Genomic DNA, 72,089 nt, shown 5'->3' with positions numbered 1-72,089 from the left:
TCTCTAAGTCTTAGTAAGTACAGTGTCTCACTTATTTATTAACTTATCAACTTCAACTACCTTAGTTGCCTAAGTTGCCTAAAAACAAACCCCCGGTGGAACCGGGAAGAGAGAAAGCACTAAGAAGTCAATATAGGCGAGATTTTACCTTCGATAACCTCTGGTGACCTGATCGTTGACCAGACAAAAAAAAAGACTCAACACAATCCTTATGAATTTTACGCTCTTTCAAACGCCGCCACGTAGCACAGGTTAGAAGGGCTAGAAGAGTTCAAACACCCTCCAGCAGGGTGTGGAAATCCATGAGCCCCAGCGGGGCTCATTTTCATGTAATATAAGCTCGTTAGCTCTGGTACCTAATAGGCAAGTAACATCCTCGACAAGGTGGCAGGCTAACGCAAGCTCTAAATCTTTTTTTGCAGTAAAAAAATCGACTAAGTGATGGATTAGGTACATTTAGTTTCTGCTCACGCTAATCTTTTACATTGGCTGCTACTTATATACATTATGTAGTTGGACGCCGTTTCCTCGGCTCTGATGTTTTTTTTTTCAGTAATTGGCTGTCTCTTTTTTAATTTCACAATTTCTTCTCACCACCAGCATGCCTTCATTCTTCCATCTCTTTCTCCATTGCATCCTATTCCCCTCTCTCTCCCACTCTTTTTTCTCTCTCTGTCTCTGTCTCTGACTCTCTTTCTCTCTGTCTTTCTCTCTCCCTCTCTCTCTCTCTCTCTCTTTATCTATCTCTCGCTCTCACTCTCCACCTCAAATTTGATCGATGCCTCTGCGAGTTTGATCGATACAATCCTTTCCATTCATTCCCAACTAGTTTCTTACTCAATTTGCAGTCGTGACCTATCACGAATGTTTCATTAGATATCTTATGTTTGCGTCAGTTGCGATGGAATTAATCGATGCTACTTGCACTGTCATGATAACATCTCCGATGTAAAAATGTCACATCAGCATAACCATAAAAACTCCCGAGTGTGATGCGTGTGTTTGTAACCCGTATATTTGACACATGTGATTGTGACCCATGTGGCTGTGACCCGCATGCCCGTGACCCGTGTGCCCCCAGGCGGTGCGGCGTCACATGCGCGTGGTCTGCAAGTGCCACGGCCTGTCCGGCTCGTGCACTCTGCGCACCTGCTGGCGTAAGATGCCTCTGTTCCGCGACGTGGGCTCCATGCTTCTGGCCAGCTACGACAAGGCTGCACGTGTCGTGCCGGCCAACGATGGCAAGAGCCTGCTCTCGGCCAGCGAGGGTCAGCCGGCTCCGGCGCGCAACACCCTCATCTTCGCCGAGCGCGGTCCCGACTTCTGCCTTCCCAACCGGGCGCAGGGCAGCCTGGGCACGCGCGGCCGACGCTGCAACCGCGCCTCCGGCAACTGCCGCGAGCTGTGCTGCGGCCGCGGCTACAACACGCGCCAGATGAACGTGACGGAGAACTGTAACTGCCGCTTCCAGTGGTGCTGCGAGGTGCACTGCGACCAGTGCACCGTGCTGGAGACCCTGCACTTTTGCCGGTGATCCGCTGGGGGCGCTGGTGTAGCGCCGCGCCGCGCTGAGAGCGAGGCTCGGCAGGCCAGACGGCAGTGGTCCGTGGGGCGGAGGGCAGAGGGAGGAGGGGAGGGAGGAGAGAGGAGGGAGGAGAGCGGGCACTGGATATCGTCGGTCCCAGAGCGACCTCTCGGTCAGCTCGCGGCGGTGTGTGATGACCCGTTTGAGCCCGAGCAGGGCGTTGGCTGCCTTCTTCGGCTGAGTGCGACCTTTCGCTGCCGGTCTGTGGCGAGGCTGTGTATGGCCCGCGTCTGCTGAGACGTGTTAATTATATTGGCAGCAGTGAGCGGTCTGGAGAGTGGCACGTGGGCTCTAATTTACGTGCACCCGCGGTGCTCTGAAGATACTGTGAATCTTGAATGTGCCTTGATTGAGTCTCACTATCATTGTTAGTGGCATTTCGTGAGATGGAAATAATTATGCGAACGAATAATTTTAAATCGTGTTTGATATACATCTTCAGCATGCTTCCATCACATGAGCGATATGAGAAGTTAATCGTTGTGTCAAACGCCACAGCAAGTTCATCCAAAGCGAAGCGGATCATTGACTTCTCCTTGCAGACAGGCCATTAAATCTGAAGCCGCGAGTGAGGTGTGTTCACTACCAAGTGGCACATCAGAATGGCATCTAATTAGTGCAGGCATACTGCAGGGCCGTGCAGCTAGCCCAGGCGTATCATTTACTTAATGTCGGCTCTATGCAAAGCGACGTATGGGCCCCGGGTCTTTACGCCACCATTTATCAGAAGTAAATGCCACGGAACCAATTCCATCTTATTACTCAAGTTATTTATCCAAGAGAAGAAGTCGTTGCTTTTACACACGCATTCCTTCCACCACGAGCTATTTTTAGGGCGACAGTGATTCAGCATTTTAAACTGTCACAGAAATAGGCATAGCATAGGGCTATTTATGTACTCCTGCATTGGTTTCGTTGCATTGGGGGAGTTTTCTCTCCGAAACGATAATTTGATATGCCTACCGAAATAGTTTCTCAAGCGTTTTTGTGACAGATTTTTGCTCTTGGCTCTATTAATGTCAGGTATTATTCGCTTACCGAGTATTATATTTTGTCTGATTCTTAAGCAAAGTTATTGCTTCAACTACTTCAACTAAACTTCAACTACTCAACTCATGTCGTGTAGTTGAAAATATTAAACTCATGGTATATTAACCCGCGCCGGGCCGGTGCTCTGAGATTCCGCGCCGGGCCGCGGGGGGGTGTTTGAACACCCCCTTCTAACTCGGCTCGTGGGCCACGTAGGGACACGCGGTAAGCGGCAATCGAAAGAACGTCAAAAATAAGGACGAAAACACTTTAATCATTTTTTGGGGTCAGATCAAAGGTCAGGTCACCAGAGGTCACCAAAGGTAAAATGTTGACTATTTCAACATTTTGGAAACTGCCAACGGCTATCTCGGGAACCGATAGAGCTACAGCGCCTCAAAAAAGCGCATTCGATAGCCCTTTTATAGACCTTTCTGGGTAATGTTCTCAGATTTGACCTCAGGTCAACGGTTTAGCCTCCAGAGGGCAAAAACTCCAAAAATAGCCGTTTTTACGAAAAACGTTTTTTCGGCAATAACTATTGACTCAAAAGAGCTATGACATTACCTTTGCCAGCATCGTGTTCCTCTCGTCGAGACGCGTCGAATGAACTATAATTTGACCTTGAAAGGTCAACTTGAAAATTTGACTTCAGGTCAAGGTCATGACCTGACCGGAAAAGGTCGTTTTGCATATCAGTCGATCCGCAGCGTCGAGCCGAACACATCTAAGGCGTTTTCAGCGCTCTAGCCCTATTCCTGGCGGGCTCCGCCGGGACAAGAAACTGGCGGGGGGGGGGGGCCGATTCGGCCCCCCCCCTGAGATCTCGAGAACGAAGCAAGATAGCGACAAGCGGTAAACGGCATCGGATACGCACGGCCAAGATCTACAATTTTTACTAAGGTCATTTTCAGGTCAGGTCAAAGATGACGTCACAGGGGTCGAAAAAGTCAAAATGGCGGCACTAGATATGGAGATAGTTTTTCTCGAATAACTTTCGAATTAGTCAAGATAGGAACAAACTAAGGGCATCATCGTGATCCTCTCGTCAATCCGCATCGAATGATATATATGTTGACCTCGAAAGGTCAAGGTCAAAGGTTGACCTCAGGTCACGTGACCTTGAGGTCATCATGTATATCATTCGATGCGTCTTGACGAGCTGAACACAATGAGACCATCCAAGCGTCTGTATCTTGTTCCTGTACGGAGTTATTGGCCAAAAACCTTTGGTGACCTTTGATGACGTCACATGACCTCACAGCTGCCCAACAGCAAAACAGACCTCAAGGTAGTGAAGGTTGATCGTATATGAAGTCATGTATGGTATATGGGGCCATTCCGACCCGTTTTAGTGGTAAAAACAGGGAGTTGATTTTTCCCCCATTGACTTATAATGGGGAGGTCGCGAAATTGACCTGACCTTAGGTCACCGATATCAAAATTCCGAGATATACAAATTGCACATACTGGTACCCTAACTAAACCCTGAAGAGAAGAAATTGATCGGTCAAAAACTCTAGCTCTGGCGTGATTGCAAACTTTTCTGAGGTAGCGTCACCAAACCGCCTCTGGTGACCTGACCTGAGGTCAGATCAACTCAAAATTTTCAGACATGTTGCGTAGAAGCCTTTTAGGAAAAGTCAGAAAATTTGAGCTTCCTAGCTCAACGCGTTTGGGAGATATAACCAAAAAACCTCAGGGGGGGCTCCTGAGGCCCCCCCCCCCCCGCCAGGAATAGGGCTAGCACGCATCTATCAGAAGTTATCATCGACAAACTGTTAGATTCTGTTCGTGACCTGAGATGACCTCGGGGACATAACGCGGGGTCAGAGTTGCCATTTTCTGGTTCAGTGTGTCTATTTTACCTACATCTCGATGTTTGAGAGTGTCTAGAATAGCGTTCGTGCAAAACAGACGCTTTTCAATTTCCTCCCATTGACTTATAATGGAGAGGCCGCAAAATTGACCTGAGCTTAGGTCACCGATATCAAAATTCCGAGATATACATTTTATAGATAGTGTTGCTCTTATCAATCGCTGAAAGTTTCAAGGCAATCATTCAGTCGGTGTAGCTATGACGAGCATTCTTATTTTTTCTGAGGTGAGGTCACTTGGCGTGACCTGGTGACCTGACCTAAGGTGACCTGGGTCTGAAATTTTCACAACATGTGCGGAAAAGATGCACAAACAGGTGTGCCAAAAACGATATCTGCGAAAAACCGCAAGGGGGGTGTTCAAACACCCCCCCCCCCCGGCCCGGCGCGGGTTAAATGATGCATCGAAATGTTTTCTTAACCCGCGCCCCACTGGGGGGGGGCTATTTATAGCCCCCCCCCCCTCCCGTTTTTCTGCAATAACTTCCAAACCGCTTGACGGATCGACGCCAAACTTTCAGTACCTTCGGCTGCATCAATTTGACACCTTGTGTCAAAATTTGAACTTCGTAGCTACCATAGGTCGGCCGGAAATGACGTCAGAGTGACGTCATGTTCGTCCGATTTCGACGCAAAACATTGAACCACGGCAATCGCTCCCAAGAGCTCAGTTTTGAAGCTAGATCCAATTTCTTTGCATGAAAGAACTCAGAATTGACCGCGCTATCAAACTGCTATCTCGGATTTTCAAAATTTTGAAAATTTTGAAAATTTTATATAATAATATTCAAAATTTATATTTTTATATTTTTTTCAAAAAGTTTTTGATTTTTCGAAAAAAAACGGAATATATGTGACAGAACGCATGATTATGACTAACTCTAGCAAGTTTTAGCTAAATATCTTCAAAAATGGCCAAGTTATACGCATTATTGCAAAAAATTCACAATTATTAATTTTTCAAATAAGTTTTTCAGTACGTATTTGGCATCGTACACCAATATAAATGGCACCATCGTGTTCCTGAGCTCAAACTGCATCCAATAGACACCTTTTTTGTTGAAAAATTTCAACTTCAAAATTTGACCTTTTTTGACCTGAAAGTGACCTGACCTAAGCTAAATTCGACTCAAAATGACCTCGAATGACATAGACGACATCAAATTCGAAATCTATGGCCTAAATGGACCATAAAACATGTGTCACGTGACCGACGCATGATATAATATTTTCGTGACCTGTGATGACCTGACCCTGACCTGAAAAGCAAAGTACAAGTTTGGTACCCTCAAGGTATCTAGAGCATCTGTTCACGAGTGTGGAAACCAAAAATGAGCCTGATCTGACTTGTAAGACGGCGGCCAGAGCCCAAAATGTGAACAAGCCAAAGTGCTAATAATTTTTACTTTGACCTGACCTGTGACGTCATCGGTGACCTCGAGGTCAATGAAATTAGGTTTCGCTCGACAGTTTTTCCGGGGCTATCAGACGCCGTTTGAATTTTGACGATCGGCCCAGTAGTTTCGGAGTTAGGAGGGGGGGCTATGAATAGCCCCCCCCCCCAGTAGGGCGTGTTATACACAGACCCCAGTGGGGCGCGGGTTAACTTCGATAAGAATACTGTGGCGAGAAACACTACGCTCCTCGTCGGAAAGACAAACAACTGTGAGGTACGAAGTAGAAAAAAAATTGAGGAACTTCAATTATCTCGCTGACCTCCAGCCCTTGCACACATCCAAACAAGACCTACGGTTTGGTGAAGCTGCCACTGCCGCCACCGCGTCATTGCGTTGTTCTTAAGTTCATAGAAACTCAGAATAACGACATAAGAAATGATTCATTGTAGTAAAAAAAGATTGTTCCTTTACTTTGCCATCAAAACAGCATCATCGCTAAAAATGAATACCTAATGTTGCCTTACAGTAACTACGTAGAACCACACCTCTCATGAAAACCTTTCATTGACATTTCACGCTGTGCAGTGTGCACCCCAGCGCACACAATTCACATGCATTGAGCAGCTAAAAACGCACCAAATTTCCACCGTTTTCTTTTATTCAAATGCCACGTGTTCTCGCGGCGCCAGAAGCAGTAGTGTCGGAGTCAGCGACTGTAAGAAAACATGTTTGAAATAATACTACTGCGCCTTATCGGCGTCTGAGAACACGTGCCACAAGTTAATTGCCATCCATCGCACAAACGGTGCTGTTATTCATGTTTCACCGTGAGCGGATTCGTTTCAATGATCAGCTTTAGCTAGTGGGCTTACAACCGAGCCAGATGCCGTAAAAGGCTAGAACGGTCTGTCGAGTGCATGTCCCGACCATGCATACATCCGCGATCAGCGAGCTCGTCGCACTCTTTTATTGAGCAGCCGGCCCTGAGCAGCGCTTTTCTTACATCACCACCATGGAGAATCCGGCCGCGCTGCTGGCCGCCACTGATTTCCAGAAGGCTGAAAAATGCCCGCTGATTTCCAGAAGGCTGAAAAAATGTAGCGGAAGACCACACGCACGGGGCGGTATTACACTATACGGACGGCGCCAGCGGTGCATGCCACCGCGCGGAGTCTACTATACGGCGCTCTCTGCAGTGTGTGCCTGAGCGGATCCGGGCCTTACCGGCCAGCGCACGCCAGGATTACCTGAGTCAGCTGGTAAATTGTGTCCAAAGATCCGGGGATCGCGCCCGAGAGGCCAACTGGGGGGCTAGACAGCTTCCGTGGCTCACAGTACGATCGCTTCTTGTCGCAATGACACAGGAACCTGCAGGGATTAGTGAAGGTTCAACAGAAAATAAATGGGACAACAGAAGCATGCTTCAGTAGCACGGCTGAATGTTTTGCATAGTTGGCTATCCAACCGTCATTGGAGAAAATAGACAGACGTTCCCGAAAATATGATGCAAAATAATGATCAGAATTCTTACCATCCCATGCCCTTGCACGAATGCATGATGATTCCAATGCATAAAAGATAGCATAGCATGCATCAATATGCCGATTGAGCTATCAAAAACATAGGTGAATGATTGGTACAATTAGTATCGCATTGGCTTTGTTTTATTCGGTAATGTATGAACATTTTCTTATGTCTGGGATTTCGTTCTAATAAACGACCTCACATATTCTCAGCTCTGGTTGAGCACATCAAACATTGGTGGCATTTTTTGGTCAGCTGAAACCCGCCTTTGCATAATATCTCCAATCTTATCGGCACGGAACTTGCGTAAGTGGCATGCCTAACCCTTTCATCGCGGGCATGAGACCTTCCCAGCGCCGCTGGCCGACCGTCACGGCGTCCATGATTCATGGGCCTGTCACAATGTCTCTTATTCATACTGTCTAAAGACACAGGATATGTGGTGTTAGCATTCCGGCCTCTTCCGATCGACCATTCTCCTCACAACAGCGGCATAGGTGGCGTGCTTGAGACCGGGCCACTCTGCGGTCCCGGGTTAGGCGTGTCTGCAGGCTCACCCAGGCCAGAAGTGGCTCCGGTGCGGTCACAAATCCGACCACCTCCCTCCACCGGGCGGCCGCCGGGGAACATCCGGGCCCTATATCAGACCAACAGGGATCACGGTACCCAGTTCCGACCATTGTCTGCACAGGTGCACCTCTGTGTCGGCTAAAATTACACCAACACTCTCCGAGCCCGTCCCGGATAATTCGAGCAAAACCTACCACAGCACGCCGGAGACCTGCCTGCCATCTAGCGGACGGGTCTGACAACACCGACCGGCGACCGGCGATATCATCGCATATGAATGTCATAACAAGTTGTGCAAACAATACGGCTAAGTGGTCTCCGGCCAGTGGCGGTGGCGCCGCTGGCCGCGGCGGGATTTAAGATTCTATCGCTCAGGCCGTGAGATTCCGCCTCTGTTCCCACATTGGATGGACCGGGCTGAGAGGGCGCCGGGGCACGCGCAGTGCGCCTGGAATCCGCCCCGTACCGGCACAGCCGCGGAGAGAGGCGGGAAGGGAGGGGAGAGAGAGAGAGGGAGAGAGAGAGAGAGAGAGAGAGAGAGAGAGAGAGAGAGAGAGAGAGAGAGAGAGAGAGAGACAGAGAGACAGAGACAGAGATAGAGAGACAGAGACAGAGACAGAGACAGAGACAGAGACAGAGACAGAGATAGAAAGAGAGAGAGAGACAGAGAAAGAGAGAGAGGGAGAGAGAGAGAGAGAGAGAGAGAGAGAGAGGGAGGGAGGGAGAGAGAGAGAGCGAGAGAGAGAGAGAAAAAAAAGAGGTCGGGACGTAGGTTTGAAAAAGGGATAATCGGAGCCGTTTCCCCAGTCCGTGTATCAATAGTTTCTTCCTGTGCTTCAAGATAAGTTACCACAACTTTTCTCGTAGATCACATAATAGCCCACATCAACCAGCCAACATGAAATTTTTAGGCCCCTCTCTAAATTTACATAAACGGCAGATCAGAACGCTTCCGGATAAATAGCACACTTAATCATGCAGTTAAAAGGGCACTTCAACTTGATCAATATTTAGGAGCTATACAAGAAGACATGTTTTTCTAAGCAAAAGTAAATCTAATTTATATTTTATACCCATACTATCTAAGTCCAGAGAATACATTATACACAAAACACATCCACTTCATTCAGCCGGCTGGCTGGGGAGATGAGGGCCTCGAGCACCACTCGGCAGGATTGGCGGGGTTTCCGTCGGAAAACCGCATCGTTTCGAGTTGTTTGTCTCGAACTTCCCGGCGCTAATCAAATTAGCGACCGCAAAGTGCGCTAATGGCGGGCCGGGAGCACCTGCCATCCAGTGCGTGGCTAGGTATGTGGATTACCGGTGGAGTACTGTGGCGACTATGACGGCGACTATGGCGGCGACTACGAGTGAACACGCTGACAGAACAGCCTCACGAGTCTACAGGCTCGGAGGCAAGGCGTTTGATGGCCAGTGCTTTTTTAGAGTCCAACGAGAACTTTTGTTTTGGTTCGTTCGTTTCATGCTTCTTTTCCATATTAAACGCAAAATCCAATAAATAGAGAGAGAGAGAGAGAGAGAGAGAGAGAGAGAGAGAGAGAGAGAACTGTATTTACGGACTCATGGTCCAATTGTAAATGAGACAGAACCACTTTACACTGCCAACAGTGCCCGATTCCACACAGCCCTATATCTAGAGCGTATGCTCACATCACTGTTCACAAGAGCGCTCAAAACAGTGTTTTTGGTCAAACCGAGCCTTCGGAGAAATATCCATGATGACTTTCTGAACATAACATCAAAGCTATCAATGCCTTCGCGAACATGCATTGCAGAAGCACTACAGAATCTCTCGTAGCCAAAAAACATTCGAGCAGCATTATTCAGGCAAACCTTAAACTTGTTGATAACAGACACATTGAACACGTGCCAAAGGTGAAGGCAATATACAGTGGCACAATAGGACATATACAGAAACTTCTTCACCTGATACGAGCACATCGAGAATTTCCGAATCAGCGAGTTCGTTCGACAGCACAGTAAACGATATTGCTGCTGGATTTCCAAATTGTCAGTTGAGTCTTCAGAAATATTAAAACCTAAATATTTATAGCTATTCACATATTTCAGAGTTTCACCGCAAAGAGTAAGCTGTGGCAAACACATATTCTTGAACATTTTTGGGCGCAAGCACATACACACAGTCTTTTTCGTATTATAAACAATGTCATGTTCATTCGCATATCTTTCACATGTGTTTAGTAGGACCTGAAGGCCAAACGGCGTGGGTGACAAAATAATCATATCATCAGCATATGCTATGTGGTTCATACTACCTAGGTAGCGACAGCCAACACCAGTGTTATCAAGGCTCACAGACAAAGAATCAACATACAGATTAAACAAAAATGGTGAAAGAATGCCCCCCTGTCTGACCCCATTGCAAACAGTGAAGCCACTTGTAACGTACTGTCCCCATTGCGTATGAAATGATTGTGTACCATACCATTCCACGAGAAGATTTACAAGGCAAGCATCCATTCCCCTACGCAAAAGCTTGTCAAACAATTTCCAATGATTCACTCGATCAAACGCCTTTTTAGCATCAAGAAAGCACAAGAACACTGGGCTATTGTTTCGCAAGTAGTACTCAGATAATTCCTTTACAGCATATATGGCCATGTCAGTAGAGTGTGACGGCTTAAAACCAAACTGATGGTCACTGGTACAAAAGACGTCACGGCTACGATTTAAAACGATTGACTCCAGCACTTTGGAGCTGACACTCGCTAAGGCAATCGGTCGGTAATTATCCTTATCAGAAATATTCCCAGTTTTGTCCTTCACTATGGGAACAATCACAACTTTGGTCAAACTTTTGGGCAGGTAGCCATGTTTTAACATCATGGTGAAACACAAGGACAAGTGGGTGAGACACATGTGACCAGCATGCTTAAAGTGCTCTGCACTTAAGCCATCATGACCACTGCTCCGTCCTGACGCCAGGTCTCGCAAAGAGTTAGACACTTCCTGCACAGAAATGTTATGCACAACACCCATGTTCTCTCTCACTCGATGAAGTACAGATTCCTTTAACGTATCATCACAAACTGAATTCAGTATACCAGAAAAATGGTCTTTCCACATGTGTGCAATGTCTTTCGTCCCGCTCACAGCATTCACTGTTGTAGCAAGAGGAGGGGAGCTATTCAGATTTCTGACCTCCTTCCAAAAGGAAGCGGGATCACGTGGGTACCTTGCGAGCTTATCAGCTAAGTTCCTAGCCCGAAGATCCTTATCATTGCGAATGCACCATCGCAGGGAGTATTTGAAACGAGCCTTTGCTAAACGCAGCTGATCATAGATGTAGCCGGTCTTGGGCTTTCCGACAATAGCCCACAGACAATATATGTCACCAAGCGTCGAGTGAGCCTTCTGTACAAACTCACTCCAGCCCGGCACCGGCTTATGTCCGCCGCGCACCTCTCTAGCTATACTGTGGCGAGATGATTCATGCAAACAAGATATTATTTCACTATAATATCTGTCAATATCTGAACAGTGATCAACACAGTGCGTATCGTTACAATTTAGAACATTAAGAGGAGCATTTATCTCGTTTAGCCTTTCATTCACACCCGCAGTGTACAGTTCAAGGCGTGCACGATCGACCGTTGACCAGTCAACCACCCATTTGAAATTCTCTCTGTCTAGGTCATCTGGCGACACTGAAACCCCACTGGGGATCCTGAGCTCAGCAGTCATAGGAAAATGGTCAGAGCTAGAAATAGAGTAGCGAATATCGATTGCCTGAATTAGCCCATACGCACCTTTCGTGCACACAATATGATCCAACCAAGACTCTGTACCATGAGCGTCATTTACATGAGTCACAGATCCCCTTCCCAGGAACACTGGATCAGCAACAATAAGGTCAGACTCCTGGCAAAATGAATCTAGTTCTTTACCAAAAGAGGTTTGCCTCTCTATATCAGCATTGAAGTCACCGAAGACGAAAACGTAGGGGGAATCAAACTCATCAATAATTGACCTAATTTTACCGAGAGAAAATACAAACTCATCAAAATTATGAGTTGCGTTATAAGGCAAATACACTCCCAATAACAGCATTTTGATACCATTAAAACAACATTCCAGTCCAATTATTCTCCGATCATCAAAACTGATGGGTTTCACCTGAGATGTTAAGTCCTTTCTCCACATAACTGCTACACCACCGTACGGGCGTCCTAGCACAATACCATCGGATACATCAATGGATGAAATTCCAAATGTCATGAAATCTTTGTGCAAGGTATTAAGGCTGGGAAGATCAAAAGGATAGAGCCAGTGCTCCTGCAGCAAAACTATATCTGAAACATCGCAAAGCAATTTGATTCCTCCAATGTTACGTTTAGAAGACTGGCAGTTATATGAACTTATCCGCATCTGATTGTAAAATATGTGGGACAGTACAGCAAGAACCAGACAGATGGAGAGGACGCCAGAATAACAAGTCATCGAGAAGATACAGGTCTACGGGGCTCCGATGAATCGGGATCAGATCTTTTCACGAAATAACGGCGCACGAGAAGGCCCTGTGCCCATATCTCTGGTTCCAGGACGTCATCCACTGACGGATCGGTCACATCGAGACGATAGGATTCATAAGAGTCATACCTAGTCTCCAGTTTGGTTGCCACCACTTCTGACGCTCCTACCTGCTCCTTGGCATACTCCTGCAGAGTGACAGTGTCTGTGCCAGGTGGGAGCCGAGATACGAAAAGCGAGATGCGCTTCACAGACTGAACAGCTTTGATCACATTTGATTTTTGGAGCCCAACTACACTTTAGGTTATGGCAGTTATATGATCAGTATATGGCAGTTATATGGCAGTTATATATGATATGTTATATGATATGATTAAAAATAGGTTATGGACTAAGACTGCAGTTGTTTTCAACTGCAGTTGTTTTATTATTTTTTATTTGCTGGCTGTGATCACTTCAGGTCAAGTTAGGTCAAGGTCAGTGATATGTGTTTGCATGTCTGTGTGTATACTGATGTGTGTGCCGATTGGTTTGTGTGTCCCTATTACATGAGATCATGAACTGAGAATCTTTTGCCAAAAACGCAGTCAAAGAAACATACCGAAGAGTAAATTTAGCTTGCCTAAAACGCAATGATTTTAGATGACCTAGGTCGATCTTGACCCTGACTCTGACATCTGTACATCGTCGAACAAGATGTTCCATGATAGGTGGGAGGTAAGACTGGGAAAAAACGAAATCAAGGTGTCAAAAGCTTACAAGACCCATAGTCAACGCAAGCTATTGGGTCATGACATGGTATTGGTAATGACCCGGTCATTAGGGTCATGACATGACCTGAAAAACATGGTCATTTCTCCGAAACCAAAAACTACAGAAACGTGAAATTTTCAGCGTACACTGAAAAAATATTGAAAAGTAGATATACGAAAAATCAGGCTTCTAGCTTTAAAAATGTTTAGTGCAGAGCAGAAAACTACCGGAGGGGCGGGGGTGGCAACCACCTCCCCTCATGTGCGGGCGAGGGTTGATATCCATTTTTAGGATCAAATTTTTATTAAACATAGGTAAGTATTTTGAGCAATACGGGATTATATATTCCCGACCGGGGCTGGGAAAATGCGTTTTATTCACCGAGGTTTTTGTGCGGAGGACCGAGTGCCGGTAGGCACGAGGTCCGTAGCCAAAAACCGAGGTGAATAAAACTGCATTTTCACAGCCCAAGGTTGGGAAGAGATTTACCACATGCCGTACCGGCGCAACAGTTAAAGAAAATAGTTCACATTTTAACCCGCGCCCCAGTGGCGGTCTCAGCCAACTTCGCCCTAGTGAGGGGGGGCATATGTTACCACCCACCTCTAACTCAAAAACTAAGAGGGCTAGAAAGACGCGGTAAAAAAGCAGTCGATAGCTCTTAATGCGTACGTTTGAAAGTATTTCGGTCATTTTTCACCTTAGAACAATATTGGGGTCACCAGAGGTCATCAAAGGTCAAAATTTGCCAATTGTCATTATATTTTTCAGAAAACATGCCGCTATCTCAGGAACTATGGTAGCTAGAAAAACGCATTGAAAAGCAAACGATAGCTTTTGAACCCTTCTTTTGAAAAGGTAATTATCAATATTGACCTCAGGTCAACGGTTTAGCCTCCAGAGGGCAAAAACTCCAAAAATAGCTGTTTTTACGAAAAGTGTTTTTCGACAATAACTTTCGACTACAAAAAGCCACGACATTTCTATTGCCAGAATCGTGTTCCCCTCGCCGAGACGCGTCGAATGAACTATAATTTGACCTTGAAAGGTCAACTTGAAAATTTGACCTCAGGTCAAGGTCATGACCTTACCGGAAAAGGTCATGTTGCATATCAGTCGATGCGTCTCAACAAGACAAACACAATGAGACCATCCCTAGCGTTCTAGCTCTTTCCAATCGCGAGTTATTGGCAAAAAACTGTTTGTAGCCTCAAGTGACCTCGGATGACCTGTCTAGAGGCTATCAGCAAAAATGACACCTTGGTCATCACGAGTGGACTAAATCATTGTGATTCTGAAATATTTGGACTGTTCCGATGCGTACACACGGATCTAGAGGCATTTTCATTTTTCTCCATTGACTTGTAATGGAAAGGTCACGCCACTGACCTGACCTTAGGTCACGGATATAAAAAATCCGAGATACACAAATTGTAGGCGCCCATAACAGCATGCAATCCATCAAGTTTAAAACCTTTCTGACAAACACTGCAGGCTGGACATGATTGCAAACTTTTTTAGGCTTGGTCAGTTAGCTTGACCTGGTGACCTGACCTGACATGACCTGGGGTCAAAAATTTCACACATTGTCCAAAATTGATGTACCAAAAGCTACCCCAAGCGGCGCGGCGCTACGCGCCGCGGTTTTTTATTTGTACGCAAAAAACGAGACAGGGTGGTAACATATGCCCCCCCCCCCACTGGGGCGAAGGTTAACATGGGTTTTGAACTGGAATAGCAGTTCCGTAGCTTGGGCTGAGACGAGCATAAATCAGGAGCTTTTACAGCCCAACGATCACCCTAGGCAAAGATATTCTATTTTTCGTCCCGAAAAAGGTGTCTTGCGTTGAGGATGTGTGCCTTGCATATATTTGCATCCAGTATGAAACGAGCATGGGTCCCGAAAATTCTTCAGAAACTAGAGAAATTATCTACGAGAACTCTAGAGAAATTCTCGTACTGATCAATATGGACATTCAGGGGAACATTATCGCCCTTGCCAGTAAAACTAGTAAAAGGGCTAACTTTGCATGGTTCTTTAATCTTTAATGCATTATTTCACGCACTGGCGGATCCAGGGTTTCAGCGCGGGGGGGGGCATACCAGGTCACGGAGCCAAACCTTCTCCTAGGGTACCCCCAAATCCTGTCTTCTCATCGGATTTAGGCCACTTATTTTTCGTCATAGCCCTGCTGATACGATAGTTTTTTCTTAAAAAAAAAAAAACAAATGGTAGGCCACCTGGGCCCTGTTTCACCGGTGATAGCAACACGCTGCTATTACACGTGGGGCGTTCCACGACAGTCGACAAATCGACAAATAAAAAATTAAAGTTGCACCCTCATATTTCATTTTTCGTTGAAAACTGGTGTAAGGGGTTGTGATGGGCGGGGAAGCCAGCTGTGACAAGGATTTTTTTCTTCGAACAACGGTTTCCGAGATATAGCCTCGGGCAATTCCAGCAGGTCGCGCTGCAGCCCTATGTTTGGCGGCCTAAAACTCAGAAACTATTGGTTTTCTACGATAAAAACTTTATATGGTTCAACTCACAATCAGCCAGCAAACATTTGGCTATCTCGCATTTTCAATTTTTAAAAATTTTGATCACGTGACCTTTTGACCTATTTTTCGAAGAGTGACCTTGATATTTTCCCCACTGAAAGTTGTAATTTTGTCTGATGACGATTAAAGCCTTATCAATTGTCATTCATATGCGAAAATAAAAAGGTGGATATCGCCCTGCGTTGACCTCAGGTCAGGTAATTTTTATGACCTGTCCATTATAACGAGCGGGAGCGACAGCGAGATCTCGAGAATAAAGCAAGATAGCGACAAGCGGTAAACGGTGCAGGGTACAAATGGATAAGGTCTATAATTTTTACTGAGGTCATTTTCAGGTCAGGTCAAAGATGACGTCACACTTGCTGGCCTATCTTGCCGGCCCTCACTTGCCGGCCCTCACTTGCCGGCCTATCTTCAGGAGCCCTGTGGAGTCCTTATAGATCGGCATGGGACTCTCAGGCGTCGCTGCAGCGACGCCTGAGGGCTCTCATGGGAGGACTCCCTGGGAGCCCTCAGAGTCACCAGTGTGGGGCCCACAGAGTTGCAGGTAGGTAGCCGTCAGATGCGCTTGTGTAAAACCTTCAGAGGCGCCGGTGTGGGGCCCTAAGAGCCGCCGCCGATGTAGGGCCTTAAGAAACATTGGTGTTAGTCCCTCAGATTGGTGGTATTGGGCTCTCAGAGGCGCCGGTGTGAGGCCCTCACAGGCGCCGTTATGGGCCCTCAGAGACACTGGTGTGAAGCCGTTCCATGGGGGTATGGGTCAGGACCCTAATTAGAGCTGAGCTGACGCTTAATGGGTCAGCAAGAGCACTCAGAGGCCAGCACAGGGCTATCAGAAGTCGGAGTGGGGCCGTTATGGAGATGTGTGATGTGTGGCGACTCAGGAGCCCGTGTCTCTGTGAGGTGCTCTCACGAGTCCTGCGGGTCTTATATCAGTCGAAATGAGGCACGCTTGGACCCTGAGCGGCCACTAATTGGCACTGCAGGGCCTCTCGGGCCCATAGGGCACCATGCATCTAATGAGGCGGCACGCGCCCCTTGTGCCCCCCCCCCCCCGCTTACGCTGCGCTGGCTGCGGCCATACAGGTAAATCCTATTCTAACCGTCCCTATTCCCAAGCATAGGCGGCGGCCGATTCCTGGCTTGTGCAATATGACTGCCGTCGTTACGCAATACGGTCAATAGGGTTGAAGCGGCATTGCTCCCTTGTGGTAAGAAGCAACACATTTTTAGACAAAATAAAGGCAATGACAACTAAATTAAAATATAACTAAAATATATTTAATGGAATAACCTTCTGTTCAAAGTTCTAGAAATTGCCAAAAGTTACCAAAAACACTTGAATATATTTCGGAGGCGTTCCTTCATCGGTTCAAGTGATAAACATTTATAGCGCCACATTTGCCGTTAACATATCTGATCCATGTTTTTTAAATATGAATCTCGCGTCTAGGTTGAGATGTGTCTTCTAATTTACATCGACAGAATTACCTTTACAGCGTACGAACAAAATTAGCTCCTACACTTAACAGGTTAATAGGTCATAATGTTGATACTATTCACACTTACAATGTTAATAGGTTACAATATAGGGGGAGAGAAAGCGGGCAGGGATGAGGGGGGGGAGAATTCTAGGCAGGTCACATCAGTACTATGCCTACCAAAAGTAAACACCGCTGCCTGACAGGATAAATAAGTATGCAAACGAATGAATGACTTGAATGAATGCACGAATGAATGAAGTATGAAAGAGAGGGGCATAAGCATATTATAGGTGAGCAGTCGAATAAGAGAGAGAGAGAGGGAGAAATACACACAATAATAATCGCTTCACATAAGAAGTGTGTCTGTGTGGGAGGGGGGGGGGGGGTCGCTCAACAAATCGAAACACGTCTTATACCAGAGCCTATGATCAATAACCGTGTGGTATTCTAGCTCCTACCGGGGACCCGTAACGGACAACACTACTTGACGGTTTACACGATCGTCCATGATGCCACGTTTGTGTTGAGTGCTGGTCGCTCGTCTCTAATATGAAGAGATTCAGCAATCTTTCTCTCGCGCTCAGTCTTGCACACTTGTATTATTGCAGCTGTCACGTGTGATGGGCTCGGTTGTATGCCACGGTGATCTTCCCGGAAATGGTCCCCGAGAGGTGAATCTCTGCGTTGGTTTTTCGCGTCTCGTAAATGTTCATTGTACCGGAGTCGCACCATTCTGCCGGTTTCCCCGATGTATGTCTTCTGACAGAGGGTACACGTCAGTTGGTAGATGACTCCGGATGTGTGACATCGTCCTCGAAGACCCGCCGCGCACGCATGACAGCGAGCTCCTCCCGGGCAGGGTGGGGGTTTGAGGGCTGACCGTACCAGATGTTGTTTGATGGTGTTATCGTTCGTCCAGGCCACTCCCAGATCCTGCTGGCCGCTGCCCCTCACCACCGCCTGTACGGATCTTGTCAGCTGGTCGTCGATGAAGGGGAGAACTAGTCGGGTGATTGATGTTCTGTTCCTTTTTCTTTGGTCTGTGGATTTCATACAGTCCTCAATGGCTCTGTTGATTGTCTTGAGCTTGTATCCATTGTCGGTGAAAAGGTGTGTGATCCGTGCGATGCTACGCTGCCGTGCGTCTTCGTTGCTTGAGAGTTTAAGAGCACGTCGTATTTGAGCATAGATGACTGATTTCTTGACCTTCCATGGCTGTGCGGAGTCCGCATGGATGATGATGCCAGCGGACGTGGGTTTGATGTGGAGTTCGGTGACGTATCTTCCACTGTCGTCTACTGTGATGGCAGTGTCCAGGAACGGGATGGTCCCACTCTTCTCCGTTGTTTCGATAGTGAAACGTATCGCTGGGTGTGCGTCATTGATGTGCTGTAGGTATTGTTGGAGGTTGTCTGATCCAGTCGTCCATACTCCGAGTACATCATCAATGTACCGCATATATATGTCAGGCTTGGACGCTGCTGAACCGTTGAAGCGCTGCTCGAGCTGGTCCATGAAGATGATCGCGAGCGGAGGGGCAACTCTGCTACCCATGGCTAATCCGGTTGTTTGACGGTAGTACTTGTCCCCAAAACGAAGGTAGTTGTTTGACAGACAGTGGCGCAGGAGGCGGGTGACGTCATCCAAGTCCAGGCCAAACATGTCTATGTTTTGATGGTGGAGTTCCAGAAGTTTTCTTGCGCTGTCGATTGCCTCGTTGTAAGGTATGTTGCCGTACAAGTTGGTTACGTCCACGCTGAAGACGATGCTACCGGGAGGCAACATGTACCCGGGGTATGCTTCAGAGAGTCGCCGTAAGTATTCGTCCGTGTTGGGAAGATGGGCTGGTACAAACTCCAGAAGCTGAGTGAGTATCCGTTCCAGTAGATGTGAGATCTGATGGCAAATGTGGCGCTATAAATGTTTATCACTTGAACCGATGAAGGAACGCCTCCGAAATATATTCAAGTGTTTTTGGTAACTTTTGGCAATTTCTAGAACTTTGAACAGAAGGTTATTCCATTAAATATATTACATATAATGCTGTTCACCAGAGTGCTTCGTCATTTGATTATAACTAAAATACTAAAACGACTCTGATCACAAAAGTACCTAGTTACTAGGAAGGCTTTCTAATCAATTTTTATTTAGTTCCTCGTTATAGGCGTAAGAAGTGTAAGTCTGAATGGGGGGGATAGGTACTTGTACTAAATGGCCCCTCAGGCTCCTGTCCGGGGGGCATATGCCCCTAACCTATTAATTTGAGGACTCGTTTTAGGGCCTTGGGCGGGCGGGCGGGCGGATGGGGTCTGGGGAGACAGATAGACGGACGGACGAACATACGGAGAGACGGATGGACGGACGGACGGGTAGAGAGAGAGAGAGAGAGAGAGAGAGAGAGAGAGAGAGAGAGAGAGAGAGAGAGAGAGAGAGAGAGACTGAGAGAGAAAGAGAGACTGAGAGAGAAAGAGAGACTGAGAGAGAAAGAGAGACTGAGAGAGAAAGAGAGACTGAGAGAGAAAGAGAGACTGAGAGAGAAAGAGAGACTGAGAGAGAAAGAGAGACTGAGAGAGAAAGAGAGAGAGAGAGAGAGAGAGAGGGGGGTGAGAGAAAGGAGGATAAGACTAATGAAGGAAAATGAAAAGACTAACAGAGACTTCAGGGAGGACGGCAAGGAGACTGATACCTACAGAGAGGAACAGTAGCGGCGGAACACCTTCAATTAACCCTCGCACGACCAGGCCATTTCTCATAACACGAACGACCAGGGGGGGGGGGTTGTTACGACCCCCCCCCTGGCGTTTCGAAACGGAAGGTCGTAGAGCTTAGCGGAAAAACCAACGGATTGCTCTCAACGAGATCTCGCGATTGGTGGTATATTTTTTGGTCCTAGGTCAACATTTGACCTACTTTTGACCGGTCAAAGGTCAAATTGTCGGAAAAATAGACTTTTTTCAACTTTCCGCGGCGATTGCGGCAAAACGGTGGGAGATATCGACTTGAAACCTTCACTATCGTGTTCCTTGATCAATTCTCTATCGTTTGGTATGTATTTCGTTTCCCTAGCTCTAAAAATGGCGCGTTGGGAGCGCCGGAAGTCGGCAAGGTCACAGTCGGCGGCAGAAATTCGAAAAATCAAAATTTAAATTTTTGAAATCTGATTGTACTTTTGGATTTGGAAGGTCCATTTGCTCCTTATAGAAGCTAATATTGCTGCATATTCCCATTGAGGTGACAAGAATTAGCAAAATAGTGGTTCGGGCGCTTTTCAAAAATAGTACCGGACGCTGTTCCTCTTATGACGTCATAACTCCGTGACCTGACCTGACCCGGTCAATTTTCTTGCACCACACGATAGCCAATGCTTGCCCCAACATGCATGTGAAGTTTCATCATGATCCATCAAACAATGTGGGTATCACCGGCAGAAAACCTAGGGATTCGGCGCACACGTTTGGTAACTGTCGGCCGGAGGCTGTACCTCTTATGACGTCATAACTCCGTGACCTGACATGACCCGATCAATTTTTTTCGGCAAAAGATGCGTAAAGGTTGCCCCAGAGGGTATTGAAAATTTCAGCCCGCTACGACAAGCCGTTTAGCGTGCACTTCGAAAAAACCTCAGGAGGGGGGGGTTGATACAACCCCCCCCCTAGGCGTTCTAGGGTTAAGGGGGGGGGGGCACTGCCAACTTTTGGTCCCATTCTTTCCATGCAACGCCCATAGGGCTAATGTTAAAATGCCAAAATCAAAGGGGGGGACGGTGCCCTGGTGCCCTCCCCGTTCCGCCGCCTATGGAGAGGAAAGATGAGTGAGCAAGGGATTTGAGAGATAGGTAAAGAGACAGGGGAGAAATGAGATTTTATTGCTCCGCTCCTAATAACACTTCCTAAAATAAAATATAATTGGCCGTAATTATCGAATAAGAATCGGAAATTGTCAATTGAACGTCTGATTCGCTTACATCAATCGACAATCCGCCCTATACCATGTTTGACATGTTTGCAGTTTGCACCAAAGCCAGCTTGCAGGCTATAGCCTATACATCGAGGCAGTGGTATATACTATACATCCCGGTGAATTCCTGCATATAGCCGAGACCTCCGGCGGTATTTTCCCACGATCAGCCGGATTTCAAAGTCGTGTATTTTTCGTCCATGGCAGGCGGCCGGCGCAATCTCGGGGAAAGAGGCGCTCCAGTAACAAAAGCACGAGCAGATCGCCCAAATGCCGGTGGCCGCGATAATTTCTCTAGTTTCTGAAGAATTTTCGGGACCCATGCTCTTTTCATACTGGATCGCTGTGCCTTACAGAAACTGAAAAGTTCTTCCTATATCAAAATATAGAAAATAATCTTTGTTATAAAAAGGTTTTATTTTATTTGCTGATCATTTTGAACATAAAAAATCATAAATCCATTGCAAAAAAAAAATAAGTTCGTGAAAGTGAACTATTTCCTTTAATATCATATTCATTTGATATTTTACTCTTTAATCTTAACCGCGCACCGACGGGGGGGCGGATATCCGCCCCCCCCTGAGGTTTTTCGCGGATAGCGGGAAAACCGCGGCGCGTAGCGCCGCGAAATTTGGTATGACTATTCTCTCATCAATTTTACACATGGTGTGCAAGTTTGAACCTCCTAACTTTTAAGGTCAGGTCACCAGGTCACTTTGAATGACCCAACCTCAAGTCACTTTTTTGCAACTTTGTCACCGTGCCAGAGCTACAGTAGATGTCGGAGGCCTTTGAAAGTCGCAGGATGTTATTAGGTCATTAGTAGCTACAATTTGTATATCTCGGAATTTTGATGTCGGTGACCTAAGGTCAGGTCAATTTCGCGACCTCCCCATTATAAGTCAATGGGGGAAAAATCAACTCCCTGTTTTTACCACTAAAACTGGTCGGAATGGCCCCATATACCATACATGACTTCACATACGATCAACCTTCACTACCTTGAGGTCTGTTTTGCTGTTGGGCAGCTGTAAGGTCATGTGACGTCATCAAAGGTCACCAAAGGTTTTTTGCCAATAACTCCTTACAGGAACAAGATACAGCCGCGCGGATGGTCTCATTGTGTTCAGCTCGTCAAGACGCATCGAATGATATACATGATGACCTCGAGGTCACGTGACCTGAGGTCAACCTTTGACCTTGACCTTTCGAGGTCAACATATATATCATTCGATGCGGATCGACGAGAGGATCACGATGATGCCCTTAGTTTGTTCCTATCTTGACTACTTCGAAAGTTATTCGAGAAAAACCCTCTCCATATCTAGCGCCGCCATTTTGACTTTTTCGACCCCTGTGACGTCATCTTTGACCTGACCTGAAAATGACCTTTGTAAAAATTGTAGACCTTGTCCGTGCGTATCCGATGCCGTTTACCGCTTGTCGCTATCTTGCTTCGTTCTCGAGATCTCAGGGGGGGCGGTCATCCGCCCCCCCCCCCGTCGGTACTAAGTTGGCGCAGACCCCCGTCGGTGCGCGGGTTAATATTGTGTTAATATTATATTAATACTATGTTCATATTTATAGTCATCGTGGTTATCTTTTGTGTTTTTCATTATTGGGCTGCGCGGTGCGGGGCAGCCTTGCAGTGCCGCCGGGGTCGTGGAGCGTTACCGGGCTTGGGCGGTCCGGTCGATCGATGATCACTTTGACATGTTTTGCAACACAAATATTTTTATTCCGTTCTTCTTGTTCCATTGTGTTTCATCATTATTATTGTTGCTAAATACGTTAAGTACTTCTCGTTTAGCAAGCGGCGCCATGATTTAAGTGCGTAGCACTTTTGCGCCAATTGCATACTTTATTTGTTATATTCATCTGTTTGTTATTGAATAAATGGTCTCTCTCTCTCTCTCTCTCTCTCCCCTTATTTAGGGTTTGAAAAAGCTGAGGATGAAGATGGTGAAGAGCCGGTGAAGAGCCAAAAGTTAGAATAAAGATATGGAGTCCAGCAGGAGTGAGGAAACCTTGAGGAAAACTAAAAATTGGGTGAAACGCTGAATCAAACGCGTCTTGGATGCCAGCTGGAACAATATCAAATGTTTCATTGTGGCACATTAAGATGCTTCACGCATTTTAATTGTTCGTTTTTTGCGTGCATTATGTAGAAATAATTATTATTCCGACCATGTTCTGCAGCAATAAATACATTGGCATTGGACCGATAACCTTGTTTAGTTGAATAACGTTGACAGCAAAAGTAAGTAAACACGCAGTTACTTACTTTTGCTGTTGCTGTTAGTGAACACAAAATCCGTAAATATCTTCTTTGAAATTGGTTCTTCCGCTCAGAATATTCAGTAAAACTTTGTCTGGGAAAATCAAAAAGCCCTAGGGCCGAATCGTTTCCCAAATACCTTCAACATTAGCCGAGGCGGGCCGAAGCCATTTCCCAAATGCACGTGCTAATGTTGAAGGGATATCTCGGCATGTGGTAAAATGTCGATAATGTATTTAATATTGGTCCAATAGAATCAAATTCCCTTACCAGCCTTCTTTCCATTTTGTGGAAACAAGTTAGGTACGTACTAGCTAGTCAAATCAAAACTGTTCTTCAAAGAGGAAAAGTACGACAAGAAAAGTTCTGCTTAGTTTCGGCATCTCTTAACCAAATTATTAACATGTTATCTTTTCAATCCCTTCCACTCTTTTCTTTCAATTTCTTGTACTTCATTGCATTATCTTGAAACCATGTTTTGTACGTTACTTCTATTCTCAATATAGAAGTGAATCGTTCATAGAAGATAATACTTGTAATCTAGAAATAAGGACCATGCAGTTGCAGCTCCAACTACAACTGCAGTTATTTAACCCTATTCCTGGCGGGGGGGGGGCCTCTGGAGCCCCCCTGAGGTTTTTTGGTTATTTCTCCCAAACGCGTTGAGCTAGGAAGCTCAAATTTTCTGACTTTTCCTAAAAGGCTTCTACGCAACATGTCTGAAAATTTTGAGTTGATTTGACTTCAGGTCAGGTCACCAGAGGCGGTTTGGTGACCCTACCTCAGAAAAGTTTGCAATCACGCCAGAGCTAGAGTTTTTGACCGATCAATTTCTTCTCTTCAGGCTTTAGTTAGGGTACCAGTATGTGCAATTTGTATATCTCGGAATTTTGATATCGGTGACCTAAGGTCAGGTCAGTTTCGCGACCTCCCCATTATAAGTCAATGGGGGAAAAATCAACTCCCTGTTTTTACCACTAAAACGGGTCGGAATGGCACCATATACCATACATGACTTCACATACGATCAACCTTCACTACCTTGAGGTCTGTTTTGCTGTTGGGCAGCTGTGAGGTCATGTGACGTCATCAAAGGTCACCAAAGGTTTTTTGCCAATAACTTCGTACAGAAACAAGATACAGACGCGTGGATGGTCTCATTGTGTTCAGCTTGTCAAGACGCATCGAATGACCTCGAGGTCACGTGACCTGAGGTCAACCTTTGACCTTGACCTTTCGAGGTCAACATATATATCATTCGATGCGGATTGACGAGAGGATCACGATGATGCCCTTAGTTTGTTCCTATCTTGACTAATTCGAAAGGTATTCGAGAAAAACTCTCTCCATATCTAGCGGCGCCATTTTGACTTTTTCGACCCCTGTGACGTCATCTTTGACCTGACCTGCAAATGACCTTAGTAAAAATTGTAGATCTTGACCGTGCGTATCCGATGCCGTTTACCGTTTGTCGCTGCGATGTGTAGTTTTTGAGATCTGAAGGGGGGGGGGGGCGAATCGGCCCCCCCCCCCCGCCAGTTTCTTGTCCCGGCGGAGCCCGCCAGGAATAGGGTTAATTTTTTTATTTACGTAGTTTTCCCCATATGCTATTTACGTAGTTGGATAGTGTGATGAAGAGCTGTTCTAGCTGGCTTGGCACCAATACGGCAGCGTCATCGGTATATGATGGGCACCACATGTGATATTCCAAGGGTGGCCCCATACAGCAACATTTTTAATTTGACCTGACCTGGAAGGTCAATGACTGACACAATGAGGTACAATTGGGTACCATTGGATTCGTCTCTTCCCTAGAAATCTGTTGGCTTTTACCGTGAAGCTCCATCTCCAGCAGAAAGGAAATGGCGGTGCAGGGGGAGGGGTAGGCAACCCCCACCCTCATATGCGTTCTAGGATGGGAAAATGGCATGTGCGGGCGAGGGTCAAAGAAACAGGAAGGATATTTTCTCAAGTATAAGCACATCAATCACCACCACAGGTCGGTACTTGGCCGCACACCTGACCGGCGCTCTGATTGACGGCTTCAGGTGACCCATCACACAGAAACACCGGGACTAACCGCCACTGGTGACACCTGCGACATCACAAATCACCACTGGTGACACCGCGACAGCACAAATCACCACTGCGGTCACGGCCGACCGCAGGCGCGGCTTCTCACGTGTCCCCGCCCCGCCGTCAGAGGACCGCCCGGCGGTGGGACCGGAATGCGTCTCACGCGTCTCCGAGTTACAGGGTCCCTCCTCACACCAAGTGTGCTGGCTGATCTGCTTCTAAAACTACCAGCTCTACAATCTACAACCACTCGTTACCCTGCGATCACCCCCGCCCCGCCGACGCGTCACATTCACGCGGTCTCCTCGGCCAAGCGCCTTTCCTGTTTACCGGCTGCGATCACCGCGCTGCCAGCCGCTGTGTAATTGCTAACGACCGGGCTCGGGTGTGAGCCAATGACGTCACTGGCCTGTGATTACCGTGGCGCCGCGGCTGCTCGGAGACCGGCCCACGCACCGGTGCGTCCCCCTTCCCCGCGGGTCGGTTCGCCCGGGCCCTGGTTCGGCCCGCCCGGTGGAAATGGTTCAGTTCCGGCTTCACTCACACGTCTGGGTCGGTGAGTCTTCAAAGGTACCGTCACAGGCGCTTTGTAAAAGCACCATCAGATGACCACCCCACTCTTTGCCATGACGACTCTGTCCAGCCTCCTCCTGTCCGGTCTCATGTGTGTATATTCATTATTCATGTCTTATGTGCTCGTCTGTTCTCTGTCTCTCTGTTCTCTGTCCCTCTGTCTTATCTCCCTCAGTCCTCTGCTGGTCGCTCCAGTCGGCACAGCGTCTCGTCCCGGGTGTGAAAAGGTCGCTGAGTTCCGGCGCCGACCTTCACGTCTGTCTGCGGTATAGGCCGGAGACAGAGACAGCGGCCGACTAATGGCAGAGTGCTGGCGGCCCGGCTCCGCCCTGCGCCTGCTTACTCATGGGGAATATCGGCCCCGCATCGACACCGGCCGAACGTGAGAGAATCGATAATGACAGACGTGGGTGAGATGGTGTGAGACGGTGAGAAGCCCTGGTGTGTCAGAGGCCGCGAGCGACCGTGGGTGTACATATGCAGAGGCGTCACATGTGGTGCCTTATCGCCGCCGCTGGTTCTTTGTCGCTGGTTGAGACTTATCAGAGTCAATCATGGAAGTTACGTTTGAAAGAGTTATGTGATTTCTCTTTAAAACTATTAGCAGAAATAACGTCAGTTATAACAAATGAAGCCTTCCCAACACACTCGATTCACATGGAAAATGTATATTCATGTCGATATATCTATGTACACGTTGGAGCATGCATTTGTCAGCAGCATCGCCCGGCTGCTGGCCTATAGCCGATGCTTCCAACACACTCACTATGAGTCGGGGTCGCCACAAATAAATACACAAACACACTCATGGTGAGAGCTAAAGCTATTTGGCCGATGTCTAGTTTGGCTGTGCCGGGTGACGATGCCCTTTGGCACACACTAGGAAGAGCCGGGTACACATATACATGAGACATTTTATTAAATAATACCTACCTATATCACAGTATAACAGCGGAGATTCGGTGCAGTGGAAAATACGTTCCGACATTCTGCATGCCGCCGTAGGTGTAACAGTAAAAAGGGACAGGTCATATATAACATTTGTAGTCAGTCAAAATAGAAAATATGGCAGAGTATCTCCGAGGTTGAGCGAAGAGAGCAGACACGACACAATGCTATGAGGACATTACAATGTGTGCATGGGGATGAGACACAGCGAAGTAGCACGATCAAAACGTGAATGTGCTGACGTTCATGCAGTCAGAGAGAGCGATCTGATAACAGCTACAGCCTCGCATAGCTGTTTCAGAAAGCTGCTGCTGTGTAGCTGAGGAAAAACACCCCCAGGCAAGTCCGAGGAACACTCAAAATGTGTCCAGTGGTCACTCAATAACACATCTCGCAGCTTGTTCCCAGAAGCTGCCCTTTGACTAGAATCTCCCGTCTCTCGTCACCGTACGGCGCAGCCAGTCGGCTCCTGCCCAGGACTGAAACAACCAGCAGTGAGCCGAGGTCGCCGGCTGTGACCTGGGGCGACCCACGATCACACAACAAGGAGACATCCGGAGCATCCCGGGAGCAAGCCCAACGCTTCTGGCGACAATATTTGGCAAATGCATCTCCGACAGCCCGACTCAGAGCTCTCTTCCCACCCGACCCCTCCCTCATCACACACAAAACAGCCTACTGCGCAGACACGCAAACACACAGACACACAGACGCACACACCTACAAGCACCGGTGCTCCACCTTCCGGGTCCTGCACACCTTACATTTGACATCACAACACCACTTGAACGTGCACTCGCAGTGTTCCAGCACCTCCTTCACCTGGGTGTGGTAGCCGCGGCCGCAGCACATGAGCTCGCAGCCGTCCACGCCGCTCGACGTGTCGTTGCAGAGCCGGCCGACCGTGCCGCCGAAGCCCAGCCGCTGGTTCTTGGTGCAAAAGTCGGGCGAGTCCTCGTAGTAGACGAGGTCGTTGCGCGTTGGCGGCTTGTGGTGCGGTTTCAGCGGTTGCAGCTGGAAGTTGTAGCGGCGCCGCCGGCGGCGCGAGCGCCGGCTGTTCTGGATCGTGTTGGGCACGCGCACGTGCGTGGCGCCGTCAAACTCGGCCTTCAGGTTGTCGCCGACTTCCCGCAGAGTGGGCAGGCGCATCCAGCAGGTCTTCACTGTGCAGCTGCCGCTCATGCCGTGACACTTGCACTGGCGCTGCATCTGTCCGGAGACGGCCTGCAAAGGAGAGAGAAAGGTGGTCAGATGGTTCTCCGATAGATGTGACATGCGCCGGGATGACGATGACTCTGGCAAATGATGCTCCGAACATATGAGCATCGATTGTATTGGACTTTCTTTTCGTGTACCCTGCTTTTGTGGGGATGCTTTGTCCTTTTCTCAATAAGATCATCCTGAAAAGCATCCTGCTAACAGGGGATGACCTAATCCACTACCGGCGCTTCCTTCTTCCTAACGCGATTCGACACTGCTCTTATCGAACGGAAGGGGATCAGTGGGATGTCGTCGCGCGTTACTGGCCCACCCATGAGCGTCGCCATCGAGCTCTGATCGGGCGGAAAACGTCCTGGAGCAGGCTAACGACCTCCCGTCGCGCAGCGAACTCTTTGGCGGGCCGGCTCGCGCTGTCACACGCTCCGCTGCTCCCCAGAGGACCTCCGGCGACCCCCCGGCTGGGCGGGTGGCCCGGCGCCGCCCGCCGATCACGAGCCGCCGACCGGCTGTCAGCCACTGCCGACGTTTTTCACCGCCTCTCGCCACCAAACGGGCGGGCCGGACGGACAGGGCGGGCGGGGCGGCCGCGCCGCACCGCTCCGTGATCGCACAGCTCGCCGGAAAAAGCTGCCAGTGACGCGCCAGCCAGAGTCGCGCTCAGACCCTACGTGACCTGGAAGCGGTGCGCCATTTTTGCCGGCGCCGCGCGTGATATGCGCCGGGAATGTCGCGTGTGCGGTGAGCCGCGGGCGTGGCCCGACCGCCGGTAAGCCTCTCGGCACGCCAGTGCACGTGCAGGCCGGCCCGGCTCCGGTGCAGCTCGCCACCGGCCGCCGCCCCGCTCGGCTCGCATTCCGAAACTCCATCGGTATCATTAGTGGGCCGAGCAGCGGGCGCGCCAGCACCGCGGCAGCAATTTATGACTGATTCACTTCGTATGCAAAATACCGGGCCGCGGTGCCAGCCAGGTAATTGAACTAGCCACCTTTGTGCGGTGAATCATCTGCGTGTGAGCCGCTCTGCAGGCCCGGCCGTTCGGCAGGGCCGGTGGCTCGGGGCCCGCGGTGAGCTGGCGCAGCTTTCGGCGGCTGAGGGCTCTCGGCGGCCGTGTGAGTGTGACCGGGCCGGGGTCCGGCCGGCGAGCGGCGGCCCGATGCGGCGAGTGATTGTCCGACAAATCAGCGCGGTTTGTCTCGGTTTATCAGCGCGATGCGGCACGACCTCAGAGGCGCCGCATGACTGGCCAGTCTGCTCGCCGGCCCGCTGAGTGCTCGGCGCCGACGGCTGCACCATTTTCTTCACAACGAGTTGCAATCATATCTGAACAGCAATCGGTGTGAGAAAGAATCCGGACGAATATTTTTCAAACGCATTTAAATGCATTCTCATAGCGGCCTGGCGACGTAATGATATGTTGGCCGGGCCGGGGCCATCTAGCTGATCACTGGTCTGGCCAGCGCAGGTGACGCGGCAGAACTGGCGCCTTTTGTTCGGCTAATGGCGACTAAACGGGTATTTGGCCGGGGTTTTGTGTCATTAATCCACTGTGTGGCCGGCCGTCGGATTGATTCCACTCTGTAATGCATTGTTTACCACTGTGTAATGCAGAGATTTCGCGGCCGTCGGAGCGGGAAGGCGGAGCTGTAATTGGACCGCGCTCCGGGGCGCCGCACCGGCGCCCGGGGCGCCTCTCGAGCGCCGCGGGCGTTCTCTGAAGCGGTCGGCGGCCGGCCGACGTCATTAGCCTTTTGTCTGCGCTGATTCGCCAGATGTTACGCAAATATTGACTCATTGTGTGTTGGTGGGCATTAATTACTCCTCATCTCTCGGCCGGTGCCTGTAAAACCATACAGTCACGATAATGTCATAATTTAGCGCTCGGCGAGCCGGGCTGGGCGGCCCACCGCGGCGGCGGCCAGTCCGACGGCCGACCTCCAGACAGCGCCGACCGGCCGCAATTGAATTAATGCCCGGCCGGCAGTAATCACGGGTCGTAGAGCGTCGCCTCTGAACGCTCCAAATTACACGCTATGAACTGAGCGACCAACCCGACCGCCGTCGAATGCATAATCGGCCGGCTTGCGTGCACGGGAGGTGTTAACCATGCCTTGCTGGTGGCCGGCGAGGGCCATTAATAAAAACACGCGCGATGCCACACACGCTCTGCGAACGCCGCCGCCACCTTGGAGCTAATGTCTTAATGCGGCGGCGGCCGGCCGGGCGCCGGTGGAAATTTAATAAACTGGGGCGGCGCCTGCTGGAACGGGCCCCGGGCGGCGGCGCCCGGCAGCGGCGGCCACCTACCACAGCGCCGGCCGTCGCCCCGGGCCACACCAGCGCCCGTTTTTGCAGCGTCCTCGTCAAATGAGCGTCCGTCCGACCGCCTTAACGTCTCTTTAGGGCGCTATTTTTACCGATTTGCACGCTTCTCCCGGCTCGGCGGCGGACACAGATAGAGATGAAGGCCGCACAAAGAGGGCCGAATTCCTCAAATGAAAAATACACGCGGTGAATGTGAGAAATCACGGGCCGGGCTGAACGTCCTCGGCCGAGGATCGTATATTTTTACAATGTGTTAATTCCCGGTGAAACCTGCCAACATTGTGCCAGCTCCGAACGACGGTGAGCTCTTATTCAGCCCCAAATCGTTTAATGACCGGGCTTTCGGTGAGTAAGCCCATTCCGCTGAACGAAGTTCTGAATCACGGGCACCGCTTCAAAATCTCCAGTGACGTCATCACGTATGTGTGACGTCATCAGATGTCGCAACGGCCGTTTTTTCTTGACCCCTGGGGCGACGGAAGTGGCTTCCGTCGCCGGCGGCCACCGGTGACTCGAGCGGCGCATAGAAACGTATCACCAGCGGTGACCGCGACGCCGCGGAGACTGCACGCGGCGAACAGAACAGTAACACCAAGAGGGCGAGGATGAGAGAGAGAGAGAGAGAGAGAGAGAGAGAGAGAGAGAGAGAGAGAGAGAGAGAGAGAGAGAGAGAGAGACAGAGAGAGAGAGACACAGAGAGAGAGAGAGAGAGAGAGAGAGAGGGAAGGAGCTAGGGAAGGAGAGAGGGGGAGAGAGAGAGAGAGAGAGAGGGGGGAAGGAGGTAGGGAGGGAGAGAGGGAGAGAGGGAAAGAGAGAGTCACGATAGAAAGCGAGAGCAGTGCTTAGCGGTCAGCACGCACAGTGCTCCATTTTTGCATAATGAGCATGCAGCCATAGATCACCCCGAAGTGCCATTAACCTCCTCACCCATGTAACAATAACAAATGACCGGTGAAGAATAGCAGCTCATGCAGCGCGCAGCAGCGAGCCGCGCTCTCCTGCAAGGCTCATTTGCCAGTGCCGTTGCATGTCAAACTCACCCCAAGCGACGGCGGTGCTCTGGACTGACCGAGCAAATACAGAGCGCATTTATACAAAACTTGAGCGACCGAGAGTCCACACAGGGTCCAAACGGCCGTCTGATTGCTCGGCCAGTCCAGAGCAAACAGAGCCGTCCGGCCGGCTCGCTCGCCCTCTCCCCACCTGCCCGACTGGTCCTGCGGAGCAGAGGACCGGACTACATCGCCGCGGACACAGGCTGTCGGCAGGCGGCTCCCACCAAAACATGGCACTTAGCAGCTAGCTCCGATACGGCCCCAGATGGGCCGATAGTGTCAGCGACGGCCGGCCGCGGCGCGCCGTGTTTGTATGCGTGTGTGTGTGTGTGTGTGTCGGAGTGGCGGCGAGGCTGGCGAGGTGAAACACCGATGGATAGGAAAGCTGCCGAGCTTTGCCCGAATGTTTTGCTTTTAGAATAGTGACTATTTTAACCCGCGCGGGGCTGGGGGGGGGGTAAATTTTACCCCCCTCGCGAATTTTTGCGATATCTCAAAAACGGCGGCGCGTAGCGCCGCCAAACTTTCAGTACCTTTTCTTACATCAATTTGACACGTTCCCTGAAAATTTGAGCGGAATCCGTCGGAAAATTTTTGAGAAATTGACGTTTTAGTGACGTCATGTTCGCCATTTTCGCCTCAAAAACGGCAAAAGTTCAAACGCCGCTAACATCTTCATTTTTAAAGGAATCAAGACGTAACAAAAAAGGTTATACGTAATTTTACTTTGTCTATCAAATGGCTATCTCGGTTTTTTGAAAATTTTGGATTTTGGCCTAATTTTTTTCAAAAAACTGATTTTTTTGGGAAAATCATTATAAAAACCAAAATTTTGAGTCTATCGAAAAAACCGGAATATATGTCACAGAAGTGGTCTATGTGCACCTACATACCAAATTTTAGAAGAATCGGTTCAAAAATGTGGGAGTTATTCAAAATTTTATGACGTCACGACACACAAAATTTTTGAAAAATGACTTTTTTGGAAGTTCTAGACCTCGTACGGAAACAAAAATAGCACCATTCGATTCGCCGTGAAAAACTGCATCAGATAGACACCTTTTTAGGCCTTAACAACCAACTTCAAAATTTGACCTCACTTGACCTGACCTTGACCTGACCTCGACCTGAAATTCATCCAGAGGTGGTCCATATCACTTATTGAGTGTGCCTATTGAATTCTATGAGTAAAATGACCCATAAAACATGTGTCGCACATGCCCTTTTCTATATTTTGTTTTTTGGTGACCTGACCTGACCTGACCTGACCTTGACCTTGACCTCTGAATGATATTGTATGCCACAAATATTGTCTTGGTAGCCTAAGAACACGTTTTGGGCGATCAGTCTCAGTCCATGACTCCATTCTTCGGCAACTACGGTGCAAGGCCGATACTGTAGAAACTTGCAATTTGTACCCTTGACCTGACCTTGACCTTGACCTCAAACTTTAAATTAAGTACATGTTTTTAGTAGTTCGTGATGAGAGCTTTCGATTGGCGTTTGAATTTTCCAAATCGGACCATTAGTTCGGGAGATAACAGGGGGGGTAAAATTTACCCCCCCCCCCCCAGCCCCGCGCGTTCGGCTGGAGACCCCAGCCCCGCGCGGGTTAACTAAAGCAATTACAAAATCGATATTTGATAGAAAAACAAAACAAATGTGCAGTGTTACGTTCACGCTGTGATGTCGAGTTTTCGAATCAAGTGAGCTCACATCAGAGTTTGTAATCCCTTACAATCGAAAATGGATTATGGTAGACCAACGTTTTCGGTAGCCACGTCATCATCAACGACTAACATCACGGGCTGATCTCCCTAGCGCATCCATCCCGCAGTGCCGTGCGTTTCTCCGTGTCCGGAGCGGCGGCCCGTCGGCAGCGGCAGCCACACCACTAGATGGATCGCGACGCGACATGGCCCAACCAGCCATTGTTCATTCACAATGACGGAGCGCCACTGCACCCGCCGGCAGTGCGGCGCAATGTGAGCATTTTGCGCCGCAAACGTCTCCGACAGGACCGGCGCAGTGACGGCCGATGGCGCAGAGCCGCCGGGCGACTGTCTGCCGGCGTAAAAACCGCCGCCAAGATGGATATGGGTGAAACCGGCGCTGGACAGGGCCGCGGGTTGTTGAATTTTCCATTCATCAGTGTCGCTCGAAGCCGGCCGGCGCGCGCGCTCCCACATCACCCGGCCATACCGGCCCATCGCCGAGCCGAATTCTTCAAATGCGTCTCTCCCAAAAACCGATACGCGCCAGGACAGGCGGAAAAAGCGCTCCGGCCCGGCCCGGCCCGGCCGCGGGTCAAGGTCGCGCCGGGAGGACGGTCAGGTGAGGCGGGACCGGCTGACATCATTACGAGAAGCATTTATCACGGAGAGCCAGATCAAGCGTCGTGTGGAGTCCGAAAATGGCGATCGGCCGAGATCAGGTGTCAGAGCTGGCTGCTCGCTCCCCAGACATCGGAGAATCATGGATTACTGTGATACCGAGAGGTGTCACAATGTCGCCGATCAGAGCTAAATGAGTCCTAAGATTAATTACTGAAAAATCTTTCAGATCAGATGTAAGGAAATTAGAGGCCCTCTATTATCAAAACTAATGACACATCCAAATTATTATGAAATTGTTGCAATGATATCAAATTTCAGGATATCGAAAGCTAAAAAATGACTGCGGCATTCAGCGAAAGGTTTCACAGAGCAAAGTCGTCTCTCCAGCAGTTTCAGGACCGTTTTACTCACCCTGCGGCCGGCCTCGTTGTTGTGGATGTTCATCATATAGCGCATGTCCCTGCCGCGCTCGCTGGCGTCGACGAAGCGCCTGGAGAAGCGGTAGCCGAACTGGATGTTGTCCGAGCAGCCTCCCCACTGCCAGTCGGGGCCGCTCGGCTGCCGGCCGCTGTAGCCGCACGAGCAGGAACGCACGCTGCCCTCAGCACACGCCCGCGACACGTGATGGGTCACCGAGGCAGACGTCATAGCGTACAGAAACGCCGTCTCCCGGCACGCTGAAACCAGACAGAAATAAGAGTTAGGAGCTGTTGAGTGGGGATATTTATTAGAGACAAAACAGGTGTAGCTAAAAAGACGGAACAGGCGGAGCAGGTGAATTCAACAAAGAGCTTCTTATCATGTTTGATGGACTTTATGCTGCACCTCTAGAAGCTGTAACCAGCGTGAGTTATCGCTAATCCAGTATCAGCAGTAACACGTCGGTTCATTCGTATCAGAGTGTTCATCCAAATTGCCACGAACAGATTAATCACGGGTCGGTGGCGAGCCACCTTTGGGGCACACCTGCCACGCCTGATCAGCGGCGGGTCATTGGCGGGTCAGCGGGGGTCACAGGTCACCGGTGGGTCACAGTCGTCACGGCGAGTCACATTCCCGTTGCGTGACGCCGCGGCGGGCCGACCGTGACGGAGGGAGGGGGGAGGGACACACGACTGCTCAGGATCGGAGCGAGCGGAGACGAGCCCCTCCTGAAGGCCGCTGGTCTTCTGGTGCTGACAACAGGGAATAGGATTAACTACGGTCCCAACATGGTCCTCAGTGTCCTAATTTGCATCTCTAAGGAGGGCGGGGATGGAGACGCAAGAGGATAAACAGCGGTGAAATGAAAGCAGGATGAAAAACTTACGGGATCAACAAGGAAAAAGCGAATTATGCAACTGAGTGAAAAAGAGATTGACGCTGTGTCAACAGGAAACTCAAGTTGATGCGCTTATTCAGAGCTGCTAGCATCAGCGCTTCTTTTTGCGTGCTTGGAGTATTAAAAAAAAATGCAGTCTTATTTGGCGAAGATTAGAAAAAACCTAGAATTGCAAGGTGTTTATGAACAAACCGACATATCATTTGTCTTCCCAATATTTTTTTTTTCACAAAAGCTTTGTTTCGACGTTGACTGACCGTGCACGAAAGGCAAACACATAGATGGACCAAATATACAGCTCCAATCGTGAATAAAAATGTCCCAAAATAAGTAAATTGCGCAACAAACTCAATCATGAGCTAAGCTGACAGCTTCAGTTCAGGCCATATCGATTCACGCTTCACAAAAGTTGGATGTTCGTCTCTTTGAGAGGATCCATCACCAATAGATCCCTTCAGGAAGGCAGCGTCCGCCTGTCCGGTCTCATTTTCATCCACGGCCAGTCACCGAGCGAGCTTTACAGTTTGATACGTTCCTAAACTCTTCGATCTTATCTAATTAGATGAGAGGAATGACGCTAACATGAGGAATGTGTGGCGCCGGCCGCGTCTGTCGGATCACATTAGCGCCGCCGATCGACTGCCGAGCGTGTGGCTCGGCCGCTCCGAGCTCCGAGCACCGGCTGCCGGAGGCAGGTCTGCCGACCGGCCGACTGGCCCCACTTCAAAACAACCCGGACGAGCCACAATGGCACACCGGAAACCCGACCAGGGTCGGGTATGTTTCCAAATGCTGCTGATTATCTATTGTTCCGCGTCCATTTTCCGTCGTAAATTAGCTGGAATGCGTGTCGGAGATGAAATAATTGGGGGGTGTGCTAGGAGGCGGCGCGGCGGCGGCTCGGCGGCGACTCGGCGGCGGCGGGCCGGGCTCCATCTGCCGCACGTGCCCCCCTCGCGGCTCGGCCGGGTCACCTGCGGACCCCGCGGCAGGCCGACGGATTACACACATCATCTGGCCTCACCGGTACCAGGTGCGCGGTGACCACCGGACCTCCATCTGCTCACCTCACTCCAGAACCCGCCATCGGCGCCGCCGTAATAGTCGCAGCGACCAGCGCGCGTGTTAGAACGACCCAAATGAGTGTGTGAAAAGTGCCCGGCTATGGAAACCGGCGACGTTTTAGTGCCCTCTAACAGCGCTCGGACATTCCGCGCACAGACACAAGGAGCGAGATTCCTGATCAGGATGCGTCGGCCGTGTGCGTTTCCATCAATGGGGATAGATTACACGAATTCCTATCAAAACAAACAGGTTTCGGAGAGACACGGGAAATGACGTATCACCTGCGATCTGGGATCGGGACCGATGTGCTGGTTCACACCGCCGGCGAGAGGGACTGTTTTCTGTTATCTGCCGACCGACGGTCATTTGTAATGGCCGAGATCTATCGAGGAGAGGGAGAGAGAGAGAGAGAGAGAGAGAGAGAGAGAGAGAGAGAGAGAGAGAGAGAGAGTGAGTGAGAGGGAGACAAATATACAAACGAGACACGCAAAGACAGAGACAGCATTCAGAAACAGAGTCAGAGAGATAAAGGGGAGAGAGAGAGAGAGAGAGAGAGAGAGAGAGAGAGAGAGAGAGAGAGAGAGAGAGAGATACTTCCGGGACTTTGTGTCTGATCTTCATCTGTAGGCAGTCGTTCATTTATTTGGATTACCAGCGGACTGTCGGCGCGAATCGAAACAGACGCACGTGATCCGACCGCGGCGTGCCCCACTGGATTAGTCGTGTCGGATACTGCCGGGCGAGCTCACGTTACCGATATTATCTATGGACGGAGGAAGGGTGCTGCGGAGAGTTGTCCGCCGCCCTGTCGTCGCGGCGTTGTGAGAGCTCGCGCTCACATCTCTCCGCGGGCGGCGACATACCTCTGTGGTCTCGGCAGATGAATGAGACCTATTGAGGACACCATCGGGCTCGACAGGAGGGCGGTATTCAATCTTCAGTGCTCTCGCGGCGGCGGCGTAACAACTATTTACCCTGGCCCTCGGCGGGTCGCACCATTGAGCCGCTCTCGCCGACACGGGCGGGCTCACATGAGCCGACCACACATCATAATTAGCCCGGCACAGCTTCAAAGGGTTGCTGGCACCACCCAGGTGGCAGCTAGCCGGCCCTGTTTTTGTGCGCGCCGCGCGCCGCGGCCGTTTTGGATTTACTCGCCGACCGTAATTGACTGGCCGATCCGGTCGGCGGTATAAATTAGCCCTCTCTTCCCTCTGCGGCTGTTCTCCCGGCGCTGCTCCCGCCCTCCCGGTGGTCGCTCTCTCCTGCGCCGTCGCTCTGCCCGCCGTCACCTGGCTCGCCGGCGTCCCGCGCCACAATGCCCTGTCGTCAATACGCGATTGGTTCCGCTGTGCGGCGAGGACCGGCGAGCTCGCGGCGCCACTACGTCTCCATCGCGCCCTGAATAGCGGCGCTGTTTGCGCGGCGGCGGCGGTGGCGGCGCGGCCGCGGCAGCTGCGGCGCGCCGAAGACGACCGCGGCGCGCCGTAGCGCCAAATTAGGCCTCGGAACGCGCCGGAACAGAAGGCAGCCAAAGCCGTCGCCTCCAATCGAGCCACGCTGCTCCGACCCTGTGGGACAGCCGAAACTGCCTCCGCACCGGGAGATGCGGCGCTCCTACTGAAAGATGCAACCACTGGCGCTGACATGCAGACTCCTCGCTACCTCTCGCTGGCCTCTTCGCCCTCTGCTTGCTCGCTTCTGGTCCTTCGAGGTTTCCGTTCAGTCTTGGGCGTTTCCTAACCACCCATTGTCCATGTTCACCGTCGACCCGTTCGGTCCTGGATGTTTCCTGGCGTGTCGTATGTCTGTTCGCCAGCGCCGCTCCCTCCCCGGCAGTCGCTGCCTGGCTGGCTGTCCTGAAGTCCGCATGATGGGCGCCGATCGCGTGTGCCAAATGGCAGGCTGAAATCATGCCCGCTCTCCGACCCGAGGCCGGAAAATGCACACATGCGAGGAAAACTGGATCGAGTTAATCGTCTGTTACCAGCACGTGCACCGGCCGTAACGGTGGCGGCGCCGTGGCGCGGCCACTTGCGCAATACGACTTCTGGATTCCTCGAGACAAGCTTCTGCGCGACCGCCGCCAGTCGGCTGGAAAGCGTGAAATCGGGTGCGACGCAGCGGGCGCAGTGAGCTCTGGCGCCCGGCGGACCTGGCGCCCAGGTCCGCCGGGAAGGGGCGAGGCGCGGCTCGTCGCGGTGGGGAGCGGTGCGCTCCGCGGACGGCACACCGGCCGGGTAGCGACTGGATGTCAGGTGGCATTACACGGCTCGCGCTCCGGCTGCGGTGCCGGGCGCTCCCGAGCTGTCGCACATCGCTGCAGCGGCGCGCCGGCGTGCCACATTGAACACCGACCGCCCTAAGTGGCGGTTGCAACATCACCAGGAACTTTAATCTTATTGAAACGCTTCAAATAAGCCCCACCTGGACTTCGGTGTATGCGTATCGACAGCTCATACAGCTCAACAACGTTTTACCGATACCAATTTAATTGCAAAGGCGTGTTTATAACATAAGCTGCCTTTTTACCCACATTATTACAAGCTACATCTCCAAGGTGTTCAGCTGCTTCCATCTGTTTCACACTAGAACTTATTTGTTCTATGCATCGCATTCGCATCGGATTCCAATTTACACGGCATTTTAATCATTCCTCTATTCTCCTTTCAATACACAGTAATCGCCTATGTGTCCCATATCTACCTAAACTGTTAATTCCGCCGCAGAACGTCCTTACCATACCGTCCATACAGCTCACACGGCCCACACCGCTTCATCCGCCCCATACAGCCCCCCCCCCTCTCCATACCGTCCTCACCTTCAGTGTGCAATGCCCGGCCCGCGCCCTCAGACCAGCCCCACAATACACTAATCTGGCACCGCCGACAGCGCCCGAGTAGCTCTGCACATTACGTCAGTTTATAACCCGTCTCAGTCGTGATTCTATCGCCGGCTGGGCGCTCTCGTAACCCGACTAATTGTGCGCCGCCATTAGCCGCAGTGCGCCATTTATCGCCGACACCCTGTGCCATTTATCGCCGCGGCAATTTGTATGAGTTCATCTCTTCATTCGTGCGTCACGCTCTGGGCCGGGTCGCGACCGTGCCAGTCTCGTCTCGACCGCGCCGGATCCGTCCGGGGCGCAGGTCATCCATCACAGCCTCTCGGCGGAGACAATGAGTAATAGGGCGTGTTGCAATGCGGCATGACCGGCGCGGCAGCCGCGAAACGAGACGAGAGTGGCGCGCAGCTCCGAACGACGGACAGCGAGGCTGCGTCGATGGAGAGAACTTCCCTGGCTGCTCTCTGACGTGGAATGACCAGTGATGCACCGCCATTAAATGTGACTGAGTCACTCAGCAGTAAAGACCGTATCGCTCTGGAGGGGACATCTACCCAGAGGACAATCAAATCACTCTCCACCAGATCAACACTCATCGAATAGTTATAGCATCAGCGCAGCAGAGCATTCATCAGCCGGAGCTGAGTAAGCGGCGCTGACTTGGCGACCGGTGCTTTGCCTCTGACCGGACCGAGCGGCGCTAACCGCTGATTTATCCGCTCGGTCTGGTTCCCACCCCGCCCCGTGCGCGGGTCGACCGCCGGGCGCGATCGGACACTCCATCTCGCCGGGGCCGTGACCGACCCCATCGCTCAGCGGGCCGCCGCGGTCCCCCTCCTCCGTCCCGAAGGTAACGTCCCCGACCGGCCGCGGCTGCGGCGCATTGTTCCCCCGGCCCGAGGCCGCCCACGCAGTCGGCTCGGTGAGGTGGTACGCGCCGGTTCAACAATTACCGAATCGGCGCCTCCCAAAGCCTCCGGCGAAGGAGATCACTATTACAGTCGTCCTCAAAATTATTCATACCCTTGTTAATTTAGGACATATTTTGCTTTTTTGATGAAAAGAAAACATTTTGTCGAGCTTATTTATGATTTATATATGACCAACAGGGGAATGAATAATAGCAACATACAACTGACAAAATATTCAGTTTCAGGTCTGTTTTATTCATGAATTTTTGAAAACACTAATGTTCAAAAATATTCATACCCTTGGTTTTCAGAGTTCAGTGTCTTTCTTCAGTAGTCGATAGCATATCCTTTGTTCCTTATTACTGCCTCTAGTCGGTTCCTGTAGGTGCTCACAAGCTTGCCACACGTTTCCTGTGGGATTTTGGCCCATTCTTCCCTGGCGAAAGCCTCCAGCTGGGTCAGGCTAGTCGGTTTCCTGGCCGTCACTCGGGTCTTCAAGTCCCGCCATAGATTATCTATGGGATTCAGATCAGGACTCTGACTAGGCCACTCGAGGACGCTGATATCATTGTCCTCGAACCATTCCTTGACTACTTTAGCCGTGTGTTTGGGATCATTGTCTTGCTGGAACTTCCAGTTGTTGCCGAGTTCCAGCTTCTCTGCAGATTCCTTCAGGTTTTCGTCCAGAATTTGGATATAGTCCTCCTTTCTCATGGTGCCCTGGATCCTAACGAGGTTTCCTGTGCCGCGGGAAGAGAAGCATCCCCACAACATGATGTTTCCGCCACCGTGCTTGACGGTTGGCACCGTGTTCTTGGGATTGTAGGCCTCTCCTTTACTCCTCCAAACATATGCAGCATCCATGTGCCCAAACAACTCCAACTTGGTCTCATCAGACCACAGGATGTATGCCCAGAAGTTGGAATCTTGCTGCATATTGCCTCTAGCAAAGGCCAGGCGAGCCTTGCTAAAGGCAATATGCAGCAAGATTTCAACTTCTGGGCAAACATCCTGTGGTCTGATGAGACCAAGTTGGAGTTGTTTGGGCACATGGATGCTGCATATGTTTGGAGGAGTAAAGGAGAGGCCTACAATCCCAAGAACACGGTGCCAACCGTCAAGCACGGTGGCGGAAACATCATGTTGTGGGGATGCTTCTCTTCCCGCGGCACAGGAAACCTCGTTAGGATCCAGGGCACCATGAGAAAGGAGGACTATATCCAAATTCTGGACGAAAACCTGAAGGAATCTGCAGAGAAGCTGGAACTCGGCAACAACTGGAAGTTCCAGCAAGACAATGATCCCAAACACACGGCTAAAGTAGTCAAGGAATGGTTCGAGGACAATGATATCAGCGTCCTCGAGTGGCCTAGTCAGAGTCCTGATCTGAATCCCATAGAGAATCTATGGCGGGACTTGAAGACCCGAGTGACGGCCAGGAAACCGACTAGCCTGACCCAGCTGGAGGCTTTCGCCAGGGAAGAATGGGCCAAAATCCCACAGGAAACGTGTGGCAAGCTTGTGAGCACCTACAGGAACCGGCTAGAAGCAGTAATAAGGAACAAAGGATATGCTATCGACTACTGAAGAAAGACACTGAACTCTGAAAACCAAGGGTATGGATATTTTTGAACATGAGTGTTTTCAAAGATTCATGAATAAAACAGACCTGAAACTGACTATTTTGTCAGTTGTATGTTGCTGTTATTCATTTCCCTGTTGGTCATATATAAATCATAAATAAGCTAGACAAAATGTTTTCTTTTCATCAAAAAAGCAAAATATGTCGTAAATTAACAAGGGTATGAATAATTTTGAGGACGACTGTATGCCACGCTGAGCGGATGCTGGTGAAAACGTGAAAGACGAGCTTGCATCGAGTGCAATATAAAACACGAAGCACGATGCTGGTAATATGCGCTCATACAGCTCCATATAACTATTCTGGAAAGTTTCGCGATGAAACAGGCGGCCATTAGGTCATGATTGCACGAGCAGGATGTCCATTGGCCTGTGCCGGCCGGTCGTGATCTGGCCGGTTCGGCAGCCGCCATCAGCGATCACCGGCCAATGCAATCGCAGATCGATCTTCGATCGTGGCGCACAAAGGCGCGCCGTTTTTGTCGACGGCGCGCCACGCCAGCCGCTCTGCTCGGCGACACGCGGCAATGCGCCGACATTAGTGGTTAATGAAACGTTCCTGTCGAAGCGGCCGGCCGGCGGCTGACCAGTTTTTGAGCGGCGCGGCGCCGCCGGGTCCGCGCCAATCCGTTCGGCCACTCATGGGAAGCATGCGCGGCTGGTGTCCCACGTTGGACCAGGAATCCCGGCCGCGACATTCCCCGGCCGACAAAGGCTTTGATTTATTCACGTTAACTGCGAGCGCCGATCAAAAACCACATCACTAGCGGACTGGCCGTGCCTCTGATGGCCGAGAGAAAACCGTGCTGCGACCCTTCTCCCTGTCCACGAGCTGAGGACAGGGTGCTCGGGGACCTGGGGTCATTTCATCAGGACAGGGGACGGTTTCAGCACAGATTGGAGACTTCATTCATCATGGTGAAGTCTCGATGCATACATTCATGACAGGGAGCCCAGTTGCAGCCACATATAGGAGGTCTACGAGAGGTGCCGAGAGGCCTTCGTTTGACTGTCAAGACAGCAGGTCATCTGTCTGTGACCCAACAACACCTGCTTGTTGTGTGCAGCACCTGGCAACATAAGTTTTGGCAATTCAAGTCAAAACGTTTTCCCTGGCAATTCTTTTTTTCATCAATTATGAATCAAGTTCTTGGAGAAAAGTAAACAGGTATGAAATTTATATGCCAATGTACGTATTTTTCCACTTCCATGCTTCTAGCGTGTTTTATTTGAAAACTAACTTTTCGAGGCAATGACGTGTGCCTTCAAACGCACGAAAGCCACTTCTTTTGGCGTACTGCTTTCTCTGGACAGGAACTATGATTGACCAACGTCATCATCTTTTAATGCACGCCAGCCAAGCAGCTGGGCAACCCCATGACGGTCACTCTCCAGGGCGCTCTGACGTCTTTGTGAGCCTAATAACGCCTCTTTTGGACCCAATGACGCCCTCCGGTCTCGATAGGGCCAATTTCAGAGCCAGTGACGCTACCGGTCCGATAATTCCACCGAGCGATGACTAACCGAGATCCGCGGAGACCGTCGACCAGCGCGGCCTCGCGCTCGGCGGCCTTGCCGGGCATTTCCGACCGCTCGAGCGGGCCACCGCAGGAAATGGCGCGGCGCATCGCCCGCTGCGCCGGCACCGGAGCCAGCGGGGGCAGCAGGGTGGGGTTAGTCCCTGCAGGTCACCGCCGGGCCGCCGCGGTCCCAGCGGCCCACCTGGCCGGCCGGCGGCGCGCGGGTGCGGTCAGCGCGGCCACGGGACGCGGTCACACCTGTCCCAGTCGACCGTGGGAGGTCTCCGGAGCTCCCAGCTGTGCGCCGCGCCGGATGTTGAGCGTGTCGCTTCTCCGGAGGTCAGCGCAGCAGCCTCGCTCTGAGCGGCGGGAGACGGGACAACAGCGCGCTTAAAGAGCTGCCGCGGTCGGGTTCCGCGGAAATGCTACCGCCCAGCAGCGAGAGAGACTGTGCGACCGTGACGGAGATGACGTGCAGACCGTTGTTCGGCTTATTTATCGACGCACTAACAGGGCTAGTCGCTTCGATGAAGCGCTCATTGCGATGCTACTGAGAGCCGACGAACAGATCTATGAAATATACATACGAGGGCACGGACAAACCCAAACTAGGCGCTTACTCAGCATGGCCAAGACTGGTTTTGTTCTGTCGTATGGGTACACCTGTTGTGCCCTTCTCTTGAACAATTACTCATTGTAGTGCCCTGATGTCCAGCCGGCCAGTTACTTAATTTGCAAAATCGTCAGTGAAATTCGCAGCTTTCAATCAATATTTGAGACCATCAGCGAGTTCTATCTGTTGCGAATAGCAAGCACTTCTGCATAGCAACAAGTGTTGTCCGTGGAAATATGGGAGTGCTTCTTATACATAGGAAAGCAAAAGTTAACCTTCCAGGCGGTGGGGGGGGGCATTTTTTTGCCCCCCCCCCTTTAGTTTTTTTTCAATATATCTCGAGAACCGCTGCGCCGATCGTCACCAAACTTTCAGTACCCTCCCGGGAGCAGCTAGCGCACATGGTGACCAAAAATATTTCCAAAAGCTATGATAGGTTGGCCGCTAATGACGTCAGAGTGACGTCATTTTTGCCATTTTCGACCCAAAAAAAGGTTTCGCGGAAAGAGCTGTCAGGCCTACAGCTTTAGAGATGCAGAAAAATGTTTCAGACATAAAAGGTGTGGAATCAAAAGGGGCTACAAAACTGCTATTTCGGTTTTTCGATTTTTTTGGATTTGGACCCCAAAAATCAAAAAATAGATTTTTTGAATATAATAGCCAAAAAATCCAAAAAGTTTTTGGAATTTCGAGAAAAACCGGAATATATGTGATAGTCCCTACCGCCTTCTATCTACATACCAAATTTGAGATCGATACCTCTTTTTTTGGCCAAGTTATAGCGAAAACACTGTTCAAAATTGATGACGTCAAATTTTCAAACTCAATTTTTAGCAATTCTAGACCACGTAGCGCAAAACAAAGACCACCATTAGACTCCCCGTGACGAACTGCATCGAATCATTACCCATTTTATGCAAAAATATCAACTTTGAAATTTGACCTTTTTTACCTGACCTTGACCTGACCTCCACCAGAAAGTGACCTAAACCGTACCTGATGGTCTAATAACCAGCACCATTGAGTTGGAAATGAAAAACTGGCCATAAAACATGCATCGCATAGCCTTAGTTAAGTTGGGCTCATGTGGTGACCCTTGGTGACCTTTGGTGACCTGACCTGTGACCTGACCTGGTATGACCGGTGACCTCTAATAGCAACATATGTACTAGACAACTGACGCCTTATCGCTGATTTTCGACAAAATGCGTTTTACTCGGTGTTATAGCGCTTTCCCTAGAAGCCCCGTGAACGGTGAAACATTTTATCTTTGACCTGACCTGTGACGTCATCGGTGACCCCGAGGTCAATGAAATTTGGTTTTCCTCAACAAATTTGACAGGGCTATCGAACGCCGTTTGAAATTTCCGGATCCGTCCAGTAGTTTCGGAGATACGGGGGGGGGCAAAAAAATGCCCCCCCCCCCCACCCCCCACCGCGCGGAAGGTGGCTGGTAGGCCCAAGGCCGTATAAGTTAGGTAAGATCGTCCGGGCTCGCTAATGTTACAAATCTGCAACACTACGGTGACGTCACCGGCGCATACGCTCCCCGGCTCGATCCGGACCCTGATGCGGCGGCTGCAATCGCTGCCAATCGAAAAATTACTTCTGCAATAGCGCTTTTAAATGACTTTAAAAAGGGGAAAATATGATAACAAAATAATTATGAGAATTCCTTGTCCTAACTTGGATCGTATGAACCCGCCACCTAGTGGACAACGCCGCAATTAGGGTTGAGTTGGCGATCGCCAGGTGGCTCGTCAGAAAGCTGTCAGCCGCAGGCAGGAGGGGGCCTGCAGGCGCTTAATATTATGTTAACGCCAGGTTATGCTCAGGAAAATGCGACACGCTTCGGAACGGTCATCTATCTCGAAAAAGATGCGGTGCCCTGTGGTGTTATTCCCACATGAATCGGGACCCGTAGGCCGTGTAGTCACCGGCAGCTCCCAAGGCCGCTAGGCGCTACGGAGCGATACGTAGGTAGGTACTTCGAAAATCGCTAGACAAAGGACTCAGGGGCGCAGCCAGGGAGGGGGCACACTGGGCTTTAGCCCCTCCCAAATCTAGCAGGCGCTTTCCACGATCATTCTGTGCGCCGATGGCGCCTATCAGTGTCCACGTCCAGCACTCTAGTCGCCCTCGACGGTAAGCCATTGCGGCACATCATGCGGCACTGGCGCCCAGGTTTACAATTTTCATAGACTACTACATAGATATGTAGTAGTCTATGCAATTTTATATCTCTTTGTGGGTGAAGATGCACCCACAATCCTGAAGTGCCGGATATCCACTCCCAATCTCCTGACCATCTAGCGCCCTCGGCTCACCTTTAGCGCCCTTCTGTCTGTTCGGCGCTCTTCTGCTCTGTCGGCGCCCTTCTCGGCCTTCAGCGCTCTCCTGGCCTGTCGGCGCCCTCTTCACATTCGGAGCCCTCCGGGCAGACCAGTTGGCGCCCTCATGGGCATTATCACACAGCATCCTCCTTATCTGTCTCGTCCTCCACAAGTCCACACATGTCAGCGCCCTCCTGACCTGGCAGCGCCCTCCTTATCGTATTATAGCGCCCTCCTCACCGTACAGTGTCCTCCTCACCTGTCGCCATCCTCCTCACTGTATAGCGGCCTCCTAACCATACAAATTACAAAGCCCTCCAGACCGACGCCCTCTACGTTCAGCGCTCTCCTGACAAGTCGGTGCCCTTTTCACCGTAGAGGGCCCTTCCTGATCTGTCGGCGCCCTCATGACCGTGCATCGCCTTCCTCACCTGTCCGCGGCCTCCTCTTTATACAGTATCCTCCTGGCCTGTCAGCGCCCTCTTCACTCGTATAATGCCCTTCTCATCGTATGGCATCCTCCTCACCACACGGCGCCCTCCTGACCTGTCGGCGCTCTCCCCACCATACAGCGCCCTGCTGACTTGTCGGCACCCGCTTCACGGACAGCGTCCTCCAGATCTGTCGCAGCCCTCATCACCGTGCACTGTGCAGTGCTCTCCTGACCTGTTAGCGCCCTCCTCGCCTGTCGGCGACATCTTCGCGTTCAGCGCCCTCCTGACCAGCCGGCGCCCTTTGCAACGCATAGCGCCCTCATCACCATGCATCGCCCTCCTGACCAGTCGTTCATCGTACAGCGCCCTCCTGACCTGTCGGCGCCCTCCTCACAACACATCGCGCCCTTCTGACCGGTTAGCGTTCTCCTCACCATGCAGACAATGCAACAGTGTACAATTAGGAAATCGTTAAGGAACCTATGTTTAACCCTCGCCGGCACAGGCCATTTTGTCATTCGACGGCACAAGGGGGGGGGGGGTACGACCCCTCCCCCTCGCATTTGGCCCCTGATGGAGCTAGAGCTTCGCGGAAAAAAACGAGCGTGTTGCCCGTCACGAGAGGAAGCCAATAACATTTAAGTTTAAGGTCCTAGGTCATCGGTTGACCTTCCAGGTCAGGTCAATGACCCAAAAATCGGGAATACCGGGACCTGTTAGAAAGTCGTAAAGTGTGGCTGCTAAGGGTTTTCCGGGGTGCTGATCACGAATATCGTGTTAGTTTTGATCACAGATGATGTCGTTAAGCGTTCAGACCAGGTCGGGTCAGATCAGAGGTCAACCGGTAGGGGTCGTGACGGGTATTCGTAGTACCTGTCATCCGTCTCTGACAGCTTCGTAGCATGTTACGAAGGCACCGAAACTACTTCGTTAATGTTCAAATGATTGCTAAATTCGAATTCAGCTCCAAAAACTAGCCTAGAAACATGTAAAACTCGAAAAAGTGAACCGAGGTCACCAAAGGTCAATGACCTGACCTGACCTGACCTTCAGGTGACCTTGACACCCACCCTAATGCATGGGAGCAACATCAAATCACATGTTTGGACGATTGAAACCACGAAAAGCTTGCAAACGCGCGGCTAATGCGAGCCAACATACGCCGAATCGTGATTCCGGCCAAACATGGTCTCGGAAAAGAGGTCACAGGTCAAAGGTCATTTGGGTCAGGGTCATGAAATTTTCAGGGTAGGTGTCAAATTGATCAATGCGAGGATACTGAAAGTTTCGTCGTGATCGGCCGCATTTTACGCGAGTCATTCGCGAAAAACCTTAGGGGGGTTCCCCCTGTGCCGGCGAGGGTTAAAGTGATTTTAGGCGCGAATTAGTAATGAAGCATTTTCCGGAAAATAAAAGCATGACAACGTTTCTAGCGTTTCCGGAACGTTTCCGGAAAGGAACTTGTTTACAACCGTGACCCTCAAAATCATATGCAAGGCCAAACTTGCGGCGAAGGCCAGCTGAGAAGTGTACGCTCCCGTGACGTCACGGCTAATGTTAAAGAGTCGGGCGCCCGGCACATAGGAAAGCTCGGGATGACAGCCCCCTGGGTAGGCCCACCGCCTGCCGGGTTAAAGAGTACGCACTGTCTTTTATTATAAAAAGCTGCAGAAAGAAGCAAGTTGCTGGCAGAAAAGTCACAGAGGAGGTTGGGCGCCCGGGACTCACCTATGTTGACGATCCTGCCGAAGAGTCTCCTTCCTCTCATCCTCTCCTGCGTGGGGCAGTTCCAGCGCCGGTTGCGGAACTGATGCTGGCACTCGGTGACGGCGGCTCGGGTGCCGCGCGCCACTGCGCCGATCACGCCCTGGTTCTCTCTGGCCAGGCGGCGCTGCTTCTTCCGCAGAGAGCTGATCGGGTCTAGCGGGTAGCCCGGGTAGGCGCCCCGCATTCGGTTGCTGCGCAGGTCGTTGGAGAGCGTCGGGTCCTCCGCTTTCGATGTGTCATCAGCCAGGTGGATCACTCCCCTGTGGAAGGAGGAGATGGGTGTCAGGTGGACGTTACTGGTAGGAGGCATAAGTGGTGGAAGGGCCATGGATGATGTCCATTAGGAGTCTCAGTCGGCTTGAAATTTGTCATGTTCTCTTGTTTCGGCTTTTAGCTTCGGAAGTTATTCCGAGAAGTCTGACTGAAAGACAGGCGTATTCGTGAAACGGAACTAAACGATGCATGTTTACAAATAGCTGCGGTTTTACGTCTAGGCATCAAACTCAGATAAGTCCCTCGATAAGACCAGAACCTCCGATAATACATCTGAACACTGGAAAGATCCTATTATTCATAGCTCCTGCAAACGGCGCGCACACCGGAGACCGCCTGTGACGCTCCGTTCAAAGAGATCGATGTTGTATAGTCGGCCCCGGCCGGCTGTCATCTCCGCAGTGTGGAACCGGAGATCTGTCCTGCGACATCGCCGCGTCCCCCGCGAGCGGTCGCCGCTTCTTTGACAGGACGCTGATGGATGCGCGAATTGTCGGTACAGGTGTAAGACGAGCCTGGATTGTGCCGCAGAGTGATGTATCTGGATATCTGTCTGTGCGGCTACAAGGCATTGCTAACGTCTCACTTGTAGCCGGTCGGTATTAGCATTGACGGGCCGGGCATGGATGTTATCGGGCAGGCTGGAGCTCCGCGTCACGCGAAGGACAAGGGAGCGTACCCCGTCCGCCGGGTGGCCGGTGCATTGCAGGTGCATGTTGTGCACCCTCAGCTTAGGCCGGGGCTTCAACAGCGACTTATCAAGCAAGAAGCTTTTGAACAAGATCACTGCTCCCTTGACCATCTACCGTCACGATGTAGTGGCGTTTTGAATCGCCGATCGCCTAAACTAATACGGGGTTCAGCTCATAGCTAATGCACAGCGGTGTCCGGCCGCCCACCACTTAGGAGCTGCCACCGCGGTGCGGTCGGTGTGTCTGGCTGATCCATACCCTGCCCTAATAACAGGCTATTAGCCGTCACCGGGTGGGGACCCGTGCGGATCACACCCAACCGGGACCCCCCAAAAACGCGGCCGGCCACCGACACAATCAGTTAGATGTCATCGGCTGACATCTTAATGCAAGTCGTCCGCTTTTCGCGCCGCGGCTTTTTCGGGCGTCAGGTGACTTCTTGCCGCCGCTTTTCAGTGGCATAAATTACCCGTTCCCAGAGGCCGGCTCGGCCGCCGCGCTGTGGCGATTGTCGCGCGGCCGAGACGAACAAAAAGACCAGGAGGACTACTAACCTGGAAATAAATCGCCACCTGGGCCGATCGGGCGTTTTTAGCGGAGGCGCCGACACTGCCGGCCATTTGTCGCCACGAGGTAATGAAACGGCTCCGGCCGCCCCGCCCGCGACGTGCCGCCGCCGCCGAGGGAGGTGGACCCACCCACGGAGCTGGCCGGACGACACGGGGACACTCAGAGGAGAGCCGGACAGTCAGAGGGGCCAGGGCGGGCCCCGGACACACAGAGGGGCCGGAGAGGAACCCCGCTGTGACAACCGCGGGGGGCGTGTTTGAAACTCATCACCTCCAGCCCGTGGGAAACGGAGGTGGTGGTATGGAGAGAGGTTGGTTTCAACCACATATTTGGAGATGGAGGAACTCGCACTGGGTCCAACTAGATGAATCATGGTGAACGTTAGCCACAGATGTCAAAGGCTGTCGTTGATGACTACAGTCAAGATGTGGCGCTTGGCTTGTGATTTCGACTCCCCAGTTCCAATCTATGTATGTCACCATTTGAATCTGGAATTATGGTCAGCTTATCTTCCACATTTACAAGCAATGAGAATGATTGTATAGCTATGAGAATTCAAAAGCAAACAAATCTGAGGTCTTCCTACAATTATCCGCTACACTTATCCAAGCCAGTTCTGTGGGAAGCCCTTCACGGTTCGGCCGACCAGCTCTCGGGCACATCACCTCGTCGGCTGCCATCCGTCGTCTCTCCACAGCAGTCGGTGACGCTCGACGTCGACACCCGGCGATCGCCGCTGTTTTTAACCGCTGCGCGATCTTATCGCGTAATGCAGAATACATGTCGACGAACGCACGACGCCATGGAGCTGCCGTGGAGCGTCGCCGTCCGCGCCGGTCAGCGTAAATCGCGGCCTAAATAGCGAATCGAGCCACCGCAATCACCGCTATCAATTCTCCCGGCCAAGTGCTTTGTACGTACTAAACGCTGTTTAATTTAGTCCCGGCGAGTAAGCACCCGCAGCGTCACCCACGAGGATGAGGTGATTTCTCAGAGATCAGCACCGCTCAGGTGATTGCCGTGTGTTGTGCTCGTGACAGGCAGCACTGGCCTCTCGCTCCCAGTCTATTTACCTCGGTCAACGGTACTGACAGCGGTGCGCCAGTGGACGGGCCTCGCTCAGGGACACACAACAAACACCAAACAGAGCTCAAACACGGCTGCTGCTCGGTCTGGCGAGTGCGGTGGTCTGCTCAAACAGGTCGGGCCAGCGGCGGCGGCGGTGGCGCGCGCCGTCCTCAGCGTGTTTACTCAGCTCATAAAGTGTATCATCTCTGAGAGCGGGACGCTGTTTGGACAGCACGGGGCGTCTGGCTGTCGGCGCGGCGGCTCAGACAGGGCGGTACGAGAACGCCAGACGGCGCGGCCTCCGCGCCACGGTCGCGATACTGACGGGACGGCCTCCACGACACGTCTAGCTGCTGACGGCTCGGCCTTGATACTGTGTATATTGCAAAATTAGATTACTGGCTTTATCTTATCATTATAAAAAACAGCAAATGAATATGCAATTGAGTGACTACTTGTATGTCAAGAGCAGCACCAACTGGGCACTGGTAGCGAGCGAAGAGCAGGGACCGTCCCCTATAATTCATAGGGGGAGTGACGGAGGGGTCGCTGCCGCTCTGCGCGGGGGACGGGCCACCCGTCACGCGATCCCCAGTCAATGTCGGGTAATGAACTCGCCTTGTTGTTGACAGCCCAGCTGACTGGAGCTGCTGTTGACTAACCTCGACCCTCCGGTAGCCGGGCCCTCTACCTCCTCCCCCTGCGTTTACTGTCCGCCACACTGACTGGCCGTCGGACCGTATAATCCAACTCTGACCGGCCCTAACCGCGAGAGGACAGTGACTGAGAGTGACTGAGCGACTGAACATGGCTGGTGAAACATCGGGGTTCTTTCCGGAAATAAGCGGGAGCATAGCCGATCGTAGAAACCCAGCATAACTTCACACATATCAGAAAAGATCAGAGCCTCATCATACAGGTCTGATTTACAGGTCATACAGGTCTGTAAGTTTAATTTTGTTTGCGGATGCGGTGACGTGGCGGTGGCGGTGGTGGCCGCTGTGTCAGCGGCGGTGCCCGCCCCCCCCCCCCCCCACCCCGCCCCCCGCAGTGCCGCCGGCGGGCTGTCGCCGCTGATTTGTTGCCCGAGCGGCGACAATGGTGACGCGGTGGTGACTTATGCCGCCGTTGTTTACAGTTGCACCGAGATGAATGGTGCAGACGGTAGCCTGTCGGGGAGGGGAGCTGTCTGGGTCGCCATGTTCCATAGGAGGTCAAGGGGGTGGGCTGTGGGAGGCTGGGTGAGGTCGGCGGCGCTTCTAATATTCCAAGGTCTGATTCGGTCTGATCCAAGGTCTAACATTCCATGCGGCTGTACTAAGCAAAAAAAAGGTCTGGTTACCAAGCAATATTGGTCTGATGCGGAAACCAAAATCACAATTACATTTGAATAACTTGGCAAGTGAGCGATGTTCTGCCAAATTTAAATTTTAATTAGCGATAATGCGAGAGCTTATGTTAGCTAATCAATTAAACAAATAAGACGGTGCTCTAGCCCCAGTGAATGGGCCCTAGACCTCGGATTCAGTCCTCTGGGGAGCGAGACTTGTTTGGAAACCGTTGATTTCCCGCTAGGTTCCCCTATGGTCGATATCCAGTCTCGCAGCGGCGCTCCCCGCGCCCCGGGAAGAGCTTTCAGTGAGCGTTCTGAAAAGCCCAGTCTTCAATCTGATAACATATTAACACACACGAACGTAAGGCACTCCAGGATTAACTGACATGTGCCGGACGGAACGCCTCGAGTGAAGCCCCCTCATCTGAAACCTCGGCGAGCTGTCCGGCCGCTCCTGCCGCCTCCAGCCCACCGGGGTGGCGGGGTGCCGGAAAAATGTCTAATCTCGTTTTGCTTGACATCACAGACAGCGAGAAGCTGCCCACACCGACCAGGCTGCAGTCCTGATCAGACTGCGTAGAGACAACTGCGAGACAGAATGGCACTCAGTGATTCGCGCCAAATCTGAGTCATCGCTGGACCACATAGATTATCCATATCAGACCAGCACGCGACAAAACAGGGAAACACGGTCATTGGATACGCCTCGCCTCTAACATAAACGAACACAAGTTCGTACAAGTAAACGTGCAGCTGCTTTGTTGACGTCGCAATGGAAAATTCGAAGCCCGACATTAAATCCCACAGGAGCCGCTGAGACTGCTGCGCTGAGAGCTGCCGTGCACGAGCAGTGGAAATCAGCGCTCTCCCTTCTTTCACAGCAGCAGAGTGGGTCGCTTCACCTAATCCAGTCGCGCACTTCCCCCGTTTTGTGTGGCTGTTTTATCCGCCATAGCGGCGATCGTCTCGCCGTCCGCTCTGAAAGGGGCCGCCCCTCGGCTGGAAGCGGGCCGTGCGGCTGGCCGCCTCTCACTGAGCGCGCCTCTCATAAACGCCAGGACCCACCTGGCCGGCGCCCGCTAAGCTAACAGAATTTGAAAGCGCCGACAGGATGATACAAAACAGATACATACATCAGCCGGCACAATGCCCGTATCAGCGGCTCTCATCGGGGGGTTGTGTTATTACCGTGCCTACACGGCCAAATTAACCCCGGTAATCCGCACCCCTCAGCCGGGCCGGGCACAGCCGGGACAATGGGGCCCGGCCGTCTGCGGGGACAGGCCCTCGAGAGCGGGCGCGCGCGGCGGGGCAGTCTGGGTGGCGGCGCCGGCGACAGGCCGGGCGGCAGGCGACACGGGTGGGCGGGACAGGCAGCGGCACCGCCGTCAGAAGACCGGGTGTTCACTGATGAAGACGTTCTGTCGAGAGGTTGGTAGGGTGTTACGGGGGGGGGGGGGTCTGTTATTCCGCCCATTCCATGCCAGGGCCATGGATAGCATGGGCACTGATAGGACTTGTGGTCTAACACAGCACACACTCTTCGGAAAATACTTAAAAACATTGGAAAAAGCGCGGAGGGAAGACACACATGCAGGCAATCATGGTCCACATATGGTCAGAGGAACCCAGCCAGAAAAACAGCGAGCGTCACCACTTTGATGTAGCAGCGTGTCGGGCGCTAACGCCCCATTACCGCAGCAGTTAACGGTCGTGAATGGAGCGATAACGGCCGTTAGCACGTCGAGTGGTTCCAGCACCTGGGCAGTTGGTCTGCTGACCAGCGCGGCGGCCACCGCAGCTCAAACAGAAAACCCGACGGCCGGCGACGGACTTCCGGCGCTCAGTGACGTCACGAGAAGCACAAACGCGGCGCAGCAAACACGCCGGACGGCGCGGCGGCGATAATCACCGGTCGCTGCGGCCGCCGCCCGCTCAGGTCGGCGCTGTTTGCCTGTCCTGTTTGGTGACGGCCGCCGCTGGACTGCAGGACGGCCAGCTTTTCCAGACGGCCGCGGGAACAGAGCGGAATGTGAGAGCAACTGCCGGCCAGCGATTGTCCGTGAGGTCAATAAACGTGATTGGAATACAACGCCCGCCTGTACCACGTCGTACGTACAGAACACAAACCGAAATGGAATAGTACTTCGAACTGAAGGAAAGTCGAAATAAAATGTTGTTCTAAACTGTCGAATGTATGGCGACCAGGGAAAATTTCAGGTGGTGCCGGCCGCTTGGCGAAAAAGTAGGTACGCAGACTCTATGTAATGACTGCAGTGCAATCGCAAATCAATAAATTGTACGTGGAAAAACTCTTAAATGTGTCGTGAATTGATGCGATCTCTTATTGTGAAAGTGTTCCTTCATAATTTTCAAATTTTCAGTGAATCAATGTGCTCAATAAATGCTGTTCATTGGCATGACTCATTAGCCAGTTCATGAGCACTAATCCAAAGAACCATTTATTTGATTTAGATGACTAGTGCCTTCAAATGGTAATAATGCATTGCTTGGGGAAGTACGAGGAATAAATTTGAGAAATCAATTTGTGAAATAAAACAAAGCGACTATGACTGATAATATTCAAGTATATTAAAAACTTCATAGATGGAGAACATGTATTATAAATAATCTATCTTCCTAGCTGTGTCTGTGACGACCAATTCACCTGCTGCCAAGCGGGGTTCAGGGAAAACGGCACGATTCCTGGCATCACTGTGCTCTGACCTGACCTTTGATCAACACTCAACTTCGCACCAGTACTCCTTTGGTGTCCACTTGGTGTCCATAGTTATCAATTGCTCTCTTTATTCCTTTTGAAATTACAAGCAGAACACAAAAGAATGAACAAAAAGTAGCCCAGCGGCGTTTAAAAGGTCAAAATCAGCACTAATTAATTAACAGTATTCAAAGTTGCAAGGAAGATGCGTGGGAGAAATCTCATATCATGGTATCATTTTGATCGCAATAAAGTGCTCTAGAATTCAACGACTTTTCAAGTGGCATTGACAAACTTTTGCTTGCCGCCCACGCACATTGGAAGTTGACCGGCACTGGCATTTATCCTTTTCATAACACGGCGCAAGTTTCTGCGATGCGAGCCGTCGCTGGCGCTCACATAAACGCCGACGAATATCGCCGCCTCGCAGACTGGTGTGCTGATCTGCAGACATTGGGCCCCGTCTGAGATAGCCGTGTGGCTGGCCAGCACGCCCCATACATGTGACCGACTCAAAGCTCTCTGGTCGCTGCGGGAGTATCGCGTCAGAGGGGGCGACGCGGGTCTTTGGTGGGCAAATAGTGCCCACGGCGCGCAGCAGCGGCCCGCCGTCATCTCCCCCGGGCCGGCCGGCCCCCGTCTTCCCGGTCTCTCAAAGACGCCCGCAGACAAACTCGAGGCACTCCAACAACGCCATTGACAGATTGTTTATCCCCCGGGATTTCGAATCGGCTGAGTCTCGACATGTGAACGGGCACAGCACCGACGAGGTTGCAGTTCATGGAATGTATAACTCGGACGATAAGGGTCTCACAGAAGCGCCCGTATCGGCGGATATTGCGGCAGCTCCAGCCAACGTAATGCAACGCAAATTGAGCCAATCATTTGCATATTGCTAGCAAACTGGGCAAGAATTTAAGTCATTTATGGTCCCAATCTGAGGTGTGGTGGGAGCATCGCTGTTCCCTGTGCTGTATCTCTCTCTCTCTCTCTCTCCCCCTCTCTCTCTCTCTCTCTCTATCTCTCTCTCTCTCGCCCTCCCTCCCTCTGGGGTGTATCATCATTGGAAGGTAATAGGACCAACACTGCACCCCGTAGCGGCGCAGCGGGGGCGCGGCGGGGGTCGGGCTGGCCCGCCGTGCCGCTCACTAACGTGATACACTTGAGGCGGCTCGTGAGACGGGGAGAGAGAGAGAGAGAGAGAGAGAGAGAGAGAGAGAGAGAGAGAGAGAGAGAGAGAGAGAGAGAGAGAGAGAGAGAGAGAGAAGGAGAGAGAGAGCCGCAGGCCCGACACAAGGCTAAAGCGATGGGGTGGAGGAAAAGAGTGGAAAGTCTGGATGAACTGAAGATGACGTACACACTACACAGAAAGTGTTACTATGCATTTCAGACCCCATGAGACCCTGTTTTTCGGCGATAATTTCTTCAATTTTTGTCCAATTAGCTTGAAATTTTGGCAGACGATGTTTCATCTCAAGCGCCAATTTTTGTCAATATGGTCTCTTAACAAAATATCAAAATTTAGAGCACTTGTCGTTGGCTCGTAATGTTAATCTGTTTTTGCACCCGGATAGAGGCTCGCTCGCTACCGCACCGGATTGGATAGGAGCGCTGGCCAATCACGTTACGCCGTACTCAACTTGACTCCGCCCACTGGCTGTGACCGCGATGGGTCTATGCCGCTTCAGTCGGTGTCAGCACCGCGGAGAGGTCGCAGCGGGACCACATACTGGAGACAAGTGAAGCTGGCGAAGCTGTTTCGGGACGAAAGCCAAAAAATTATCCGTTCGAGGGCATTTGATGTCCTCGTTTCCTTATTTTGGTATTTAAACGTCGAACCAGCTCAGAATATTCAGAATGATCAGAATCAAGGTAGAATCTATTGGAACGGAACCGGCCGTAGAAGGAAAGATAGATGAACTCTTGGACTCTGAACGTTTATTTAAGCCGGAGTTATACCTATCTCATCGTCAGGTTGGGTCAGGTCACTACGCGATTGCCTATAAGATCACGCGTAAGCCTGTGCATGACCCAAAAATATTGATATATTTGGCAGCGTCAATAAATGTTTCTGAGGAAGGTGCAGAAAGCAACAAAGTAGGATGAAGAGTATAGGGCACGGCCGATTGCCTGGGGCATCGCTCCAGCGGGACGACCGTATCCGTGTGAAGTGGTGCGGGGCGCCAGGTGGGGCAGAAGCGTAATGTGTCGTATGGTAGAATGTCATGTGTGTGTTATATTGTTAAGACGTGCACAGAAAGAAATAGGAATGTGGCAGGCGAACGTAGTGCACTACACAAGAACGATCATCAAGAAACACGGATCTTTTTGTAAAACTTATGTAACAGTAGGTATGTCCTCAATGGTGAGGTAACTATCTCTAGGCATTTACTTTTCATGTTTGCATTTCAACACACAAGATCTGGGTGTAAAGTTAGTCCGGCGACCTCCTCAACCTAAGTCGATGATAAAATGGATTAGTCCTGAAGGTGTTCAATTCTTATGCTGCACCGGGATGATATAAATCGATCACGCTGGCATACATTCCTAATCAAGTTTCATACATCAAACACATAAACTACATCCTATTAATGGTGATTCTATTTTGCAATTTGGACGTAGTCTGACGCGATACATAATTTTACGCAAGCATTTGAAATCAACAGCGTCTTTTATGAGCGTTTTTATTAAAGCCCCGAATCTTGTGTGAAAATAGATATTTATGTGACTGAACAAGGTGTACGTACATTTGTGATAAATACAAAGTCGAGGGCTTCAGCTAGTGCGTTACTTATGCGCGCTATTTAGCTCATTCGATGAAGTTACGGCTGCAACGACAACTGCACGACAGCTACGTCCCATGCGAGCCGCCCCGGTGCGACAGCTACTGCCCCGCCCGCTCCACGCAGCCGACTGACCGGCCAAGGTCACCGCCCCGTCCGCCGGGAGGGCGGAGCTTAATGGTCACGTGTTTGTGACGTCACGCCTACGTACGGATAGCCTCTACTCCACTGACGGATTTACGGAGCCGATTTTAACATTACGAGGCAACGACAAGTGCTTTAAATTTTGATATTTTGTTAAAAGACCATATTGACAAAAATTGGCGCTTGAGCTGAAACATCGTCTGCCAAAATTTCAAGCTAATTGGACAAAAATTGAAGAAATTATCGCCGAAAAACAGGGTCTCATGGGGTCTGAAATGCATAGTAGGTTGATGGGTTGAACGATGCAATATAAGATTATTACAAAACAATGCTTTGAATTTCATGCTTCTTTGTGATTGTTATAAATAGAAATGTGAGCCAAATCGTGAAGTAGCCTCATTTGATGTCAAGTAATTCAGTTATCAAGTTGGAAACATTGAAAACTGCTCAGAAAAACAAATATATTGATTCCAACTATAAAGCTCGAAGAGTATTGATGAGATGCTTTCACGTCAATTGCAGATCTGACATTGATCCAGGCCGCTTTGATTTATTTGCTACCTTCCGTTGAATCCAGACAAAGGTCACAATGCACGCGTCATCACCTGACCTTTGACTCGATCACAATGACATCCACCCCGCCCTTGGCAGTTGTCTGGGCTGAGAGCTCGTGGCCGGTGTAGGCGGCACTCTGGTCGATCGGATCTGGAGCGGCGCACTCCGAGCTGATCGGCCCATTACCTAAGTCAGAGACTCGACAGGAATTCGGTCCTGCCGCGGAGGACCGCGAGTCGCCGTTACCTTCCCACGGGCCGCCGGAAGCGCCACTCCCCGGCGGTCGCGGTGGACTTCTCCGAACTCAGCGCGGGATGGCAGGCCGCCGACAATTATCACACCAGCCAGGGATAGCGCTAAGGACTCGGTCTACGTCAATAAGTTCAGATGTGACCGGTGTCCCAAATGACAGCGCGAGATTGCAGACAAACTGATTTCAAAAGTGGATTGTTGGAAATAACTCTCCTTCAGCAGGAGCGCGAAGTAGTTTATTGTTAACTACGAAGTTGGATATTGCGACCTTCAATGTTATGTGCATCCATCTCATCGCGATTACGAGAATTCTGCAGTCCGTTAACTTCTGCTCGCAGTCCCTGCTGAGGTGGTGACCTCTAAACTCGTGCCGCCCTGGGCACTCGGCTGACCGGTCCACTTTCTTCTCAGCCCGCGTGACCGTCTCTGAAAACTTTGAAATGTCTTGAACGATCTGTCTCCACCGGGAGCTGGGATGACCTGTCAACTCGCTCAGACTAAGGATGCGTCCTTTGGGAGCGCCTGGCCTCACACTCCTCACACCGCGGATTCACGTGACAGCAATTTTGCGGGGCGCTCAGCGTGTCATCCCAGTCCTCACGGCATGACACATCTGTGACGTGACGTGACACGGCCGTGACGTGACGCACAGCTGCGTGACAGCGGACGTGATCCAGCGCCGCCCGCGGCCGTCACGGTTCGGGGCTGTCAATGATGTCTCGACTCGGAAGAGGGGTGGACGATGCGAGGCATATGTCATCAACGGCGCAGCGAATCTGACCTGCAGGTCGATGTGTCATCTGACAGGGTCTGTGTGTCATCAGACATGCGTCGACACGGAATGATCCACGCGGTTCTCTGGTCTAAGGTCCTCCCTAGGGAGGGGGCAGTGCGGTCGAACGGTGCGTAAGTACATATCGACGAGAGGCGCCATGGGTGGTGCTTTTCCAGGGAAGTTGGTGGGGCAAAAAGTCGTCAAACACAGCACAAACAAAATCGTCCTACAGTACCCGATTATGTCAAATAAATTGCTACACTGAATATTTTTTTTTACATTATAGAGACAATCTTTTGCAATACACAGACATTTCAAAGCTCCTCAGTACGAAAAAGGTTGATTTACAAAGCAACAAAGCTCTACAGATCAGGTAAACTTGGTGGGGCAAAACGCTTATTGGTGGGGCAAAATGGCAAGTTGGTGGGGCAGCCGCCCCACCAACTGTATAGGAAGCTCCGCCCCTGAGAGGCGCCCCTCCACAGCGAATTTTAGCGCCATGCAGCATGCTCGAGCTGATGTCAACCCCTGTCACTGTAGGTGCGCAAGCTAGTAATGTTTGACATGTTTGGTGTGACATGAACCAGCTTGAAAAGCTGGTTGTGGTGTCATGCCACACTGCAGTAAGCGTGAAGTTGAAGCTTCACAGCAAGCAGACAGCGTTAGACCTTTGGTATCGTGCCGATGACACGACAGCTGAAAATACATACAAGGGTCCGCTATTTCTGAAGGGTCAAACCTCCCCGGAGATATGTCTGTAGTGACAGGGATCTACAGCAGATTTACAAACATACGGTACTCTGGTGGGGATTCAGCAGCACCTCACACGTATGAAGGCTGGATAGATTTACAATCATCAGCCCAGCAGAGAGAACAGAGCGAGATGAGGCCCCCTCGCCCTCTCCGGCTCTGCTCGAGCCACCACCATGATTTATTGCCACACCGTGCCTCGCAAAACATTATTAATTCCAATTATTAATCATAAACAGCGATTAATTAATCAAAACATGCGATCTGTTTAATAATCATAGGGGATGTGTTGTTTAGACGGCGGACGGCTCCGCGGTGTGTGTGGGTGGCGGGCCTGGTCGAGCCGCTCGCTTGGCGAGGATCGGCAGAGAGGGACTCACCGAGGCTCGCCCTCGCCCTCGCTCTACCCGCTCGCTCCAGTGAACCGCGCTGATCGGCGCGTGGGAGACTCGCCCCCAACATGATCACCGGTGTAAACAGTCTGATCCGCTGGTGCGGGGCGCGGTAGGGGTCCCTGAGGCTCGCGCGGGCCGGGGAGGGTGTGCCTGGGACAAACTCCAAGAGCCTGGCCGCCCTTCAGGACATCACAGGTTACCAATTAGCCCATCAGTTCGACCCGGGAAAGCCGGGAGGCGGGACGGCGCGTGCCGCACTGCGATCGCAAATATGATCTGGAGATAACCGACGCACAGTCAGGTGCTCGTCGCAGGTAGGTGAGGACCTGAGATCCCGGATCGCCCACTCGGGGTTATCAGATGGCGGGCGGATCTCGGGAGGTCGCTCTGGATCTGCGGATCTGCTCTGGATCTCGCCGTGGGTCGGCTGAGGAGGGACGGCGGCGGGGACGGTTTCATGTGACACGACCCCCGCTGGTAATCGCCGATCTGAGGACCCGCGCTAGCCACGCGCCGTGTCTCAGGGGGGGGGGGGGTTCCGGCCGCCACCCCAGTCTCCCGCTGACTGACTCGACGGGGAGGGGAGGGGGTGGGGCACCCACACCGACTGACGTCCAGGTGTCATAATGTGCCGGCACATAATGTCAGAGCGGCCCGGTGATGCCGCGCTGCAAATGTCACCGCCGCTAAATGCCGCGGACAAGCGTCAGGTCGGGTGTCGAACGACCACGGGACCACACAGGCCGACCGACAGCCGCCTTTGACTCGATCTACCGCGATTGATACGTCCGAGTGAATTTTTACCAAAAATATGGATACAACTTGTGATGAAGCCTTCAGACAAGTATATCAGTCATTTTCCTCAGGCTGTTAAATTGCGTTAGCGGGACAATGGGAGAGGGTCATGCAGTTTGGAATTGCATTCGTTTGTTTTGATCCATGAAGAACAATTCAGATACGCCATATAATAATTTAACCAAACCGGAGATGAAATCGGCCAGCTAATTCTCACGCCTCAAACTACGCAATATTCAAGCTGAACCTCAGACGGAGCTACGGCGTTTCCAAGCGCTTTGGTTCGGGGATACCGTCTATTTTGCCGGCACGTGAGGTGGCGCCGAGCAGATCGGGCGCCCGCGTGCCGTGCCCTGCCGAAGCACGCCCTGATCGGACTAATCGGCTCGCCGGATCCCGAGAATCCCGCTCTGAGGACGTCAGGCGCTGGCCGGATCGCGGCGCCCACCGCAGAGGCCGCGCGCGAGCACGGCAGGCCGGCGCGGTCCGTTATGGGCGCCGAGCCCCCTCCCGGGCCCTCCGGAATCCTCCGGCACCTCCGGGCTCCTCTGGATACCCCCCGGATCCCGACACGCAACCCTTGACCCAGAGGCGGCGGCGACAGAGTGGGCCCAGAGCTAGCTCAGACGGCCGTGTATCACTGGCTGGCGGTACCGTGACCGTGTATACTGCGCCGGGTAGGTCGGCGCCGGCCGCCGGGTGCGGTGCGCCCCCTGAGTCACAGATCAGAGGGGGCTCCCGGGCCTGTCCCGGCGCCGGCCCGACCGACGGCCGCTCGGAAACGCACCGCGCACCGACGAGCATGGCGTGCGAGGCTAACATCGAGTGGAGTACAACAAACCAGGATGTGATGCACAACGGCACGGAAAGGATTCAACATAGGAACGGATGGAGCTGTCAGGAGCCCTGATGTAGCATGAATCTAAAGACGGGTAATATGGATACAGGAAAAATAATTACACGGCCCAGCGGCGATTTTGATTGTTTGAAGCAGGTTCGTGCCATCGTAGGCGCCACGTATTGGTTTCCCCTGCCCTTTACCCTTGTATCGTGTTGCGCACGCGCCGCAGTGAAGCGCGAAACAAGATGAGAGGGGCCAACATAGCGCGGAACGTGCTACGATCAAACGTAACATGAGCGTATGACCACTTACGAAAAATCGCCTATTTCGAGGCTGTTAAACACATACAAAAAGAACATCAAGCAGGCTTAGTCTACACAGCACGCTACAGTTGAGCATATCCAAACAACATTAAACGATATCCACTTAGAGCTTCAATGGTTGACCTTTCAGCGGTGTACTATCGTATTGCACGTAACCGGAGCTGGCGCCCAATGGTTACGGTCTATAGCTGACTGACGGAGCTGGGCGCGGCGTACGCTCACGTCTGTCAGCTGTGATGACAGATGATCTGGCTGACGGGCGGTCACAGATCGAGCTGACAGACACAGGACGGTGTCCGCCGCCCGCCGCCGCTATGTCGGCGGGCGGCGGACGGTGCCGCACGGACTGACATTTCCCAAATCTGGATACTGTCTGCACGCCGGATGTGGCCGACTTTTGAGGACAAATGACCTGAGGACTGAGGGCTGAGGACAAATTATTGAGGACTGTTGACGGTTGCTAAGGACTATTGACGATCGGTGAGGACTCCTGATTATTACTCAGGACAATTGACGGCTATTGAGGACTATTGATGGTTGCTCAGGACTGGATTCTAATGAAGGTTGAGCGGAGGACCTCTGAGCGAACGAAAATCGATGGGTTACTAGAACATATAACAATGGTTATAGAAACAACAAAAGTCTACGTTGGAACTCTGAGGGCTTATGACTAACTGATGGGTTCTCAGAAAGAGTGAATGGCTACCGCACGCGTGGGATCCGCAGCAGATTCAACGACTAAATTATGCCAGCCGGCTGCCCACGTAACCATTACCGCGGTTGAAACGGAAACTCAAATCGATAGCTTCGGACGAGAGCAGCTGGTGACGACTACGTATAGAAGGTACGCACGGAGACTAGGTATATGGGACGGCTGCACACGAGGACTACATACGAGGACCACTTATAAGGACTATGCCCGAGGACTGTCGCACTGGGCGATGGAAACGAGCACGCCCACTGTCTCACACGGGTTACGAATGGATCGCTAGCCTCGCGGTCTCACACGGGCTACGAATGGATCGCTAACTTTGTGGGTCTGACGGACGAGCGACAGCGGCGGGATATCGCGTATTGACGTGCCCCATACATCCTGTACCTAACGGTGAGTATGGGCCGTGTCTCACCAACCGCTCTGGATTCAGTCAGGAGATCACCACACATCGACCGCGGCCACCACGGAGGGTCGGAGCCCACCAACACAGACCGCTCCGATAGGGCCCGGCCGGGGCGAGATCGCACGACTCGTCTCTGAGGTCACCACAGGGGAGCCGGGGGACGGAGACGGACGGGGCCCGTCCCAGGTACTCACCACCACTTGCTGCCTTTGCCAGAGCTGCGGCTGGCGTCTGCGTGTGTCAGCGACCAGGCCACGGCCAGCAGACAGAGGCCGGCCCAGGCGGCCGGCGCGCGCGTCATCGCTCCACGCGGCGGCTCGGTCACCTCCGCTCGGGTCACGTCAGTCTAGAGCGCGCTAGTCCGCCACTGTGCGCCGCTGTCGGGGCCGCTGCCGCTCCGTGCGCCCGCTGCTATCTCGGAGCTCGTGTCGCGTGCACCCGTGCAAAAACGGCAGCAGCGCACTGGCGCCGGCCGCGGCGGCGCGGCGCTCTGGGGGCGGGCGCTCGGGCCCGTCGGCCGGCAGCCAATCAGCGCCTGCGCTCCTCAGCGGGGGGCGGAGCCTGCAGGCGGCGGCCGGCGCCGGACACCGTAATTGACATACCACTGTAATTGTCGACGACTACGGGAGAACACAGGAAGCCCGACTATCAATGTATTAGTGGCTGGTGCAGCTTAGATGGAGTCTGCAGTGGCTCCGCCCAGTCGCCGCCGAGCCGGAATGGACAGCCTCTGGGCACAGGGAGCTGCCATGGCTCGCAATGCATCCTATACGTCCTTATGTGACAGCTGGGAGTCCAGCTAGCTGGTTAGTGAATGTAATGTATGTGATAATTATTACAGGACTCGTACAGGCGCTCACGAGATAAAAAGGACATTGGTCATAAAACCCCCTAACAATTTCGGGTCTGAGTGGTTGGAAGTATCATTCCGGATACATAAAAGACAGTTGTTTATATTGTTTTTTTTTTTAAGTTTTATCTGAATTAATCTACCAGTCCAAAATGCTAAGTTGATGGTCATTGTTTTTACAAATGGTTTCGCTTTGGCACGGGTGACAAATTAATGTTCCGCAAATTCAAACTCATCTTACCGGTCAAGTTCAAAATATCATAAGAATGAATGGAATACATTCGTATTTTCTGTCCCAAGTTTTCACGCTGCTCTTTGGTATCCCCCAAAACCTGTTTTCAGACGTTTTCTCGGGAATGCACTTCCTGTCTTTGTCCCTGTTTAGTTTGCTCGAGGGCTTCAGAGTGTCTTTTGTGAGACGAATCGAGCTCTAATTATCTGATCAGCTCAATAACAGTATTCTTACACCCCAGCCACCTTTGTCATTTGGGTCCACTGGCAGCGCCAGAGCCATTAACTTTACAACAGGAAAGAGACTAATTAAATCCCTGGATTGTGGGGCCTGTGTATGACGGACTATGGCGTGGAGGCTGGCGCACAAAGCCGCTTTATGACGGTCTCGCACAGTCCTCACCTGCGCGCTCCTGAGATGTGACCCTCCCACTGTGTGAGGCGCCTAATCGTTCTGTAATACTCCAAACGACCAGTGACCTAGAAGCGACGTAGTGCTGTACTCGTATACTTTGTTCGCAATGGATCGATTACAACGCGCAGTGTGAGCGATTTGGGCTTGTCACCAAGTTACATGAATGGTTGTCTCATTTAAAATTAAATTTCTGCGAACAACGTGGCAGGTACAAATAATACTTTAGATAAGTTACTTTGATATTATGCCTAGGTAAATATTTTACTTCGATCAATATCCATGTATCTGGCACAAAAGATGGCAGCGCCTCAGAATGCCATCATATTGGCAATTACAAACACCTAGAGTCATTCCTTTGGAATGAGTTGACTTCTCTTAGACACAAAGTATCTAAAACTTAACAAAAGAATGGACTATGCCAGCATTTATGCCATTTGTAATAAATGTGCAATCACGTCAGCCCCGTATTGTAGCGCTGGCGACAGCATTCTATGTTTTATTTTGTGGACTTTGGACGATCAGCGCGGTCTTGACATGCCATTCTTGCAATACTACACGTCGGAGAGGGCTCTCACGCTCTACACGAAATAGAAAGACGACGAATGCACTAAGCCAAAGAAAAACGACCCAATGTCTGAAGAAAATCCGGTATCAGCTGGCCACAAAGTATTTGATATGAGGATCTGCGGGGACACGATCGGCTCATTTGCATGCGGTAACTGACATATTGCTTGTCCGTCATACCGCTCCCGACGGCCAGCGTATTTATGGCCTGGCCAACAATTTAAAACGTTTTACAGGTATGTCCGAGAGAGGGGAATGGTCCTGTCTGTCGGCAGCACGTGCAGCAGCCTGCACACGTCACGTGGTCAGGTCCGGGTAGGCGACTGCTGTTCCCACGGCGGTGGCAGCGCATATCTTCGAGATAACGACGTGGCACATTGATAAGGCAAGCCCTTCAAATCATATTAAAATTTTTATACCACTTCTATTTTCTAACGCAGATCCTATGCATGTTTCTTTCAGCGATATTGATGAATTGATGTGCCTATTGACAGCTGAGCTAACTACACTTCAGTCACAATGTTTTAGGACTAACTGTTTTATCATATTGACATGTAACAGCATTGTTTGTCACCAGTAAGTGTTTTATAAATATGACCGCACACCTACGGGGTAATTTGCGTCTCCAAATGACTTCAGTGGTCGACGGTATAATGCATCAGACACTCTGGCTCGACTCACCAGTCCAAACAATGTCACTGGGGGAGATATCAATGGCCAATTTACGACTAACCAAGGTGCTAAACGTCGCCAATTGCAGCCAGTCTCCATAAACCATCCCCGGAGGGCCGCGAGACGAGGGTGTGCCAGTCTCGCGAGGGATGGGGAGAGAGGAGAGGGACAGAAAAAGAGAGAGAGAGAGAGAGAGAGAGAGAGAGAGTGAGAGAGGGAGAGGGAGAGGGAGAGGGAGAAAGAGAGAGAGAGAGAAAGAGAGAGAGAGAGAGAGAGAGGGAGAGAGAGACGAAAAATGAACAGAGCTAAAGAGAAGAACGTGAACAGACAAGTAAAGATCAAGAGGTTTGAAAAATCAGTTTTACCTCTAACACTAGAATTTGACTGATCTTTATTCTTTTCACTTATAGCTTGGCAAAGCGCTAAGAACATGAAACGACAGGCATGATCAATAGCTGTGATGTGCATATTAGTACAAACAATTCAAGTATAATGATACTTTAGTTGCATTTGAGACATTGCACATAGGGGAGAGTGGGGAAAGATGCCCAGGGTTTGACTATGTCATATATTATTCGAAAATGACAATCGGAAAGCCAAAACTTGGAGTTTCAACGGAAGCCGACATCATTTTTCTCCAAAAATATCACACTTTCGTGCCTGAAATATGATAACTTTTTTTGCTATCAAGCATTTTCCTGAAGAAGTGAAAGGGGGCATCTTACCCCACAGGGTGGAAAAGACGCCCCCTGGCGCTGGGTAAGATGCCCCCTGCACTAAAAGTGACATAAATAGGCACGTGAATCGCCTGAACGAATCAGTAGTCCCTTCGAGCCTGCAGTAGACACCAAACGTCATCGTAAGGGCCCTCAAAAGTAGTCGTAAGGGGCTTCAGAGGTCATCGTTAGGGCCATCATAGTCCAGCGTGGCCAAACAAGCCTCTGTGGTGGCGTTCGGAGACCACTGTGGGGCCCTTATAGGTCTTCATGATGCTTGAGGGCCCTCGAGCCCATCGTGGGGACCTCAGATGCCAGCGCGGCCCGTGGAGCCAACGTGGGAGCCCTCAAAGGATGTCGTGAGGGGCCATAAAACCAATAATGGGGCCCTTAGAGGCCGTCGTGAGGGCTCTCAGAGTCAGATGCCGCCCAAAAAGTCGCTGTGTGGGCCGAGAGACCGGCATGGGGAGCACCCGACCGTACCGGACTCTCAATAGTCCCAGATCGGCTTTTGTCTCTCATCACAAGTATGTAATACATGATTTGACGGGCTGCTTGAAGGACAGCCTACGGATTTAGGGGGGCGTCTTTCCCCATCAGGACAGGGGGCATCTTACCCCAAGGTACCGAAGTAACATTAAATCAGCACAATTTGTTAGCCATAAAACTACACCCTGAAACAAACTGTTTGGGACACAGTACACGCATGTTAATGTATCACGACTATAGCAAGGGACGCAAAAATTATCTACCTTTTTTGATATTTACAATGTTTTGACGCCAAAATATTTTTTGAAAGCAGCAAATAAAAAACATGCAATCACCAGCCAGCCGTTGCCCAACTGAGCTTAGCAAATTTTTGTGCAGTTAACAAGGCAGGCTTCTGCTTTATGCTAAGAACATTAATTTCCAGGTTCGATTCTTTGTTTCCCCGCTAGAGGGGGTGGGGCGTCTTTCCCACCCTGGGCATCTTACCCCACTCTCCCCTAAACTTTTCCTGCGAGCACTGAAAATATTTTTTAATCAGATCTTTGTTGCCCCAGCCAAGACAGATCATTGCTTTATCGCACAATGCACGCTGAATAAACACAATTTCTTGCATTCACTCAGCTGCACTCACACTGCATATGAAAGACCGACAATCCACTTTGACTTTCCTGGTCAGAAGCACAGAATGCGGCAGGAGCCGTTACCAATCCACAGGATCCTTCCTCACTGCCGTAAGGAAGTCTAGTATTTCTCCAGAATAACTCCGACCGAGTCGGTGTCCGACAGCCTCCAATTATTAACTGGAGCTGTCGGACCGAACGTCTGTCAGCTCATCACAACATCGAGCGCCCTGTTACCAGTCGGCTAATGTACGGTTCACACCGCGCTAATGTACAGCTAATGCACGGCTAATGTATGAGGTTGTAGACCGGGTGCGATTGAACAGTCACACGGACGGTTAGCAGTTGGCAGTTGGTAGTAACGCTGGGGGCTGGTGATTGGCTGCAATGGCGCAATATTAGACGTGAACTGCCTTTGGCTGCCGGGGATATGCTCGTATTACAGCTGCCATCATACATACTAAGCAGTATGGTAAGTATAGACGAATTAAACATTAGATGACAGTGGCCATTGACCAGTATATCCGTCAGTCATTGAACAATGGATAGACTATTGAGTATAGCATCGTATATCTTTTTGGTAACCGATTCATTTTCAGATGACACTTCGAACTTCGAAATTGCTTTTGTGTTTAGGTACCCAGGTTATAGACTTTTTTGAAGTTGATGACGTATGACTCTCTTGCAAGTTCCTCTGTCACTTGTCAGTGCCCAGTTTATTGCATATCAGTGTCCCCGTCTTTGCTTTGCTTGCCGTTTTATTCCCATTTATCTCCATCTCCGTCCCGTCTCCGTCCCGTCTCCGTCCCGTCTCCGTCCCGTCTCCGTCCCGTCTCCGTCCCGTCTCCGTCCCGTCTCCGTCCTGTCTCCGTTCCGTTTCTCTCCCTGTCTCCGTCCCGTCTCCGTCTCCCGTCCAGCTGAGACACCGCCCGGCTGTTGAGCCGACCGTTGATACACTCTTCGATAGGTGATCGGCGGCAAATGACCACTTTGAACGGCGATGAAAGGCGGACCATATCGCCACCGACATCGTGCGAACTCGACCGTCGCTCCCCCCTCCCCTCCTTTGGTTTGGAATTCGGCGGTGCGCTGGTTGGGTTCAATCTAGTGACGGGACTCAGAGATGAGACAATTGGGAATGAGTTTGAAATGGGTGAAAATGAAAACGCAATGAGTCAAGTTTCGAGGTTTGAGCTGAAGGGCTGGAGCTGGGTGACAGGCAGCGTGTCGTCTGTCGAGTCATAGACTCATTAGGGCCTTACAAGGCACACTGCGTAGTGCATAACCGTCATTAGTCACTTCATGTCCGGTATGAAGATAACTTAGTAAAGCGACATATAATATGGAGGGTAATTTGTGTTAAAATAATCGCAGTAAAAGAGCGGTGTGTGGCCCCAGCTGATGACTTTATCGTTGGCCTGTGGTCAGACCACATCAGGGCCTATCACTGGTGTTTAGGCCGCGCTCGCATGCGTGATGAGCGGTTTAGGGCGTCGTTACGTCTTCGTTTGGGGTTTGGACGGTGTTGATAAATTTGATATGCTCTTATTCATGCCAATAATTGTATATGATTGCTGAGAACGTCTTGCATGATGCATGCGACATCAGGAATGTGCTGTTGTGGCATGCGCTATCGCTTCTTTGCTGGACCGTAGCTCCACCATGTTTTCCATTGGTTCTGTCAATTTCACGTATGCAATGCTACTGTTCAACAAAACACTCGGGTGATGAGGGAAGTGCTATCGAGCCACTGTATTGGCCACTATATTGGCATGACATCAGTTTCATTTCAGTTTTTGGCTTTTAGTCAGTCGATAGGACCTACGCGAATGGCATACAGAGTACCTATCTCTATAGACTATAGCTTTGGGGAAATGATCGCATTGGGGGTAGACGGGTCTTGTTCGTATAGAGCAACATATCTATGTACCGAGCAGGCTCAGTTCTGTCCAGAACAAACCCATCTTCATAATAAGCAGTTAGGTACAAACTACATCCAATGACAACAGACCAGCGCCCTACTTCACAGACCCGCCCACTGAGGAACCCAGTCTCGCTGTCGTCCCGTCCTCTATATCGCCATGGCACCATCATCCGCCCAGCACCGGAGCCCCGACGAGCCGTTCTCGCCCGAGATGATATCGAGCTCCAATCTAAAGTAGCGCCGCCAATATTTTGTCCAGTAGTCGGCCGGAGCGCGGGGCGGCATGGGAAACTGACGCGAAGAGGAGAGAGGAGATGTGATGGGTGGGGATGGAGAGAGGGAGGGAGCACGCATTACTAGCGAGGCAGAGCGGTGTGGGTACGCGAGATGAAAGCGATGATCGGGCGCTGGGAGGAGCAGATTTGTCAGTAACGGTGTTGACGTATGACGTCATAAGACTTATACAAAGGGAATCATGGAGGGATGTTTTCGTCATTGAGCTATGTTACTTACATCAGATATATTTGAGATTTTAAGTAAATATAAGCCATAGGTTTTTATTTTCTATAGACCTATACGACTCCCAATGCCGCGAGAAAATGCACATCAGGTAATGGAAGAATTCCGTAAATGCACTCGGAGCCAGCGAATCAATTCGTATGTGTCAAAACTCGGACGGTATGGGAGCTGACAGGTGTCGGAAAAAGCGGGCCGCAGCGTGCCGGTCGGTGCGTGGGAACCCGGGCGCCGTCGGAGCAGTACGGGTGTGGAGAGGAGCGCGGAGCTGCGCCCGTCTCCTCAGATCGCATCCATCAGCGGCCGGGCGGCCGAGCGGCGGCCGACGCGGGGACGCGATTCAGACCAGATAGGCTGATACGCTCCCCATGGAGAATAATCGGGGGCGCGGAATAAGTGGACCACATTCAGCGCTGCCATAGTGCTCAGACAGCCGGCCTTTGTGGGCTATATTCACGTCCGAGTTCCTGGATGTTTACCTGCCCCGGCTCTGTTGGCAAGCGCGAAGAGGCCTCTGAATTGAGCTGTGATGTGTAAATTACATGTGGTGATGTTCAGGTAGTAAGCAAAGAAGCGTTAGCAATCGCATTTTACTCTCTTGCGCTCAATTAAAGCATGAAAACGGAAGGAACTGAGCTAACAGGAAGAAAGAAATTGTTGCTACAGCTCCCTAATCCGATATTCTCCATCTATACCGACTCAACGAATGCAGTGTTGTTCTGCACGTTTTACAAACGACAGGCACTTTATTCACGACCACGCGCCGGCTCGGGTCGACCACGCTGAATGAAATGTTGGGCTGGTCAGGACGTGCTGTCGCCGCCATAAGAGTGCTGTTTTCCTCCAGACAGTGGCGTCACAATGCAGGCTGGCGTCAACGCTAAATGGCCGCCTGCGCCTGACGACTGCCACTCCGACTCGGCTCGACACGCCACGGTGCCGACACGAACCGGCGCCCGAGCGGCCGGAGCCAACGGGGCGGACTGGCACCCGGAAACGGGCGGAGCTCAGTACCGGGGAACAAACTATACCGCGGAACGGAGTGTATCGGTACTGCAGAACAGAGTGTACCGGTACCTGGGAACAGAGTGTACCGGTACCGCGGAACGGACTGTACCGGTACCGGGGACAGTACCGGGAACGGACTGCAGTACCGAGGAATGAGTAAAACTGAAAAAACGGCACTGGAGAATGGAC

At 51.2% G+C, this 72,089-nt stretch overlaps 2 protein-coding genes across 2 annotated transcripts in view; one reads left to right on the top strand and one right to left on the bottom strand.

The window, feature by feature from the left end:
* The window catches only part of LOC122375604 (protein Wnt-6-like), a 27,339-nt gene extending 25,335 nt beyond the window's left edge, over nucleotides 1–2,004 (top strand). Inside the window, exon 5 of the mRNA XM_043355111.1 lies at nucleotides 1,082–2,004. Within this exon, the coding sequence (XP_043211046.1) occupies nucleotides 1,082–1,534 (453 nt within the window). The 3' untranslated portion in view covers nucleotides 1,535–2,004. The remainder of the gene's footprint in view (nucleotides 1–1,081) is intronic.
* Nucleotides 2,005–26,829: 24,825 nt separating this feature from the next.
* On the bottom strand, nucleotides 26,830–64,359 carry LOC122375596 (protein wingless-like). The gene is made up of 4 exons (XM_043355101.1): nucleotides 64,090–64,359; nucleotides 48,471–48,769; nucleotides 34,471–34,736; nucleotides 26,830–28,349 (listed from the first exon to the last, which is right to left on the bottom strand). The coding sequence occupies exons 1-4, from the start codon at nucleotides 64,194–64,196 to the stop codon at nucleotides 27,846–27,848; spliced, it is 1,176 nt and encodes a 391-aa protein (XP_043211036.1). The 5' UTR covers nucleotides 64,197–64,359; the 3' UTR covers nucleotides 26,830–27,845.
* Nucleotides 64,360–72,089: the final 7,730 nt, after the last annotated feature.

Source organism: Amphibalanus amphitrite, unplaced genomic scaffold (genome assembly GCF_019059575.1).
Source record: "Amphibalanus amphitrite isolate SeventyFive unplaced genomic scaffold, NRLGWU_Aamphi_draft 000041F_arrow, whole genome shotgun sequence".
Lineage (NCBI taxonomy): Eukaryota > Metazoa > Arthropoda > Thecostraca > Balanomorpha > Balanidae > Amphibalanus > Amphibalanus amphitrite.
This window is presented reverse-complemented; position numbering and strand designations above follow the sequence as displayed.

Bases quoted from the DNA above. Each gene is read 5' to 3' on its own strand.
- LOC122375596 (XM_043355101.1), bottom strand. From the start codon at position 64,196: ATGACGCGCGCGCCGGCCGCCTGGGCCGGCCTCTGTCTGCTGGCCGTG. The intron at 48,770-64,089 runs GTGAGTACCTGG...CTCCTTCCACAG, and splicing joins GGCAAAGGCAGCAAGTGGTG to GGGAGTGATCCACCTGGCTG. The intron at 28,350-34,470 runs GTGAGTAAAACG...TCTCCTTTGCAG, and splicing joins ACAACGAGGCCGGCCGCAGG to GCCGTCTCCGGACAGATGCA.